The sequence below is a fragment of the Leuciscus leuciscus genome, assembly GCF_965113295.1.
Source record: "Leuciscus leuciscus genome assembly, chromosome: 4".
In the NCBI taxonomy this organism is placed as follows: Eukaryota; Metazoa; Chordata; class Actinopteri; order Cypriniformes; family Leuciscidae; genus Leuciscus; species Leuciscus leuciscus.
Genome location: NC_138728.1, coordinates 18945847 through 19017935, shown reverse-complemented (window position 1 = coordinate 19017935; position 72089 = coordinate 18945847). Strand labels below are relative to the sequence as shown.

The window sequence follows — 72089 nt, the reverse complement described above, 5'->3', positions numbered from 1 at the left end:
AGACCAGCCAGTTTTACTCTATTACCCCAACAAAAGGATCCTGGGTAGCTTCAGTGCCATGCTTCAAAGGTCTTTCTCTACGCCTATACGGTCATACTGAAAGAACGTTTTGAAGCAGGCTGTTTTGTCTGGGGATGTTTGAAAGGATAGTTTGCTCATCCCATTTGTTATTTGAAAGGGAAATCAGTGCAGCTAAAGATTTGCTGTTTTTCCACAGACGGTCAATCTGACAGTGTTAAACAGAGGCGGTAAACACTTGCCCGCACAGGAGCACAATGCAGCTCCTGTGCTGAGAGATTGGTATAACAAATAAAGCTGACCTTTGATTTGCATTTGGGTGACAGACAAGAAGACAGTAGTTTTTACAATGAAACAAAATGATTGTCCGGCACTCTTAAGATTCCATGCTAAAGGTTTAGGCTTTTTCTTATTTTAGTGTTGCTCATTCTGGTCCTGTATGACAGTGATTCCCAACCAGATGATTTCGCTCTGTTTAAAGCATACAACTTTACCACTTTTAGAATATTAAAAATATTAGGCTGATGTAAAAAATAATAATAATAGCATTACTATTCAAACGTTTGGGGTCTGCAAGTTAATGTTTTTGAAAAGTCATGCTTACCAAAGATGTATTTATTTGATTAAAAAAAAGAGGAAAAACAGGGGGGGAAAAGAAGAAAAAAAATGCAGCAGCCATTACTAATATTATTCTAATATGCTGATGTGTTGCTCAAACATTTCTAATTATTATCATTGTAGAAATTGAGTGTGCTGCCTATGAGATTTACAAAAAAAAAAAAGTTAAAAAGGGGTGAAATTTCATTGCATACCATAAGACGTAAAACTTGGGAAACTGAGTGATATAACCACTCCCTGCCATTTGTACCCTGTTTTTCCTTTTAATAAAGTACGTTTGTTTAGTTACTGTGTCCGCCTAGCTCACGGTTACGGTGAGTGATGGAGACATTGGCTTATCTTTTGGTGAAGGTGCTGCTAGTCCGTGACATTTTAAGTTGATTTGGTTCATGGATCAGGTTGCTCTTTTTGGCTCAGCACAAAAACATCATTGAGTAGAACACATCCGCTGCCAACTCTCTCTCCCTCCCTCTCTCTCTCTTTCTCTCCTTCGGTTTTCTCCATCTGATTTAGATGCTAATATCATGCTGTACACATTCTCTCAACCTCTGTTTCTACAAGGGTGGTCCTCCGTATCCTTCAGACCAAATCTCGTTTACTTCATCTCTAGACAAGAGGAGTGCCCCAAGGCTGACTCCTGGGCCCACTTTAGTTGATTAAAACCTCAAGTAAACCTCTGCTTCCCCCGTTAAAGATCTCTTTCTGCTAATGTAGGTAGTGCCCAAAGCTAATCCAAGGACACTGCGGAACCATACCATTTCATTTAGCTGATGGAGCCACACTTCAAGAAAGCAACCCCTAATGAAGTTGTTCCCATCTCTTTCATCTCTTGGAAACCTTTGTTACTGGCTGATTGTAAAGCCCATTTCTTCAATCACTTCAGACCTCAAGGACATTGTGAAGCCATTGTGCGCTCTTGCCCTGTCAAGCTAACCCCTTGTCCTAATCCCACTGTGTCGCCTATTTAAGGCCAGGAAATAAGAGACCCGAGCTGACTAGAGGTAATCTAGGACACCAGCTGCTTAGCCTGGAAGACAGTCCTTGTTTGTTGACCGCCCTGTCTCGGCCTAATCAGTGTTACAGTTGCCCACCAGGGTAAGAACGGGGCTGGAGGCTGACTATGATTATCTCTGATGTAATATTATGTTTCTTATGCTTGATTAGTTGGGCCTAATTAGCTAAAGCGCTTGTAGGGTGATTATCAACCCAGACAAATGCCAGTTGTCATTTGGCAACACTGTTGGCTTAATCAAGATTACACTACAGAAATCCTTTAAGCATTCATAATTCTGTACATCATTTTGTCATGTTTGATAAACAGCAGTAATTGGATTTCAGTTCTGGTAGGAAATGCAAAAATAACTTTGTTAATGGAGGAAGTGGCATGTATCGGCTCTTGTGATTTGTGTAATAGGGAGGTTGACTCTTTGTAACCACTGTTGAAGTTGCAATGAATTGGAAGTAGCGACAGATGTTTTCTTAATGTAACTACATCCGAGTCTAACAGATTATTGAAAAATAAAAAAATTACTTGGTTGTTTTTTAAGACTGGTTCATTTGTTACTAAACAGTAATTTTTAAATAGGGAACTAATTCGCTTCAGGCATGTGCACTCAGAAAACTGTATATCAGAAGTTTGAACTGGCAAGGTTTTAAAACACATGCAAATAATAAACTTTGATAATGATGGAACAACTGCATGTGAGTGTAGCGCCACATTAGAAAATTAAAAACCATTTGGATTTCAGTTCTGGAAGGAAATGCAAAAATAACTTTGTTAATGGAGGAAGTGGCATGTATCGGCTCTTGTGGTTTGTGTAATAGGGTGGTTGACTCTTTGTAACCAATGTTGAAGTTGCAATGAATTGGAAGTATCGACAGATGTTTTCTTAATGTAACTACATCCGAGTCTAACAGATTATTGAAAAAGAAAAAAATTACTTGGTTGTTTTTTAAGACTGGTTCATTTGTTTACTAAACAGTAATTTTTAAATAGGGAACTAATGCGCTTCAGGCATGTGCACTCAGAAAACTGTATATCAGAAGTTTGAACTGGCAAGGTTTTAAAACACATGCAAATAATAAACTTTGATAATGATGGAACAACTGCATCTGAGTGTAGCGCCACATTAGAAAATTAAAAACCATAATAATAAAAAAAACAGCAACTGCAACTGATAGACTTTGCACTGTACTACACTAATGATCTCTATGTAAAGGCAGATTGTGGAGACATTTTAATCTTTCACCATCTAATATAGTCATGCTGTACACCTTAAACTTGGTTCTATGCATCGGTTGTTGATTGAATTTTCAGATGTGGACGTTGCACTCAAAAGTTAAAGCAGATTACATGATAATGAAGTCCTGCCTACATCATCTGTCATTTTCACTGGAAGGTCCAGCTATGACATTTTCATTAAACATTATGTGGTCAAAACATTTTCTTTTTTTAAATAAAACCCATGACCGGTGGTTTGTTCACAGTACGATCTATAGCTTGCAATTAGAAAATAACTGGGGTGAAATTTCATTGCATGCCAACTTTAAGGAGTCAAATTTAAATCTCACAACAACAAAAAAACACATCAGAGATCACTCCTACTCTTTTGTTGCTTTGGGAATAAAAGTCCAGGTGCTTTAATAGCTGGGCTGATATTATTACAGTATATTGATGCGTATTGGACCAGAAGTCCATTGACTTTTCCGATGACATGGAGACTTGGCTGTAAATGTGAATAATTATATTTTCTTTTCTCTGTTTGGAGGTTTTGTGTGAAACTGTGAACAGGACTGTAAAAATGTCATCAAATCAGTGCTGACAATGCCAAACCAAGCTGTTAAAGTTCTCAATCGATGGTATGTGTGAACAAAGCCATACTATTAGGCATGCACGTTGGAGCATGTTTAAGGTTGTGATGCTCTGTACTACTGTAAGAAGTCTGCTTTCAATGAGTTTGACCCAGTCACAGAGTTTGACGCAATTAGGGCTTGTTCACACAGAACGCGTTTTTGCTTTGAAAAACGCAAGACGCGGGCAGTGGAAACGCAAGATCTTGAGATGCTTTTTTTAAAAGTTAAACTGATATTAACTTTTTTTAGAATGATGTATCATTCGCGAGGTGCTGCAAAAGACGCAAGGCGCGAATGCAACGGTTATACACGTCCGTCTAGCGCGACTTTACATAGAAAAACAATATAAAAATGTAGCACATTTGAATGGAATAAATGCGTTCTGTGTGAATGGCGCCTTAGACTTACAAGTAAATTTCATGGACTGTGTGACATCATGAACAACTGTATAAATTGTGCATTCAACAGCATTTTGGTGGTGAAAAAAAGATGCCTTTACCAGAAAAGTTAATCCAGTAAATTAGTGTAAAAGTTGCTATCTGTTGGAGGTAGAGAACCTGACACTCTTTCTAAAAGTAACTAAAGAAACTATTGTGGACTTGGAGAGAGGCCCCCTAGTGAGAGTGAAAGGCTTCAAGTATCTCAAGGTCCACACCTCAGAGAGCTTTACATGGACCACACACACCACAGATTAGTTTGGAGGCCACAATAGTACCTCTACCTTTGGTGCCTGGGGATGTACCGGATGGTCCCCATGATCTTTGTAAAGGTGCACAATTAAAAATGTTCTCACAGGTAGACCTACTGACTGGTGTGTAAGTTCCACACACACAAAAAAATGGTAGGATGTGTGGATGGGGGTATACATTTATGCATTTTAAGTTGTCTGGAGGGCAAAAATTGGATAGCATTAGCTTTAAAATCATGTATTTTCACTTTTGTCTGTGTCAGTGAAGAAAAGTGAACACATGGCCGTGAAGAGTTGCATTAGTTTTTTTGGAACGACACAATTACAATAAATAACTGAATTTTCACTCAGGTGAACTATTCATTCAGATTTTACAGACCAGCCATGGACGTACTGTACTGTACTGCAAAGGTTACAGCGGTTTCTTGTCAAAAAGAGAAAATATTTGGATTTTTATTTTTTAATATATAGCCTATATATAACAAAAAAAAGACTAAGTGACTGTCCTAACCATAACCTATCAACACACTTGTCAAAGCCACATGTTTTACCTGTTGTGGTGTAGGTCTATATATGCATTACAAGTGAATTAACTGAAAGGCTGTCAGGAAAGTGTAACCAAATTCATTCACAATATGCACACATTCATTCTTAATATGCCTAGTATGTTATAAATGGCTCTGGTTGAGTTGTTTGCATCCCTGAAAATTAGGCTACTGCTAGTCGTTTAACATCTCGATAGCACTTTATTTTACAGTCCTGTTCATACTTATTATAGTAATATCTATAACTGGGTAAAAACTAATAACACTAAGTACACGTAAGGTCATGTACTGTAAAATAAAGTGCAACCTATCGTAGGCTACAACAGTTTAGCATAGCATGCACCAATGCTAAATTTGCTATATACGGTAAACATTATGTTCACAACTTGTAATAATTACTTCAATGAGCTCATTGTTTCTGCTTTAAATTAATACATGACGTTAGCTAACTGCGTGATTTATATATGTACATTTCTGAAATGCATAACTTAGACACAGTCACCTCTGATAACAGATGTAGACATGCATTTTCTGTAAAGCTGCTTTAAAACGATATGTATTGTGAAATGCGCTATACAAGTAAATGTGAATTGAATTCGCTACGGGCATCTTACATCTCAATTGCAGGATGTAAGTTCAGCTTTGCCGTCACAGGAATACATTTCATTTAAAAAATATTAAAATAGTTTTAGTAAACTGTAATATTACAGTAATCTTGGTTTGGATGACTGTTTCTCTTTTCAAGCTCATCTTGAAGATGTATTTCTTTTAGTTTGTTCTGAAGCAAGCATGCTTTAACTTGCTCAGTGAATGTGAGATCTCCATATTCAGTAGTCCTCTGAGAGACAGAGACCGAGACAGACAAATAGAGTGAATAAGAGCTAGACGTGAGATTACACGGGATTGGGTTGCCAGGTGCCTGCCCAAACTGTGCAAAAACATTATTTGAGTATCTGGTTAACCCTGAAAACACAGTGAGACATTAATCATGTGACCGGCACAAGATCCACACTACTTAATTCAGTTGCAAATGCACTGATTCACTAATTGAAACATTTGTTTGCAGTCGATTAACATTTACATTTTGTCTTTCTAGGAAGAGAACTCTGGGTCTTAATACTGGGTCAACATCCGAGAGAACACAGAACAGGCATCCCGGAATTCAAATATGTGGGAAACATGCACGGAAACGAGGTAATGCAGCCGTGTTCCTTTTGTTATTTAGTACAGGACATGGATATATTTTCACTAGGTCTTGCATTGTAAGCAGTTCAGTATTACCGATCCGCTTCTAAAGAACCCAGTCTGGCATGTCTGTTTTCTTTAGATCGGGCTAAATTAGGAATTGGAGGCTTCTTTAAATAGATCCAGCTCTTCGTTTGTTTAGTTTTTTTTCTTCTTCTTTTTTGTTGTTTGGGCGAGAAGGGGCCAGCGCTGGTCTGAAGGGGCGTATTTGGTGAGGGGTGTGTGGGAAAAGCGGTCTGTGCACAAAAGCATTACAGTCCGAGGAACCGGCCGGGACGCCAGTGAGGAGCAGTGGACTGTGACCCTCACTGGGAAAAAAAAATAAAAAAAATAAAATACAAGGTCGGCTGTATAGGGGGGATCTTTTCACCAATGTGCTCCGCCTCCACACCCACTCAGAACTATTGTGAATTCAGTACTTCCTGTCTTTGTGAGAAGACTAAACCAAATTTGCTGAAGAAAAACTGTGGTTGGAATTACTATTGGAGGAATGGGCTGGAAAAGCTTTAGGAGAGAGATTTTTTGGGGAAAAAAGGGTCACACTTTAGATTAGGGTACAATTCTTACTCTTAACTAAATATTAACTATAGCCGCGTTTCCACCGCAGGAACTAGTAACTTTGGGGTGGGACTCGGTGTGTTTCGACCACAGGAATCAGGGTCTAAATGAAGTTCTGGGTAAAAATTTCCCCCTCAGAAAGTCCCTGCCTGCGAGGTAGTACTTTTTCAAAGTTCAGGAACTTTCGGGGGTGGGACTTGGGTGCCAAACATGCTGATTGGTTGAGTTCATGCTGCATTTTGATTGGTTGACTCCACGCAGCTTTTAATTTCAACCACCATTTTTACCTGTTGTGGTGCGTGCAGTCCTACGTCATCGGACTAATTTGTTTAATCTTCACGGTACTTTAGCCCGCGGTGGAAACGCAAAAAGCAACAGGTCTAGGGAAAAAAAAAGTTCCTGGGACAAATTGTCCCGGGTAATTTCGGTGGAAACGCTGCTTATGACTTTTATTGCCTCAATAAAATCCTAATTACTGCTTGTTAATAGTTAGTAAGGTAGTTGTTAAGTTTAGGTATTGGGTAGGAATATGGGATGTAGAATATGGTAATGCAGAATAAGGCATTAATATTTGTTTTATAAGTACTAATAAACAGCCAATATCCTAGTGATGTGCTAATAACCAACTAATTGGACCCTAAACTAAAGTATTACCAAAAATATACTTTGCAGGGATGACTATCCACCTCTACTGCATTTTAAATTAGGCCTATGGGTGGCACTTCTGGTTTGGGGAATCAAAAAGACTGAAACAACTCATTTCAAATAGGGTTGCACTTCAGTTAATCCTTATCCATCAGTTTGACTGAATAAGCATACATTTTCCATCATGTTCTATTTTTATCCATCAGGAAAATAATGTCAATCTTGACATTTTAATGTGACATTGGTATCATAAGAATACTTGTGATAAGGGCTATTTTCAGTTTGCTGTGTTCTGTTCTCCCAGATTAGTTTATTTTTCGATGGATATGAAAAGGACAACAGATGCTGCAGTATTGTGGTCTACTCTCCTGATTTAATGGACATATCCTATAAATAATTTACTGGAATGCAGTAAGAATCTCTTGTTTTCTCCCCAAATTCTCATTCACATCTCTTTAAACGGTTTGTTTTCACTCAAGCAATTTAAAGGTTAAATCGGTTCTCAACCAATGTGCATTCTAGTTAGAAACTCTGACTTGAGACTACGCTGACACCATGTGACTGTGACGTATGCCTTTAAAATACTACGAAAGCTATTCCAGAGCAGTCGGCTGGCTCATTCTGTGCAGTTTCTCCAGAACGGCTGCACAAGCTCTGATGTTTAATGATGACAGCGATGACGTGTGTTTCGTGTTTGTTCTGACACCTTTAGTTCCGCTAATGCCGACAAATCCAAGTTTTTAAAACCAAAAAAAATCATGCAATCTTAATCTTATATTGTTTTATTGGTATTTAAATAAATTTGGAATTAGAATTTAAATTAAGTTATTGCACATATGTGCACTGTACATAAAGCAGCATAAAGTACTGAATTTAGTGCTACTGTTGCTGCATAAAAATGTCTTGTATTTGACATATTTAATCAAATCCACTTTGCATACTTCATCAATCCGAACGTCACCAAGGGAAGCAATTTCTGAATTGACGGCTCCGTTTTCAACTCTTTCCCCAACGGCAAGCAGCGAATCTTTCTGATCTGTTAAATCCAGCCAAAGTCCAAGTTCCTTTGGGATGTTTTGCCTTTTGATTTGACTTAGACTTTAGTCAAATAAGCAACCACCTAGAATCCAATAGCAACACATTAAAAAACACTGTGAACATCTGTGATCATCTTAGAACATCATCATTTTACATACTGCAGTATTCTGTGTCATTTTGTAGTCGTTTTTTTTAAGTAATTTTTTTTGTAATATAAAAATAACACAATTCAGCTTCAAAAGATTTCACGTATATTAGTAGCTACTGTACCTTTGTCAAGTTACCTTCTAAATTTAGCCAGTCAAAGCTTTACTTGTCTGGCACCGTGGTGCCACCTAATGAGACCGCATCCTGTCTGACCTTTTCAAATCACGCAAATGCAAGGAAGAGAGCATTTCATAAAACTGTAAACATGTAAACATTACTCAAATTAGTCACGTAAGCATTAACGATCAGCATCCATGAGTCATCTCATGAAAAGAGGTGTGCCAGATCTTTGATACACCACTAAAGTGTTCCTATAATGGTCTGAGTCTCTTAATGACCCCATAAGACAGAACATGATCCTTTTGTTTAAACCTGAATGGCAAAAAGTCCCTTTTAAACTTCTAGCTAAAGAGAGTGTACAGACTGTAAACACAGACAGGGCTAGTATGGATTACGGAGGGATGAAAGAGGAGAAGAGAGGGGAATTATGCATTACATTAATGCATTACTCAGATTAAACGTAAATAATTGCATTACTTCGGGCATCATTTATCAGACAAACAGAATTAATCTGTGTTGAATCTATTGCAACAATTGCTTGTTTGTTCTTGAAGCTCAATTAAAGAGCATACCTTTAGCAATATCAAGCAAGGTTGTACGTTTCTCAGTTTGTGTTTTTATTGGGAAATGTTTCTTTATGCATTCAGGAGACGCTTTTACTCAGTGCATTAAAGGCAAATGGTTTTACAAACGATTTGGATGAATTTGTTCAGCTCATGTTTCATGATTGAAAGGTAAGTTTATTTATATAGCACATTTCATACACAATGGTAATTCAAAGTGCTTTACATAGAAGAAATTAAAATAATCAAAAGAAATAAGAATAATTAAAACAGTTTAGAATAAAAAATCAAATCAAATAGTACAAACAGTCAGACGAACAGTGGCACAGTACTCATTAGGGCTGTCACTTTACATTCGAAAATCGATTGCACAATCGATCGGACCAACCAATACAAGTTTCGAAAACGAAAATAGGGAATCAATATTAACGGCCTTCTCTCGGAGCGCGTCCAGCTCGTTGCGATACGCCCACAGTGAACGCGCGTCACACAGCAACTGCAGGTTCTGACAAACACACATAACAGCAAATTATAGCCTACTTCTGCATAACGTATCTCTTTTTACAACAAAAATGTGAATTCTGCCAGTATTCAGACAGTCTCATGCATACAGATACAGAAGGGCTACAGTCGCCTACATAGGTGAAATTTGTTTGACATTTCTAATCGTAAACACAGCCATGTTGAAGACTGCACCGCAGCAGAGCCATAGAGACAAAAAAAAGTTGCGACACTCCTTGATGTCGCCGCTATGGCTGTCACGTGGTTCATGTAAGCCCCAATAGTTCCAAAACATACGCTGGCTGTCATGTTCTTCTATGGGACAGACAGCAGCGATTGCATTATTGAACGGTAAATATAAAATAAAACGCACACCCAAGTACTTTTTCAGCTGTTATTGCATTATTGCATTTTGTTAATGTCAGTTTTGCATTTGGAGAGGCAGGATGACAACGAAATACTGTAGGCTATATTACTTGGATAAGTTTTAGGCTATATTTTTGGAGGGAAAAGCTTAGTGTTCATGTTCGCATGGGTAGTAGCACTGGCTTTAGCGGCTCTAACTTAACTTGTCCATATCATTCATCTGATGATGGATGTCTCATGATATTTATTTTAGCACTACTGGGCTGTATTAGGCTATTGATTCCCATGATTTTGCTTATAAATTCCGATTCAGCCATTAGCCTACCTTCGTGATCACGCAAAGAGGTCTGACATGGTGGTCCGTTCAGAATTCGCTTAGAAGCTAGCTCCCTTCTTCTGATGAAAGTGGCCACCCCCAGGACCACAACGTGAAACATGATCATGTTAAGACTAAGAATATAATTTTAAGATTAAGCCATACACATATTATCAAAACTATAACAGATTAAAAATGAATTTACGCTTTTATGTTTGGGTCTATAGGTAAGTGCAGAGTGAAGATTTTCCTCTATGGCTCTGGGTTAGTGTACAGAGTAGGCTAAGAGTAAGGGTAGCTGTAACTCAATCCAAGTAACTTAAGCAATTAACTAACAAAACACTTGTAACTTCTGTTACAGCTATTGAGACATCAATTAAGCATGGCTGATACAAATGAAGGTTTTCAAATAAAATATTTTTTATTAAACAATGACAAACAAAAATGTGTGCTTGTGTGAGTGTGTGTGAACAAGAAAAACAAAAACCAGGGGCAGGTGATCCATGAAACAGACAGGACTGGTGATGGCCATAACAATCCTAGAGGTCCAGCATTGTTCTCACAAGCCGCTTCACTCAAGACAACAAAACATAATGAAAAGTTAGTATATCCCAAAAATTAAATTAAATAAAAGTTGCTATAAAGGTGATAGCGATTCATTACCGAACTAATTAGATGCTACCTTCACAGCTGGCGAAGTCGCGCTAGCTAACTAGCAAGCAGGCAATGATAGAAAATTGGTTGAAACAACCAAGATAAAATATAAATAATTACGCTGTGCATATACAAATGAAGACCAGTATAAGCATCGCAAAGGGCCTCTGATACAATATAGACAGTTGACAATTCAAAAGAGGTCGATATTTCAGCAACTTACCTCTGGAACAACTCGACGCGCAGCAATGTAAGTGAATGGTGTCCAACGCCCAAATGACAGTGTTTGGAACTAATCCGATCTTCAAATCCCGGAAGTAGGCGGTTAAAAGCGCCGCCATTTTTTACAACGGAGGTCTATGGGAGTGTCGCAACTCTTTCTCTCTATGGCTCTGCACCGCAGTAATATTTTTAATTGATGTTATGGCAGTCCACTCTGCTTATTATTTTTCGAGAATGTTGCACTCCTGTTTGTCATTGTGCACGAAACTTCACGCCAATAAATCATCAGAAATATTGCTGACTTGTGCGCGTCTCAATCGCCCTCTTTACGTTCGTCCTAATGCCTGTTAGTTGTCCGTGGATTGGCCTATATTTGAGTCTGGATTTGAATGTGACCACTGTAGGAGCACATGATCTCTTCTGGAAGCTGGTTCCAGCTGCGGCTGGCATAATAGCTAAAAGCGGACTCGCCATGCTTACAGTGAACCCTTGGTATTTCTAGTTGATGTGATCCTAATGAACTGAGTGATCTGTTGGGTTATATTCAGTTTCAACAGGATGGCCTCCACCCAAACAAACTAAGGCTGATTCGGTCTGTGTTCGATCACATTCATCTCGTTTGGAGATTCCTCATCTACATTCATTAATACTTCAAATCCGTTCTCAAGATGTATAGGCAGTGGTAGGAAACTAGTGTTTGCAATCCCTGTCAGAGCCGTATCTGGGGTAGAGGATGCTACTGCGGCAATATGTGATGCTCGTGACAATCTGATGTCTCGAGTGCCTTTGGGTCTCGCTCCCTGTTTGTGCCATCGATTAGTGAGTTGATCAGTTACGGCTTGTTTCTCTACACTCAGTATGGCCTGTCGAGGAGCACTAGATTCATGGGACTCACCGGCTGTATGCTGGGGACATCCATGACGAAGCTCTGTTGTGTGTTCCGTCTGGTTTGGTGGTCCCGTAAGTAACTTTGTTTCAAGAACTGCAATCCTTTGTAAAAGTCTGTGGCAGTTTGTGCAGCAAGTAGATTCTTGAACCCAGAAGAGGCATTTTGTCTCTTGTCCTTTTGAATGTAGGCTGTTGTTGGTGACGTTCTTGGTGTGTTGCTATGCTGTTGGTAAAGTGTTCTAGAATGTGCTGGTTGATTGCTTACTGACTTTGCATTTAAGGATGTACCGAAATTAAAATTTTGGGCCGAAACCGAGAGTGAAACCTGAGTGCTGAATGCTGAGCGGCAGGCGGCCGAAATTTCGGTGCATCCCTAAATGCGTGTCTTGAGCGTTTTAAACTGTTTTCCTTTATTGGCGTAAGCGGCTTAAGAATACACAGATCGATATTTGCCCTGATTTTTTCCGGTCATGTAAACACCTTAACTTTTTTTGTTATATGTGTAATATGTAACAGGAAAGCATCCTTACTGCAGCTTTAGGTGCATCCAACCAGAGTTAGTGTTTCACTGTAGGAAAGGTAAAAATATGTCATACACTCTGACTCTTCCTCGACCAAAGTAAAAATTGTTTTATATATAATTCAGAATGTAAAAAAAGAAGCAGGAATGAACTATATACATATCCTATATTGAATATTAACATCCAATAGTGTAAATCGCGGCAGCAGCTTCAGGTTGGTAATCCAAGGCATTGTTGTTTATCTTTACTTCCGGGGTTCTTCCCACCGGAGCCTCACTTTCGATTTCAAAATGGCGGCTGCGTGAAATCAGCGTATGGAGGCTGTATTGGAGTGTTTTGATAGTATTTTGGGTGCTGGGTCATATCGCTATACCTACACCATACAACTATACAATTTTCAGAAAGAGAAAGCTGAAAATCATCAGAAGAGCAAAACAAAAAGAATAATTAGATGGAGATGGATGACATCATCCAAATGAAAACCTTAATTATTTTTGAAAAACAATTGCGCACTCTTAATATGAAAATATCAAAAAGCTGCACCATTTGAGAAGCATTCATGTCTGTAACATAAACAGACATGCCATAATTGAATACCAAGTATAGGAGCTACTCCTATCATCTTCGAAGTATCATCTACAGGCATGTCAAATCAGCATTATTTTAAGTAACCATTAAGTAACCAACAGTGAGAGAGAAATTCACGGAAAGCTAAAGTCTAGTGACTGTGTTAACACAGTCAAATGACCTTCGGCCTTAGTGCAGTGTGACCGACTTGTCTTTTTCCAGCTCTGGTTTTACTTCAATCTTAAATTATTCTGCTGCACGCTGCTCCGGCCAGAGCGGACTCACCGCCTGCTCAAGCTGTGCTGCATGAAAGCACGATTGTGAATATACAAACTGATCTTAGTCCTACCGGAGGTTTTCAACAGTGGCCCCTTTTTTTCCTCTCTCTCTCTCTCTCTCTCTCTCTCTCTCTCTCTCTCTCTCTCTCTCTCTCTCGATTAGACCCTCAAAAATGTTGTTCAAACAGTAGCATGATCTTTTTTTTATTGTAAAAAACGAGTCAGTGTTTAAGTGGTCTTGACATGAAGCTGTGGGTATAATGTGTGTCTGTTTATTTAAATCTCTTGTTGTCTATATGCCAACCTAAAAAAGCAGCCCATGTGCCTCGGTAATCAGAAATAGATCTATAAATATTCTCCTCTGGATTAGTTATTTCACTCAATAAAAATAAAATAAAAAAAGCTTTTATAGGCAACAGTGAAGTTAATGTTTTCTTACAAAGTTTTACAAAGCCAGATTTTTTACCAGCAGTATTCAGCATAAAGTCTGGTTTAAGTCTGGTAAAGAATTGCCTACTTAGACATGAAAAGACCATATGTCTGACATGTAAGGTACAAATCAGTTCAGTTGGTTTCTAGCAGTGGAAATACGAATTGCTGTACAGAGGAAAAAAGTACATTTTAGTGATAGAATTTAAAACAATTGTTCATTTTATTAATTACTTTTCTGTTTTGAGTCTTCTTTTAAACACAAGATTACTTCGATTTTTCATCCGATTAATTGTGCCTAACTATTTACACTAAGGCAAATAGACTGTCACAGTCATGACATTTAAACATTAGTTTCGGATTTATTTTTGCCACATTGTTCTAATCACTTGAGGTACTATTGTTAATGTCCTCTCTCAGCCTTGTCGGCAAACATACTGCTGTTCTCTTCTAATGAACCATTTAGTCAACATAATAATAATTTTTAAATGTGTTTTGCAATGTTCTATATACACAGTCAAAGTTTTAAATCTGTATCTGATATATTCAGCTTCATGAAGATTATAGTGTCATGTGTCAGAACAAACACGACTAGGCTTCAGTGATAGTTTTAATTTTGCATCTTTTACTGTGTAATGACAGCAGACCCTTCTCAGCCACTCCCGCAATGGACGCAGCCAAAACTATCGGTGTGGATTGTTGCAGATAACCGATAGTTCCAGAAATCGGTTATCGGAGCAGATAAATCCGCAAAATCAATATATCTGTCAACCTATACAGCCAATCATTTATTCAACTGCTTTTAAACCATTCAAGCATAATATGATACAAAATAGAATATTCAGTACTGACGTTCTGTCTGTGAAGAGTCTCTCTGTGAACACACACACCCGAAACAGAAAGCCTCTTCTCAGACAGCAGAGCTGCCAACTCTCACGCATTCACCGTGAGACTCACGCGATTGACACTTTTCACACGCTCTCACGCCACACATTGATTTTCTCACGCACAGAAAAATCGCTAAGCAAAGAGGACACGGAGACCGACAGACTTAGACAGAGCAGGTTACTTATGATAGAAATAAATCTCAGCTCTCAGATTCTGTCAATTTTATTATGAAATTCAAAACAATAAATACCGTTTTGGCGCTTGTATGTGACAGATCCCTAACGGCACGTGAACCGATCATCTCTACTAGCTAATAGTAAATAAACACGAACACTGTTGAAAGATACAGTACAACTTACCGAAATGTATATTCCTCATACATAATATCGACCAATCAGTGTTTTTCAACCGCGGAAAGGGGTCAATAAAACAGCTGGAGAACAATTATGTCACCTAACATTTACCTCAGGAAAGCCATTTAATGACCATAATATAGGCTATAGCAAATATAGAAAAAAAGAGCTATAGAGAGTATTTTGCTAAATATGTGTTCTATATTACGTATTTATTATATTTTTACTTGACTTATTTTATTTTACTTTTACTAAAGTTGTTATTATAAAAAAAAAAAAAAAAAAAACGCATTATATTTAATTTGAGTTATTTTTAACCTTAAATAATACTACCAGCTGATAGGGCTCTCTGAATGTTTACATCATTAGGTGAGGTTTTTTTTTTTCTTGAGAAAAATTAACGCCTATCTTGTGTACCTAATATTTATCCAAATGAGTCAATATTAAATCAAATCACAAGAATTTTATTTAATTGAAATCGTGAAATTTGTGTCAAGCAATAATAACAAAACGTAGCTTTTTTGTGAAAAAAAAATCTCACTCCAAGCTAAGCTCAAAAGTTGCCAGCTATGCAGACAGCACGCAACAGTTATTTTTTGTGATTTATTAAGCTTGAGTGACAAAAACACACAGAATAATGTCAAAGCCCCATTTTAGGTGAGTATCCTCATAAGCACTTAAATGAGTCTTAAATGAGTTAAAAAGTCTTAAGGTTCATTACATGTCAAATCAACAAATTTAACAGTTTACTCATTGAGCCACATTGAAATCCCCATATCTCTGGAAATATACCATAAAGGGCCTTAAAAATGAATATACCCAATCTAAAAGGATATTAAGATATATTTAATTCTGAGTAACAGGCATGGAAACTTCAGGGGGAAAAGCACAAGAAGTATGTTTTTGTTTTTAAATTTATGACATGTTGACATTGGCATATGATGTAACACAGATTGCTAAAGTCAGTAGATTTAACTAATAGACCTATTAATCTCTGTGTAAAAATAAAACAATGATGTTGCAATCTTCATAAAATAATTTGTAACCCCCTGTAATCTGGCTCCAAATCTCTGCTAATGGATTAGTCAAGATTGGATTACTCAGTTAATATCCATTCATCCATGACATTTAATGTTCTGGCTTTCTTCTTCCTTTATCTGTCTTTCAACAAAATAAATGATCAAAATCAAAGTTTTTAGCCAGGAAACTATTGTCTTTTCATATTAACAACACATTTCACAACATAAAGGGATAGTTTTCAGGAATCTTCAACCAAATATACTCCTGTGCAAAAATTCTGTGCTAAATCTTGTGTGGGTGTGAGAATTCCTCCCTAAATTATTAAACTGGACCCTTCTTCCATTTCTTCTCTCAAAGGTGTTTTATTTCACCAACAAGTGTAGGCTTGGCCTCCACAGGTGTGAGGGTTCTGTCTGTGCCCTCACACACATGCTGAAATGTTTTGGGTGTTGATCTAGAGGTGTTTTAGTGTGAGCATCAGGGTGCCGTATGAAGAACATCATGTTTTTCAGGCCTGGCTTGGGCCCTGTGATCATGTCTGGGGCGCTGAAGGGACTGAGGGTGTGCTGTTTGTGTTGGTCTTTTGAAAAGGAAATGGTACACAGTTCTCGGCTCTTGTTGCTGTTCACCGTTTTCACCCACAATAGATGGACACTGTGTAAATTGAATGGTAAACAAAAACCAAACCACATCAGTAAAGTTTCAACCACATCACTGAACGTTTTAGAGAAATGTAATGACATGTCAACATATAACCACTAAGTAAAGCAATTTGCCGTAATGCAAACATGACGTGACGTGTACAGTGTTCAGGAACTATTTAAGATGTGTCAATGAACCGTGAAACCAGACTTTACTGTTTTCTTCTGAACAGTATAATTGCCACTGGAGCAGATGTTTTTGTCTGAGATGAGTTGGCGAGTAAGCGCTGATGGGGACAGGGAGAACTACAGGACTCAATATATCATCATCAGTGTATGTTTTCAGCTCTCTGTTTTTTACAGAATTTGCTTAGAGGTCTTATGGAGCCAGTGGTTCTTGAGTGGACTTGAAATGCTCATTGTCTGGACTTGAAATGCTCATTGTCTGATGAAGAAACTGGACAAAACTTAGTATGCCACTAAGTCCTCAAATGAAACCATTAAAAAGATGAAAAAAATTGTGATATAACAAATGTGTAAGCTGATGCAGTTGAATAGTTTTTAAAAGTCCCATTAGGGACAGCAGTAAGCCTTTCCTAAATGCCATTAATCACTCAAAACAGAATGAAATCATTTAAATTACATATTAGGAAGGAAATTTTATATTTAAACTATGTTGTTTGATAAATTCTCAATACGCCCCTACATTTTTCATTGTGCTTCTCTGGGATATTAAGCCCTGTTTAATATTTTATCTAGAATTTATTAATATATATATTATAAGGATGTATGCTTTGTGCTTATATACGCATTGGCACGTTTTGTTTATGGGTGTCTGTTTGTATGAGTGAGATTGTTGCTACTCTTTTGGAAAGCTGTGTTATCACATTCACACCGATGAGCTGATGTGTGCTGTGGTCTGTTTCACAGATAAAAGTAATCGTACACACCGTGACCCACTGTTAGACACAGACTACAACACTCCAGGACAGACAGTTTAACCCACAACTCTGCTGGTCTGAACTTGTGCTTCATAATCACAGGTCTCACTGTGTCACAATGTGTATGACAATGCACTTTAACTTCAGAGCCTCATTCGAATATAGTTTTCTAGAAAATGGGTTGTCCTTGGGACAAACAGAGGCAGTAATTACTCAGAAAGAGTACAGAGACTTCCACACCTTACCGATACTATCTATCTGTAGTCTCAGTGCTTGCATGTTGTCTTATATAAGCACCTCGGGCATCATGTTCTGTGAGTAGTTTCTGGTATAGCTGCTCCTGTAAGATGAGAATAGCAGTGCAAACTCTCTTCAAACCACATCAAAGCGCCCCTGGCGTCCTGTGACGTCCAGAAGAGACAACAGTGATGTGGCATGAACTATCTATTCAGTGATCTCATACTAGGAATGGAGCAATTCATTTCCTGCAGAAGATTCTGCCATAGTTATGTTAAGCATGACAAATACTAATGCAATTTGTGTGGATTTATAATTGAAGATATTACATTTGAATGAGCAAATATAAGTTTGTTGTGGTGAATTGAATTAGACAGTTACAATGCATCATTTCGACTCCCCATGACGTTATAAAGCAACAAGATAAAATCCATCTATGTTCTGTTTATATAAACTATATATACATAGTATGTATATGTGTGTGTATATATAAAAACACGCACAGTGTGTGTGTATTAGGGCTGTCAATAGAATTTTTTTTTTAAGTGATTAATCATACACTTATGAAATTAAGCATACATCATTTATCTTGTTTAACAAGTTAATTTTGTCATAATTTGCTACTGTATATCCAGCAAAGTAAGGGTGATTCTCACAAAATTGTATTCTCTTCAAGCTTTTGTCAAGGTAAATTTAGGTGTCTTTCCAAAAAAGGACACTTAGAGACTCCAAAAGGACACCTAAATGATATGAGCCCATATAATTCATAAATGTATGCACAGCGAAGCAGATTTATCAAAAATAGCAGTATTATCAAAAATCTTTGAAGTTGAAACTTTTTTTCCTTTTGACTATGTATTTGTGTTTCTCTGTGTGCAGGTTGTAGGGCGTGTGTTACTGCTTCAGTTGATCAATTATCTGACAAGCCGTTACCTGAGTGATCCGCTGGTGACACGCTTGTTGAACAGCAGCCGTGTGCACATCCTGCCATCCATGAACCCGGACGGCTTTGAGTCATCTGCCCGGGACTGCATGAACTCAGTGGGCCGGTAAGTGAGAGAGAGATAAATAATACAATTTGATATGAATATCCCACATTTGTGCCACAATACCATGCTTATAATAGTGTTACTACTGTAAATCCATGGTGAATGTTGGTGATTTGTGGTTAAAAAAAGCCTAGATCACTGTCGCACAATGTTTCTCCTGTCTTCTGCGCGAGTGTGAAAATGTCAACTAGTTTAAATCACCAAGACATTTGTGGTTTGTTTTTGAGAACTTGAATACTTCTCACTGAATCTCGCTATTATTGACACCAGTCAGCAACTAAACACATTTGCTCTGCGCTGCCTTTTGGACAGAGATAATAATCGGGGCAGTACAAATTAATAGTGTTGTTTCATTCTGCTTTTGGCAAGTTTGCCATTGGATGTTTTTAATACGCAACAGAAATGGCAGCACTTATCATTTAGGCAAATTAGTAGTGGGATATGTGCGACCTCTTAACAAAATTCAACAAAAAGTCGCAAAATGTGACCATTCAGTTGCAGTCCGGATCCCTGCATTTAAATCGAAGTGGGCAAACCAATGATATTGGTGAATTGTAGCCTCGAGCTCACAGCTGATTGGTCCGTGGTGACATTCAGTTTCAACACTTCCATTGGCATCGGTCCATACCATACACTCACCTAAAGGATTATTAGGAACACCTGTTCAATTTCTCATTAATGCAATTATCTAATCAACCAATCACATGGCAGTTGCTTCAATGCATTTAGGGGTGTGGTCCTGGTCAAGACAATCTCCTGAACTCCAAACTGAATGTCAGAATGGGAAAGAAAGGTGATTTAAGCAATTTTGAGCGTGGCATGGTTGTTGGTGCCATACGGGCCGGTCTGAGTATTTCACAATCTGCTCAGTTACTGAGATTTTCACGCACAACCATTTCTAGGGTTTACAAAGAATGGTGTGAAAAGGAAACATCCAGTATGCGGCAGTCCTGTGGGCGAAAATGCCTTGTTGATGCTAGAGGTCAGAGGAGAATGGGCCGACTGATTCAAGCTGATAGAAGAGCAACTTTGACTGAAATAACCACTCGTTACAACCGAGGTATGCAGCAAAGCATTTGTGAAAGCCACAACACGCACAACCTTGAGGCGGATGGGCTACAACAGCAGAAGACCCCGCCAGGTACCACTTATCTCCACTACAAATAGGAAAAAGAGGCTACAATTTGCACGAGCTCACCAAAATTGGACAGTTGAAGACTGGAAAAATGTTGCCTGGTCTGATGAGTCTCGATTTCTGTTGAGACATTCAGATGGTAGAGTCAGAATTTGGCGTAAACAGAATGAGAACATGGATCCATCATGCCTTGTTACCACTGTGCAGGCTGGTGGTGGTGGTGTAATGGTGTGGGGGATGTTTTCTTGGCACACTTTAGGCCCCTTAGTGCCAATTGGGCATCGTTTAAATGCCACGGCCTACCTGAGCATTGTTTCTGACCATGTCCATCCCTTTATGACCACCATGTACCCATCCTCTGATGGCTACTTCCAGCAGGATAATGCACCATGTCACAAAGCTCGAATCATTTCAAATTGGTTTCTTGAACATGACAATGAGTTCACTGTACTAAAATGGCCCCCACAGTCACCAGATCTCAACCCAATAGAGCATATTTGGGATGTGGTGGAACGGTAGCTTCGTGCCCTGGATGTGCATCCCACAAATCTCCATCAACTGCAAGATGCTATCCTATCAATATGGGCCAACATTTCTAAAGAATGCTTTCAGCACCTTGTTGAATCAATGCCACGTAGAATTAAGGCAGTTCTGAAGGCAAAAAGGGGGTCAAACACAGTATTAGTATGGTGTTCCTAATAATCCTTTAGGTGAGTGTAGATAGAGTATACATGGTTTAAATAAATAATGTGGTAGAAAGGTTTACGCTCTTTAAGTTAGTATATCAGAAAAAGCAGGGGAAATCTTTTTGCCCATCAAGTGACCCTTTAACATCCAATTGAACAATTTATTTTTGTCTTTCAAAAGCTGAATTTTTTTTGTTGCAAGGAATTCAGAACAGTTTATTTCCAAGTTGTCAGAGTCTGTAACTGTCTTCCCAGAGAAACCATGGCTCAGATGAAACGTTTAGAGATAGAGCCTACTTTTCCCACAAATCATCCAAAACTTTGCTGATAAGCAGGATACAAAGACTCAAAACACACGTCTTATCTGGCATGATGGATCTTACTCACACATACACACACACAAAGATAAACATCCATTATAGCAAACTCAAACTATTTGGCCCACAGGCTCCCAAACAGCGGTACATAGTTTTGCCAGAGTAGAGGGGTGTTAAAAGCCTGAAGCAATGGAAAATAACTTCCTTGGTCTGTTGCCACAACATGCTGACAAAAAATCTACCCAAGAGTAAATCTGTAATCTGAAATCAGAAGATATGAAAACCCCTATCTGGATGAATAAGTTTCATTCATCCTGTGGATGTAACAATGCAGCTTTTGATCAGACCGTGCCCACAATGCTGTAAAAGTCTGATGTTTTCAACGATAACAATCAAAGACAAGTCAGCACCTCACGTTGTCCGTTTTTGTTCAGAGGAAATAGATGATGTAGATGGATCGTATCTGTGGAAGCTCCCACTGGGTGGCCTCAATCTAGAATCGCTCTGTATATGATTAGCAATAAAGTAAATTGAATTAGCCAAGCTCAAACATTGAAGACAAATAGAGATGAATAGTTGGATGTCATTCATGTCAAGGGGAAGGGGATATATGACTTTTCAAAAGTTACAGTATACGGCGGACTTTTGACAGCCCTGGGGATTTTGTTAAAACTACTGATCAAACTTCCACATTTTTGTATTCCTGCCCGCAGAAATCAGAAGTGCATTATGGGTGTTGAAGGTTTTGATAAAAGGGAACAGCACAGCCCTTTTTCTCTGTTTTCTGTAGTCACGTAGCACTGATTTATTTATTTAGTTAGTTAGTTTCATAAATCCACTGAATAGTCAAATTGTATTAAAAGCCCATCTTTCCGTCTTGAAAAATAATGTATAAAGATGTTCAGTAGTTTGTTCTCATTATTAGAAGTGTTTCAATTCACATTTTATACTGCATAAATAACCATAAATATCTTTCCAAAGCAGCTTTACAAACAATATTGCCTTATAATAATCAGTTAATCCCTTATGATTTCTGACAGGTGTTCAGATTGCAGAATCATATTATACAAATATTGGTGAATTTGTTAAATTGTTTAATATTTAATATGCGAACAACCCTAAAAAAAAAATTTTTCTCAGACTTTCAGCAGACCCCTTGGGCCTGTGCAAACACAACACAACAGAGCACACATAAATCGGTGTTATTCATTTTCAGTGAGTTTGCATTATGATGTAAGCTACACAGACTATTAGTGAAGTAAAAAACATGAGCTCAGCATTATACAAATAGCAAACAGCTATTACAGTGAAGCAACTCCCTAGTTTTTGAAAGGCTACGTGAGACCAGTGTCAACCATATGTCCAGCTCAGTAAGCCCCAAAACTTTGGAGACAAACCAGACCTCATCTAATACCGTAGAAGCCACATCCTTGAATACAAACCATCCTGCTCCTGCAGTCTGAGACCACATAAGCGCTCCTGCTCAGATGGGGATGCAATTGGAAACAGATCTGATCTGGATTTGATGATATGGTGGGTAAACTCGGAGAGAAAGAGATTGAGCAAAAGTCAAAGCGAGAGTGCAAACTACAACAGCAGCCATGCAGCTGTGTACATTGAGGACGATTATTGTATTTTTACATGGTGTGGTTCGCCCTTATTGCCGTGGCTCTCGCTATGAGCTTCCTGTGAGGTTTGGCACCACTCTCAACCAAGTGAAACAAACACAACCCTGTCAGCCGCTTTCTCTTATTTCAATCCAGCGGATCATGCTTAACCTGTGACAGTTCACATTGTAAGGAAAAGTGATGGGAATATCACAAGCAAATGCATTACTCTGATTCCAGTTCTGATTGAATTAGGCTACTTTGCCGGTGTGAGCAGAAGCAGAAGGAGCTGAATGAAATATTCTGAATGATACCAATCCACAATCTGATTTATGATGCTGCCTAGAAGCATAATCACATTATGTTCTTTCATTTGGCCAGATGAGGACTGGTGCATTGTCATTTGAGTCTGGTTTCTCCCAAGATGTTTTTCTCCATTTCTGTCACCTGATGGAGTTTGGGTTTCTTGCCACTTTGGCTTGCTTTGTTGGGGAAACTTAACATTCAGCAGTATTATTGATTTGACACTATTGGATGAGAACTGAACTGAGCTGGATGGCATCACTATTTTTACCAGAGCTGCTTTACAGCAGAATTAAAGGCTATTTGTGCCATTTATCATTATTTTCTTGCTTATCACTGTAAAGCTGCTTTGAAACTATCTGTTTATTATAAAGTCCTTTATAAGTTAAGGTGACTTGACTTTTCTTGACTTAACAATTACATAAATCCTTTTAGTATCTAAGCAAGAACCAGAACTTATTCAGTAACTTTGTCTGGAATACTCAGGAAAAGTTGTTACATTGTAGTAAAGTTTATACATGGGCTACATTTAAATCATTCTCCTTATGTAAGACATTTTCCTACCCTGCTGTACCACCACTTCATGTATTTCTCGTAAACCCATACCTTAGATTTTTGTATGTGCCAAGTCTGCAAAGAAAAATATACATACCATGGAAAAGCGTTTATACATTTCACAGGAAACAATGAATCAACACTTGTAAGTTTGACTCAAAAATACACAAGCCGATCACCGTAAAAACGGCCTGAGTTTAAGGCCTGAAAGGTACTATTTGCAAGTACTTGTTTGTTTATAATGTAGTTTTTGAATCAATGCAACAAAACATGTTGAATTCTCAGTCTTGCTACATAAAAGACATTAGCATGAACGTTTACAGTCTGATGCAAAAATGTGCAACAAGTGCGTTCCAGAACTGCTAACAGAACTGAACTTTATTTTTTTTATTTTGCAATTTATTCCTGTGATGGCAAAGCTGAATTTTCATCGGCAAAAATTGTCACATGATCCTTCAGAAATCATTGTAAAAATCTAATTTAGCACCATTTCTTATCAATGTTGAAAACAGTTAATAAATTCAAAAGGACAGCATATGGAGCAAGCTGTGAAGCTTTAACCGGTTGTCAATTCTAAGCCCTAATAAGGAACAATTATTTTCATTTTATTTTTGTGGATTATTTGCTCTGATCCCCTTAAATTCACAAAAAACTAGTCGACTAAATCAAATCATCCTTGGGATCTAATAAAGTTTGTTGTATAATCTCAGATATTTGTGGGAAAAGGTTATATTAGTCCTTTGCAGATAGGAATTACAGATCATAAATAGCAATATCATGTGGCCACCCTTAAGATTCAGAGGAAATGTATCATCCTCAAAGGACTAATTGACAGGAAAAGGATGTTCTGATACATTCTTTTGGGAAACGGTCTATATTTGGAAGCTAATGAAATCTGCTCTTGCCAGATTTGTGTCCAATATGGCAATAATTTGACCTTCCAAATTAAGAAAACACAACTCTTGAGGTTTTAGATATTTTTGTAATTTTTGCCGTTTGACAGAACCAGTCCCCATTTAGTTTCATTGTATAGCAAAGAGCAGCTTGCGCATTCTGCTAAACAAATACTTTTGTGTTCTGTTGATGGTTTGTAACGCCATGAGAGTGAATAAACAATAACAGAAGTTTTGGTAAATTATTTCTTTACAGATCAGTGAAACACACCAGAAAAATGTCCATTCTGCACTGATCACTCCACAGCCAGAAAGCATAACACAAACATTTAATGCTTTTCACTCAGGGATTAATGGCTCTCACACATCCTGGCGCCCCGTGACAGCCCTGATACTCCCCCAAATTAAACTGACAGACCTAGAGTGCAAGCTGACAGAGATTTTATGGCTGTGCGCATGCATAGAGATCTAAGTGTGTGGCATGGCGTGTGTGTAAAATTGTTCTGATACAAGTCATCCTGAAAACACCATGATCTAAGCTGTCATTACATATAAACAGTGGTAAAGTAAACCACACCGGGCGTTGCTCCATCTCTGATAGAGTGATATCATGATCATTCTAGATATCACAGATGGAGCAATGTGTCTTAGTCTGACCCAGGATCAGCTACCCTAACAAAACCATATCCTGAGTTTATATAAGAGAAATGGCATACATTGATCTGATCACAAATGCAGAAAGCGTCAGACAAGATTAAGGCCTTCAACGATCTGTTCTGCCCCATCAAACTAACAGCTCGCCACTAATGGAAACCTCAAGAGCTCTTTTAGACAAATAGTTTATAGAGCTGAAAGCAGTTCATCAACCATTTTTACGACAAAATGTGGTTTGCGCCACATTGATCAGCTGAAGTGTCTGGCGTGATTTAGATCCTAGGGTCTTAAGAGAGAAATCAGGTGTCTGGATGAGGCCGGCAATCAGCGAAAGAAAACAACCCAACTCCAAACCGAGCCAGAGACACAAGAGAATCTGAGTGGATTTATGAGGTGCTTAATCAGTTTTCAAAAAGCTTTCAAACAAGTTGAAGAGCTCCAATATTTGGCGAGAGAACCTGGCATAAACAAGCTCATCTCTGCCATTAAACTACAACAGCAATCGAGGCTGAGAGTGCAGGCCAACTTTTTGTTTTAAATTGTATTGTGAAAGCAGGAAGAAAACAACTCTGTGTTCAAAAGCCAGCGAAATGTGGCACACACACACATCCTGTTTATTGCGTCTAGGTTGGTTTCATATGCATTTGACGATGACCACCCAGGAAGGCTTGATTGTTGAACCTCTAAACCTCTGTACAAAACCCAACCAAAACATTGAAATTTTTGTTTTGTTTTTGTTTTTCCCCATTGTCATTGGCTTCTGAGTAGCCTTGGACTTTGTGTGACGTAATTTGGGTCATTTTGTGATATATATATAATATATTGTTGAATTGTTGAACCTCTCTCATAATATATGTACACTACCGTTCAAAAGTTTGGGGTCAGTAAGATTTTTTTATGTTTTTTAAAGTATCTTCTGCTCACTAAGGCTGCATTTATTTGATTAAAAATACAAACAAAAACAATAATATTGTGAAATATTATTCCAATTTAAAACAGCTGTTTTCTATGTGAATATACAGTAAAGTGTAATTTATTCCTGTGATCAAAGCTGAATTTTCAGCATCATTACTCCAGTCTTCAGTGTCACATGATCCTTCAGAAATCAAAAATGATGATTTGATGCTCAAGAAACATTCATTATTATTATCAATGTTGAAAAAAGTTCAAAAGAACAGCATTTATCTGAAATCTAAAGCTTTTGTAACATTAAAGGAGAACTCCGGTCAATTTTAACATTGAGCTCATTTTTTTTGTAAATTTGGAGTGCTGTCAGTACAGAGGACAACGACAAAAATCGGTGTTGCCTACACCGTGTTATACTCTTTTTAAAATTTGCACCCTGTTGACTTCAATGGGGCCAGTTTTAAACCTGCTTTTAGCCTCTTAACATCATTGATGTGTCATTACAAGTGCCCAGCCATTGTGAGTGATTCCTTCAGAGTGAACGCGGTGAATCATCACGCGTTCCGGAGAACTCGACAATCGACTACTGTGGACTTCGACCAAAAACAGGAAGAAAATACAGGTATGTGCGCTGGCTGAATTAACATCATTTTTATTAATATCTTTCACATCTACTGCAGTCAGATTCACCGCGTTCACTCTGAAGGAATCACTCACAATGGCTGGGCACTTGTAATGGCACATCAAGGATGTTAAGAGGCTAAAAGCAGATTTAAAACGTGCCCCATTGAAGTCAACAGGGTGCAAATTTTAAAAAGAGTATAACACGGTGTAGGCAATACCGATTTTTGTCGTTGTTCTCTGTACTGACAGCACTCCAAATTTACCAAAAAATGAGCTCAATGTTAAAATTGACCGGAGTTCTCCTTTAAACACTACCGTTCAAAAGTTTGGGGTCAGTAAGAATTTTAATTTTATTTTTGGGGGAAATAAATAAAATAAATCAATACTTTTATTCATCAAGGATGAGTTAAACTGATCAAAAGGTACAGTAAAGACATTTATAATGTTAGAAAATATTTTATTTAAAAAAAAATGCTGTTCTTTTGAACTTTCTATTCATCAAAAAAAATTGAAAAAAATGTGTACACAACTGTTTTCAACATTGATAATAATAATGAATGTTTCTTGAGCATCAAATCATCATATTAGAATTATTTCTGAAGCATCATGTGACACTGAAGACTGGAGTAATGATGCTGAAAATTCAGCTTTGATCACAGGAATAAATTACAGTTTAAAATATATTAAAATAGAAAACAGTCATTTTAAATTGTCATAATATTTCACAATATTACTGTTTGTTTTTTTGTATTGTTTTTTATCAAATAAATGCAGCCTTGGTGAGCAGAAGATACTTCTTTTAAAAACATAAAATCTTACTGACTCCAAACTTTTGAACGGTAGTGTATATATATATTATTATTATTTTTTTTCATACTGTATGGTTGTATGTAATAATTTGGTATATGTGCCGGCATCCAGACATGCTGCTTTAGCTGAGCAGCATTTGTTGACTGAGAGAGGCTGTTTAAAAGCACTTCAAAGCATTGCAACAGTAAGCAGATAGGAATCCCTGAGGGAAGCACTTCTGTATGGCGTAGAGCAGGCGCTCTGTGTTCGGGATTAAGAAGGATCGCTCCACCCGACGGTGTCACGGCAAAACACACTAATCCACCCGCACAAATTTAGACCTGCCAGTGCAAACTAATGCAGAGGGCTGTCACTGGCCTGTTAGTTTGCTAGTTAGTCGTTTGATGTTCTTCATCCTTGAAGATTTCGGTGTCAGCAGCACAGATGCAGGCTGCAGCTTACACAGTCAGGTCTGCTGTTCAATATGTCCACAAAAGAGTCAAGTTATTTGTTGAAATATTTGCAATTATTCCAGAAAAGCACATTTATAGGCCATAGTTTCATTGAGTAACTAGTTCCTCCTCCCCTCCAGGTATAATAAGAACGGCGTGGACCTGAATCGTAATTTCCCGGATGTATTTGAGAGTAATACAGTGCAGGAAAGTGAGAAAGAAGTCAGGGCAGTGATGGACTGGCTGAAGACGGAGACTTTCGTCCTGTCGGCCAATCTCCACGGAGGTGCGGTGGTGGCCAGCTACCCCTACGACAACAGCAACAGAGGTCAGTGGCTTGTACACATTAATGAACACTTTTTCAGTGGCTTCCTCCAGTTTTTTTTTTTTTAAAGCATAAGGATTCATGTTAAATGACAAATATATTGTCAGCTCTTAAAAGCCACATGAAACTAGATTCATTGGGCAATTCATTGGAATTGAATGGTATAAAAAGGTATAATGGTATAAAAAGAAAAGTTTCCAGAACAACCGAGCTGATGACCGAACAGCAATTCAGTTGGAATTGTCTCGAGTCCAGCATCTGAATCTGCACGGCTCATCGCTGGGACTGCAAACACGCCGTGATCATGAGATTAACGGGAATGTTATTCGCTGTCTTACAGGAAGCGAGCTGCAAGGAGGCCAGAGCATCTCCCCCGACGATGACGTGTTTGTCCACTTGGCAAGGACCTACTCCTACAACCACACTGAAATGCACAACGCAAACAGTTGCTCCGATTTGACGGGCTTTGTCAACGGCATCACTAACGGATACTACTGGTATCCTCTAAAAGGTAAAAGTGTTCAATGCAGCATTTCAATATCTGTGACCTGTGCTAAGTGCTCTATTAAAAAAATCTTGAAAATTATGTATGATTGGTTTGAATCGGGGAAAAAAATGAATGAATGAGTCGATAGAGTCAGCAAAGTAAGTTTTGAGAAAAATCTATCAAGTTTTCTGAAGGTTCCAAAACAAAATCACCTAGCAACCATACCTTTAAATCCCTGGTAATACCACCAAATTTGGAACACACCAAAGTCAAAACTAAATATCTATAGAAAAATATATATATATTCAACTTTTATATGAAAACAGACAGCGTATATAAGACCTACAGTACTGCACGGATCTAATATAATGTTACTGTTAGTACCAATCGATGGTTCTTTACTAATTGAATGTGTTTTTCTCTTAGGGGGAATGCAAGACTATAACTATGTGTGGGCACAGTGTTTAGAGCTCACACTGGAAATCTCTTGCTGCAAGTTTCCTCCAGAGTCAAAGCTTCCTGGCCTATGGGAGGCCAACAGACCTGCACTACTGGCTTACATGCAGCAAGTACACCTAGGTAGGTACTGCTTAGACACACTTGCCCACTTAATGGTGCCCCCGTTATGCATGGTATTCCAGAAAAATATAGAGTCATACAAATAGAAAAAAAATCCCTCTTAATCATAACTTAGAAGTGTGTGCTGGTGTTTGTGTTTAGACACACTGCAAACAGTATTTTACAGTATACTATAAGAATAAATTCTTATTTTCTTGTTTCGCTGTGCTCGGGACATTTCTGGGCTGTAGTAGCATTTGGCCAGTGCGTTTGGCGACACCCTCAGACAATGATGTGACTTTATCATCTGTGTCTGAAGCTCCACTAAGTTGTCCTGTATCGACATGAAATACAATTTGCTAATGTTGCTACTGTCTTGTTGACTGCTATATGTAATTTGGCATCGTTAGTACGTTTTTATGATAACACAATTGTTTATTAGCGAGCTAGACTGGCTAAACTCACTTGCAAATTACAGCCAGTCATGTAATTAATAGTGTAACTGTCTGTTCATATACACAATACTGTTTATGATAAACAATATAAAAAATATATATATATAAAAAAAGCAGTAAAAAGCTCCATTATCAGTAACATAGTGATGCATGAATCAATGCTCACACAAAAGTCACTTTCTAATCACTCAACTTTGTGTTGGTCAACGCTGTGAATTTGAACACAATCAAAACTATGCAGAGAACTTTTTTGCCCTCACGTGAAACTCCCGATTGTCCTGTTGCAGTAAGTGTATTTCTCCAAGTAACGGTAGATGTGACAACACCTTTAGCTCTTTCATTAACTCGAGAAGGTAGGTGATTTCAGATTTTACCAGGGAAACATACCACCCACACTTAAGTGGCCCTTAAATAAACAAACAAGCAAAGCAAACATTTTTAAAAAGCAGTTTTGCCAAACCATATAATTGTAGCCATCAAATAATAAGCTAAATTTCATGCGGTATAGGGCACTGTATTATTACAGCACGGTAAACATATTCTGTTACAGTCGCAATTAAATTACACACACACAGCACCATCCTGACCGTGATTGTCCACAGGAACAAAGCCGCCGTCCACACCCAGCATTGACACAACTGTCCCTGTAACCCAACCACAAGCAAAACATCCCGACATACACTACCACACCTCTTAAACAATGTTGTGAAAGAAATGGCTAACCAACTAGAGAGCACCTAAAGTTGTGTAATACCACATAGACACGACTTGTTTAATGTCAAGTTATTTGCATTTATCTGCTTGTAAGATGGTTCTGTGCACCTTTAAAGCACTCTATGCCCCTTTTCACAAGATGTAATATGGTGTCCCCATAATGTGTCTGTGAAATGTCTGCTCAAAATACCTCCAGATAGTTTATTATATAGCGTGTCAAATTTGCCTCTTTTTGTGTGTGAGCAAAAACGTTTTTGTGTGTGTCCCTTTAAATGCAAATGAGCTGCTGTCGGAAGATGGCCGATCCTTTACACGAGCCTGTGATACTCAGTCAATAACAAAACACGCGAATTTCAGTCAGATTTCAGAAATAAGTACCGAAGGGCAGCCTTACGGAGAGACCCAGGAAGAGGTTGCACCTGTACGTTTCTGATGGTTAGTGGATACATTTATGTAGTTGTTGTGGAGTTGCATTGATTAATCTCATATACTTGCATGTACCGTCATGTTAAACTTTTACACAAGTTGACACAGTTCCCTGGGGTCTTTAAAAGACAGCTGTGACATTTGTTTGGTCAAATAATGTTATGTGCTGGTCTGTGCAGCCAGCGACAATGCGTTGAATGCTTTAAGACCCAGCAGAATCCTCTAACGGCTGTCGCTCCCGCTTCACAGCCATCCCATCGGGACTCGCGCTAAGGGCTTATTTCACTGTAACGTTACCCGTTTTGATTCCGTCTTATCAGTTTGGGCGACTATAGGCAACGTGATTATTGTTCATAAGTCCAACATTTAGCAACGCAAGAAAACATATAATCTACTTGAGGGAAGACGTTATCAAAAATCGTTCACTATTGTAAGTTAATGTTAAATAGAGAAAAACATTTTACATTAAAGTAACTTGTACCGTAGGCTACTTGGTTGGACCTCGTTATTGAAACACAAAATAACCAATAAAATCTCAAGCGCCAAAAGCAGCCCATACTAATCATCTAAGTTCTCTTTATCTGGAAAATATGCACTTTTCATTTATTCATACACGGTTACTAAAACATTTAGGCCTATAATTGTTTTTTTTCTTTATTTAAATTTTTTGCTGTAATTTCAAAGACGTTCAGTTATTGTGCTTTTAAATATTATGCCATATATGTATCTTCCTGACCAAAAAAAAAAAAAACCTTTTATGTTTATCATTTTGAATAGAGGTTGATGATACAGTAATATCCGTTGGTGCAGCTACAGTATATATAGAAAATGGGTCAAATTCAACAATTTGAACATGGAGCCAAATTATATCTATAGGCTTGAACCATATAGGGCTTTAATTTAAAATGAAGATTTCAAAAGAAAAGTTTTATTAAGAATGAGAATATAGAAGGATATTAAGATATCTTTATTACTTTTAGAGTTACAGGCACACAAACCATTTATGGCACTCCGTAATGTCCAATTGTGTTGATAGAAGAAAAAAAAAAACGATACATTTCGTTTCAACATAATGTGTTCTTCAGAAAATGTGCGACCATTGAAAATGTGTACTAATTTAACATTAATATCCCTATATATTGGGACTTAAAATTATTTTTGTCCATATTTTGTCCAATTTGAAACCATATTCGGCCTTAAAAATTAAGAAACCAAATGAAAAGTGTGTTAAGAATTAGAATCTAAAAGCATATTAAAATATTTTTAATATGAGTTGCAGGCATGCAAATTTTGGGCAAAAAACAAAAGTAGTGTTTTTTTTAAAAATGTCACCGTTGGCATAGCTTTAATAAAACGAAGATGGCTAAAGTCAACCGATTTAGCTAGTCCAAACAATCTCTGTGTAAAAGTAAAATAATGATGCAGTTCTAAAGTCATTTTAACCCCCCTGTAATCTGACTCCAAATCTCAGGTGAAAATGGTCATTTTGACCCATTTTACAAAACTGTAAATATCATTCATCACATGTAGCCTAATGGCTTTCTTCTTCATTTACGTGTCTTTCTTCAGAAAATTTTAACAAAATCAAAAATTTGAGCCAGGAAAGTTTCTGAAATTTGGTTGCTTTTTCCACAAAATGACCCAAATGTGTTTGTCTGAGAACCATTTATACATCTTTTGTATGCAGATGCTAAAATGATATGCACTGTGTGGTACAGTACAAATATTTTGAGTGTCCCTTATTTTCCTTTCCATAAGTTGGCAACCCTAGTTGTTACTTTTCATGTTTTCTGTGTTGGTAGATGCACCGGGAACCCGATTATAGCTCTTAAACACGGAACAAGTCAGACTTTCATGATATGCCCCCTTTAAAAGTCACTCATATGTACACAGATGTACTCCATAATTGATGGAGGTCATGCAGGTTTACAGAAAACCAGGAGAAGAAATATTTTTCATTTTACTAGAATGTTTACTAGGTCAGTGGCCGCATACTGGCCCAAGTGAAGGCCAGTGTGATGTTTTGCAAACAGAAATTAAGTCAAAGAGTTTGTATGTTATTTTGCACAGGAGTGAAAGGAGTAGTGATGGACTCAGACGGGAAGCCTGTGCCAAACGCTGTAGTCGAGGTGTCGGGAAGAAGAAACCTGTGTCCATTCAGTAGCGATCGTAACGGGGAGTACTTCAGACTGCTGCTGCCCGGCAACTACACCATCACGGTAAGATACCGCCCCCGTGTGGTCAACTTCAAATCTCACTTCTCTGAAAGCTTTACAGACGAGTCACAGCACAATAGTATCATTACAAAAAAAGACTCCATATTCAGGGCAAGAGTGATAAGCGATCACTATTTGAGTTGTAAAAGTTGAGTCTCTCTGTCAGTTACAAAACACCTTCAGAATGTGGCACCTCAGGGTTTGAGTTAGCCAGGGATTTATTGAGCAAATAAAGTGACGGAGCAGACTGTATGCACCATGTATAAACGCAAATCATTGTGAAGTAATGAATTAAATACAAGGTTGAGATTTGAAAAACAATAAGCAGTTGAAACAAAGGCCTCTAGTTTTTTTTATAATTTTTTTTTTATAAAATAAAATACATTTTGATTGTGGCCTCGTTGCAGGATCAGTTATTTAACCTGTTAACATGCATCAGGATGAAATGATGTTTACATTGAATCAGGTTAGTTTTAAACTGTTTGACTACACAATTGTGTTAGTGATTAGAGTTATGCCAAATCAAACAGTCATACATTTAAAAAGAAATATGAGCTTAATGTATTACTGGTAAATGTATCCGCTGATACCAATAGTTTGATTTTCTTATGGAAAAAATAGCTCCCAACTAATGGGAGGCGCAGTGTTGGGTGTGATGCATTACTAAGCAATAAATTACTGTCATTTAATTATTTGTCCCTTAGGAAATACTTACAATTACATCAGAATTAACTGTAATTTACAGTTAATTCTGATGTAATTCCATGTAAATATTTATAAAAAATTAGAATTAACTGTAATTTACAGTTAATTCTGATGTAATTCCATGTAAATATTTATAAAAAATTAGGTAATTTCAAGAAAAAAATCTGCAATTTTATATTAATCATTTAAAAGAGCAGTTTTTTTTTTTTTTTACTATATGGTTACACATTAATATATTTTCAAAATGATATGGTTAAAAGTAGTGGTCTTCTCGGGTCCTAAAAACTGTACCCGACCCGAATCACTACTTACCCGAACCCGACGTGCATAAATTAATTTTTTTTAAAGAAAAACCCGACCCGAGACAGACCCGATAAAATTAGACCAGAGTCCGACCCGACCTGACGCCATTCCCTTTAGAACCCGACTGGACCCGAACGTAAATGGCATTTACATTATGCACAGCCTGCGTTTCAAATGCACTTAACATAGACGGTCAAAGGCCTACGCGCTGGAGTGCTGAAATGTCAATCACACATCACTGTAACCCATTACATTCTATAAAATTTGGCATATGTTATTTACCGGACCATACGATGATTAACATTAGAACCACCACAGGGTAAAATTTACCGATGGCTGTTTTTCAAATGTAGCCTATAACAGATTTTCAATAAAATATCCAAAGTCTCCCAGTCATTGACTTTTACTAAAATTGTGTTATTTAGCCTACAATCCCGTTGTTAAAAAGTTGTTTAGATAAAACCAGATTAAAAACAAGGCATTAGAACCACCATAGCAGGTCAAATTGACCATGTAGGCATATGTCTTTATTTTTGCAACTTTTCTTTATTTGAGCAACGTGTCTGCTTACTGTAAACGGTCACACAACGCACGTTCAAAATAAGTTGTTTTAGCCTACTCATAAATGTTCAAACTTTGGATTAATTATTAAAAAAAATTTTGCAATTTTTATCGTTTATTGTTTGCTGCTATTTATTCAAGTCTGCCCGTTTCCTGAAGAAAATTCCGATCTATGATGTAGCCTAATGAATTTTTTTTTTTTCTGATTACCCCAAGTTTATTGGGATTGTTCTCTTATTCAAATTATAAATGATATAACTAAGCAAATTAATAACTGAGTAAATAAATGCGGAGGCAACCGTGCTTATAGCCCATTGCACGTAGAAGCGCGGATTCGCTCTCTCACTTAGAAAAAGTGAGAGAACGGTGTCAGAGTTGTTTTAAATAATGCCCAACATAGTTTGGGTCTTCTCGGGTCCATTTGGAAAAAGCATATTTATTTTAAATTACCCGAGACCCGAGGCCACTAATACCGAACCCGACCCATGTCCGAGACATTCGTCTGAGTTTTGGACCCGAAACCGCTCGGGTCTCGGGTCGGACCTCGGGTTTTCGGATCCAAGTGGACCCGTGAAGACCTCTAGTTAAAAGTATTTGTTCTCAGTTTATGCAAATTAGCTCAGGCCGAATGAACTAACATGGTAATTAAAAAAATCCTCATTGTACATGATATCTAATGCATAGCCTATATGAACAGAAAAGTCTGAGAATATATATGCTTGCAGGCCTCCTGTGCAGAAACATCAGAATCAGTAAAAGCTTTATTGCCACGTGTTTGCACACACACTAGGAAAATGCAGCTTCCAATGCCCATGTATAAATACAAGACGCATAATAATAAAATTAAAGTATAGACATATGAACATTTTACAGTATTATGGATTATAAATGAAAGTTGATAAGACATTGCACTAAACAATGCCTTGGGAGACATTTAACTGTTCAGGCGTTCCTGTGCCAAGTGTATTGAATCGCTGGCCGGAAGGCCACAGTTCACATAGGTTGTGGCCGGGTGAGTGGAGTCTGTGATTTTACTCTGGATGAGTACAGGTCCTGGAGGCTGAGCAGGGGAGCACTTTTAACAGTCCGGACTATGAAGGTAAAAGAGTAGCAAAACTCTGGAGGTGGAGGGCACAAAGGAGTCGTTTTATTGGTTGGCGCCTAACTAATGAAATGGTACTTCTTTTGTACGCGATGTCACGAAACCCGCGTCCTCTGGGACGTTCTGAAACGCTAACGTGGCTTAATGGATTAAGACAGTGGTATTAAAAGACCAAACTCAGTAAACACCCTATTATATACAGAAAAGCAAATTTTTTTGGTCCATTAAGCCCTTTGGTTTTCTATGGGAGGAAAACGCTTAACATGTAATTAAACGTGTTGCGTTCATATTCTGGCCGCATCTGTACACAGTAGGCTATGCTTAATTAGTATGGTGTTTACTGAGCTTGATAATATAATTTATTTATTTTAATATCACCGTCTAATGCATTAAGCCACGTTAGCGTTTCAGAACGTCCCAGAGGACGCGGGTTTCTTGACATCATCGCGTGTATAAAAAAAGAGTACCATTTCATTGGTTAGGCGCCAACCAAAAACTACTCCTTTGTGCCCTCCACCGTCACTGAGTTGCAAGTGCACAAGTTAGTTATGCATCTGATATATCGTGAAAATAGTAGCAAAAGCCTAAGTGATGTTGTGTTGTGAATGTAAGAATAAGTACAAATATGTACAGTTTGTGTCTGTCATTGTATTTTTGTGAATGACATTTTACACATCGTAGCTGTGAGTATAAATTTTAGCATACAAGTACGAATAATTATTGCTACTCTTACCTTCATAACGGACTGTCCGGTGTAGTCTTCTTATGTAGCTGAACCAAACGGCTGAGTAAAACTGGGTAAGCAGCTCCCGTGGCAGGTTGAACTTCAGCTGGCGAAGGAACTACAACATCTGCTGGGCTGAGTCAATGTGACTGTCCCACTTCAGGCCCTGGAACTTGACTCCCCGACGGCGAGTGTTGGGGTGTTCCTCCTGAAGTCCACTGTTTAGAGAGTGTTCTGCCCCAGGTTGTTGTGACTGCACCAGACAGCCAGCTGTAAGCAGACTCGGCCGTGTAAGGGGTGCAAGAACACATGCTTGTGGAGCACAAGTGCTGATCGTCCAGATGTTAGAAGAGAATTTTCCCAGCCTCACTAGCTGATACTTAGGTCAGGGCTACACAATATCGAAAAATGATTGTGTATTATCTAGTCATGCCAATAAAGCTATTCAAATTAAAAATGGAGTAAAATTCTCCCTCACAGAAACACTCACAGGATTTGGTGTTGGTTACTCATTGTTGCTTTGTCTACAGGTGACATACCCAGGACACAAGACCCTCACAGAGAGCATTAAAGTGCCATATGGTCCCGACTCGTTCTCTGCCCTGACACACGACTTCCTCCTCCAGCAGAGTGACAACAGCTCAACAGGAACAGCACAACCCCAGTCCTGCACCACTGCAATCACAACACTTACCTTATTCATCCTACAAAGACTGCTGCTGTCCTGAGAGGGACCAAAGACTCTTTTAAACATTAAGGACAGAGTCAACTGCCTTTCTTGCACATTCATATTTGTTAAATCTTTACTAAATCATGATGCCATATCTAGCATTGTCAAACAATCAATAGTACACATGGAGCATGTAAAAACTTGATCCACAGCCTTATTTAGGGTTTCACAGTCCAAGTTTTTGAAACGGCTACAGTTAAACGTGAGACTTTTTCCATTCTAAGCACACCGTTGTCTTGTGTGTTTCAGTTAGTGCTTTATAATGCTGTCAAATTTAAGACGCCTGCATTTCTGCTTTCAATATGGAAGACCAATTGCTACAATACTGACATATGAAGATTGATAAAAGTTGAAGGATGTGTGTGTACAATTTTTAACTCTTGAAGAAATGTACTTTTTATTTGAAGATGCTGGAGATAGTTTGTCAGGAAAATTACCTTAACCTTTTGCATATTAATGTGTCTTTGCAGCTGTGTAACATGAAGACAACCAAGCCAAAAAACCTGGTGCTCTTTCTACCTCACTCAGTCTTACTTTACTAAGACTGGCAGTGCCCTCAATAAACATCATCTACACAGTGTCTGATTTTTCACATGTAAGATACTGTATTTAAAACACAATGAGTAGTGCTGTACAATCTATTAATCGCACCTAACATATTTATATATATATATATATATATATATATATATATATATATATATATATATATACATACATACATACATATCATACACAAAAACTTTTATGGAAGATTAATCGATCTGACAGCACTAATAATGAGTCTTTTAATATGAGAAGTGTAACAGAGTTTTTGACAGAAAGTAAGAATCTTACTTTGAAAGGAGTAATGAGTAACAAATGAAATTTGAGTAAGGAGCCCAACACTGCTTAAGTGTATTGCGTGTTCACTGAGGGGGACCCTAGTCAGGTAATAAAAAAAATAAAAAAAAGGCAACAAATATTTCGGTAACAGTGAAATAAGGTTAGAGTGCCTTTCACAAATAATGGTCGAAACAAAGCAAGTTTTGAATGTTTCTGATATTTTCCATGCAACTTCTAGCAGCCCACTGGTGTTAAACCCCCAAACCCCATGATTTAGAGAAGACAGGAAATGCAAATGTGTGTAATGTCATTATATATTAGAAATATTGGTAACACTTTACAATAAGGTTCACTACATTAGTTAATGTGTCAACTAACATGAACTAACAATGAACAGCTGTATTTTTATTAATTAACAAAGATTAATAAATACTGTATTGCTCATAGTTAGTTCATGTTGGTTGATACATGAACTAATGTAATGAACCTTATTGTAAAGTGTTACCAATATTTCTAATATATAATGACATTACACACATTTGCATTTCCTGTCTTCTCTAAATCATGGGGTTTACCACCAGTGGGCTGTTAGAAGTTGCATGGAAAATATCAGAAACATTCAAAACTTGCTTTGTTTCAACCATTATTTGTGAAAGGCACTCTACATGATACATGACTACATTCAGTAGTGGCCAAAAAGGGATATTTGAGGGGAAGAACAAAACACTAAACTTGGTTAAGGGTATATATCTGACAAAATTGTGTGGCAAACTACAGCCACAGGTGTTTATTTTACTACGCAAAAAAAAGATGCATATATTGACTACAAGATAATCAGTTATTAATATCTCGCTGGTTCTCTCTTGTTTTTGCATGTGTTAATATAATGAATAATGAATGAACACTATGAATTAAAATTCCACTCAATTAGCCTATAGGTTTTAATGAAAGGCAAACATGTCTGAAATGTACATCTATCTATTTTTTTTATTACTAGCTACACTCAATTATTGTGTCTATTTTTTCTGTTTTGTGTTTAATATTACTGACTGCTTATCCCCCAAAAAATGCTTATTATGCTCCGTCGCCCATGTATACTCCTTATGTTAAGATCATATCAACTCAAATCATGCTAGTGTATTTATTTATCGCATGATCCCTTGCGTAAAGGACATTGTTTTAAAATGATTTCATAATTCACCATGACTCACCATTGTTCTGAGTCTGTGGCAGGTCTCCAGCTCCGCTCAACTGTGTGTCATGTGGTACAGAAGTGCCATTCCAGCAACCAAGACAAACTGCTGTGGGACAGTATTACAGGCACAGGCAAACTCATCTGTGAAGATACAACATGAAGATACTCAAATCAAACAATGGCAAAACTCATTTCATATTTAACAACTATTTAATGAAAACATAAGCATCAAATGCAACTATATTTTGTAAAAGGTGTTTTAACCCCATCATTCTTTATTTGTGCCCATCGACAGCAGTTTCAAAGAACCCGGATGTTCCTGTCCAAACAATTGTTTGCAAATATTACTTGATCTAAGTAATCCCATAGCCTAGCTGAAACCAATTATTCAATCTTGTCCGCACTATTTGAATTGTCATAAATAAGAAAACCTCAAAATGTATCCTATAAACACCATCCCTTGGTTTCAGAGACAAGATTTAAGACTAGTCCCAGAACAAAATGCATGTTTGAGCTGTTTTAACTAAAAGCAACTTGCACTGATATATCCTAAAATATATCAGTGCTACTGTTTTGTCTTAAAATGAACACCAGTAAAAAAGAAAATAATCTAAGGCACGTTTATAAAAGCTTCTTTAAATGTCCTAAATTGAACAAAGGCCTTATCCTGGCTTAATCTAAGCCCTGTCTGTGAAACCAGGCCAATGCTAATTTAAGGGCCATTAATGGCCCACACACACGTCCTCCACATGCATGTCACACGTTGACACGACTGTAAGCTGGGTTAGAAAAGAAATGAGACAACCCAACCACCACATTACAGAACGACGGTCATTCTGTACTTGATCAAGTTCAAAGGGCAGTTCTAATAATAATTTTCCATGCATACTTTTTACAAGCAGTCAAACAACAAATTAACACACTTATTCCAGGAAAATAAAATGTATCTTGTAGCCTACCGGTTTAAGTTCATTAATATTAATTAAGCCAGGTTTAGCATTGATTTCACACATCTGAATAGTGAAGAACTCAGGGAAAGGTTAAATGATAAAAATCGCACCGTGAAACATTTTCACAAGCCAGTTCAGTTGGGCACTTGGGGAAGGATGACCTGACCAACTTTGAAACATTTCACATACCAGAATAGTTAACTTACGCACTCAGGGAGGGAATGGTAAAGTGACCAAAACTGCACTGTGAAACATTTCACAAATCTATATGTCCATTTGAGCCTAGTATGACCTGACTAGATGACCAGTTTTTAAACTATAAGCTGATTTATCAAATGGCTTGGACCGTTTGCACAGCCTCTACTATGTCTTTATTACACAAGAAAAAACAGGACAGAACAGTGAGAAACACAGAAATGCAACAAAATTCTGAAAGTTCACAAATCGGGTGATTTTCTAAACGTGGTCTTCATGTTAATTGGAAATAGACGTTAAACATTTACTTGCTGACTTACCAAGGGGTTGATGGACAAATGCTTTGCAGTGAAAATTCACAAATCTAGAAGGCTTTTGGAGCTATACGCATTATAAAATTAAAATACACACATGAAGAAATGGCACGCAACATTATATGACTACGACGGCCAAAAGAAATCGTTCATTCCTACCTTTAATGCATTATATTTGTGGAAAACTGCAGTTTCTATGAAAACAGATTTACAAAGTACAAACGAGTCTTCTTTCAAATCTAATACAATTTTGTAGCCTAATCATCTGTCCAGCAAAAAAATATATAATTATGCAAATCTGGAAATAATGCCTAACCAGCACATGCAAAGATAGAGTGTTGCAGCCATAGTCACAGCAGCGCCATCTTTGATTTAACGCGAATGAAAGAGAGGCTGTGAGGGATAGAAATACATCTCTTCAGTTACTTATAGTCTACTGTTAATGGGGTTTTTGGATTGTTCTGTTGACAAAACAGCAAAAATATCTTTCCAATAAACTTCAATGGAAAAAACACTCCGACCAATATGAGCTGTGGAAAATTAGAAGTGATCTAGGAGCTTTATATACAGCGGATGCCATTGAAAACACTGTAAGTCACAGCCTCGCTTTCATACATGTCAAGGTGCTGCTCTGAATAAGGTCTATAGCCTATTCATTTTTGGCATACTTCAGTGTACTTGTAGACGGACTAGGCCTACTGATCAGTATAAAGTGTTAATGATTAGTTAACTTGAATATCGCCATTTTAGAACAACTAATTTTGTTCCAAGTATAGTTTAGTTTTCAAATTCTACTTTACTAAAACTATTTTACGTGTATTTCCTGTACTTTAGTGTGCTAAAATGGCACAACTTCTCTCTATGGCTCTGGGTAACACTTTACAATAAGGTTCATTACTTAACATTAGTTAATTACCTTAGTTAACATCCTAAGAATGAACAATACTTCTTCAGCATTTATTAATCTTAGTTCATATTAATTTCAACATTTACTACTAGCTACATTATTAAAATCAAAGGTTGTATTTGTTTGGATTTGTATTAATTAACATTAACAAAGATTAATAAATACAGTTACAAAAAGTAGCTATTGTTCATTGTTACTGTAGTCCATGTTGGTTTATACATTAATGTTCACTAATGAACCTTATTGTAAAGTGTTACCCAAATATATAATAACAATTAAGCAAACAATTTTGGTTGAAATAAAGCATTTAAAGTAATCATATGGGTTTTATTGAACAACGCTGTTAAAATACACCATGTAAAATATGATATAAACTAATATAAACATAACTTGTGTACATTAGTGACCATAGACCTGCATTATATGACTGACAGACAAGAACGGTTTGACCTAAAATTATCAAAATTTAAACTACTGCGGAAAAAAGACACCTACATCTTGGATGCCCTTGAGGTAAGCTAAAACATACCAAAATTTAATTTCAAAGTGAACTATCCCTTTAAAGGAATAGTCTGAATGAAAATTCTGTCATCATTTTCTCACCCTCAAGTTTCTCCAAACCTGCATGAATTTCTTTCTTCTGCTGAACACAAAAGAAGAGATTTTGAAGAATGTTGGTAACCAAACAGTTGATAGACCCCATTGACTTCCATAGTAGGAAAACAAATATTATGGAAGTCAATGGTACCCATCAACAGATTGAATGTAGGCTTTTATTCACACATAAACATCAACTCACACATCAGTTGTGGTAAACAGAAGCTCAAGCATATGCAGCATATGCATAAGCATATGCAGCACAAGCATATGGTTGAACTTGTTGATCAAAGTTTATATACGAATAAAAGCCTTCATTCAATCATTTCATCATATATAAAACGATCGTGTCTATTCAGAACATTTGTACTAAACCACTCAATTCATATATGGATTAGTTTTATAATCTCAAAGCGTCAAAGTGGTAGCGTAACTGTCAATGCTACAGAACTGGGTCAGATTGTATTTAAAAATATATATAGGCTATAACGTTATATCTTCTATCTTCGAAAAAGACCATCTACGAATGTCTTACGGGTTTGGAACAACACGTGGGTGAGTAGCCTAAATAATGACAGAATTTGACATTTTTGAGTGAACTGTCCCTTTAAGGCAGCAATCGCGACCACGCGAACTTTGTTACATCAAGCGAGAGAGAACTTATATACAAGTTCAGTGACAAACAACGATCTGCTTATCGTTTCACATTATATTACACAACTTACCCGGTCAAAGACAACGAACGTGCAAGGAAGAGGAGAGCAGTACAAGGCGTAGGCCTACAATTCAGTTTGCATTTCGCAACAACTGTCCTCGCGGCTCACACAAGCAGCGCAACAACTCTGGCAACAATCATGACGCGCAGAGCCGCACTGCGCAGCTGCGGGAATTACGCGGGCTGCACCTGGTCTGGTGTGATTACGTTGCCAAAAATTACGTCAAACTAAACATTCAAGAGGCACCGAAAAAAAAATTGCAGCCCTTCTGATACAATAATAGTATTTATTGCAAATTGCAACAGAAGCAAACTCAACTGATTTTGTATCCTCAATATGTCACGAGTAAGGGAAAAAAAGCCCAGAAAAATCCCATTAGGAGAAAGTTTCGGAAAAAGACCCAAATATAGCCTATTCATACGCCTATTCATTCTTTTTCTCGCGTGAATAGGGTAAAAAATTTAACCTTTAGATATCACCATGAAAATTACTGAGTTGATTACTTACATCAAGACAAACAAAAAATGTATAACAAGTTTTAAAAAAAAAATGTTTTTAACATGGACAAACGGTGCATAATCTAATTAGCCTACGTATGTGCTAATTTGCATAAATACCACAACAGATCTAAACATTGGGTATAGCCAGGTGAAAATGTCTTGTTCAATCTTGTTGACATATAACAGAAAAATACTTATGTTAAGGTCTGAATATAACCCATTTAGGCTACCTTTGAACATTAATACATAAAGGCAGGCAGAACCAGCCTTTATTAATTATTATTGCAGAGATGGGATTTGGGGCTGGGTCCGTGGGACTGTTTCTGGGGGTTCACTTTTTATTTTACCTACCTTTTGTCTTCTGCATTCTCCTTACCATTGTCTCCTGTTCTTCCCTCAGACTCGTCCCCCAGAAACAGTCCCACGTTTTCTAAAGCACTTCTTCCTGCCTCTATGTATTAATGCTCATAGGTAGCCGAAATGGGTTCCATTCAGACCTTAACATTAAGTATTTTACTGTTATGTCAACAAGATTCAACAAGACATTTTCACCTGGATATAACCAATGTTTAGATCTGTTGTGGTATTTATGCAAATTAGCACATACGTAATTAGATTATGCACCGTTTGTCCATGTTAACAAACAATTAAAAAAAACTTGTAATACATTTTTTTGTTTGTCTTGATGTAAGTAAACAACTCAGAAATGTTCATGGTGATATCTAAAGGTTACAATTTTTACCCTATTCACTTGAGAAAAATAACGAACTACGAGTATGAATAGGCTATATTTGGGTCTTCTTCTAAACTTTCTCCTAATGGGATTCTTCTGGGCTTTTTTTTTTTTCCTTTCTCAGGACATATTGAGGATACAAAATCAGTTGAGTTTGCTTCTGTTTCAATTTGTTCAAGGTTGACCCCCATTTTGGCTTAAAATGACTGGACTATAAGGCTGAACATCAAGGACCATGACCAAAATCACATAGCATTTGAGCTTGTTCATAAACCACCCTCACTGTTTCAAAGGGGCTGTGAAATGTTGTTTTTCTTTTTTAAAACCATGAAGAAATGAAGAAAGCAGAAGAATGACTAAAGTTTAGCATCGGGTCAGGAACCGAAGGTTAGTGAAACAAACAAGAACAGTAATGCACACTAATATTTCATTCTATTACCTAAATATTTCTGCAGGTGGCAGTGTTGCTCTTTTCTCACAACCATTGGATTATTGTCTCTCATTTACAGTTTTTCTCAGTCGCTTTGGTTAATTTCTTAGATCAAAAGTGCAATTCTTGATACTACTTGTACAAATTCCAAATCATCTAGTCACTTGTGCACATCATTAAAGCAATTTATTATTCCTCTGAACAAATTGCAATTGCTTTTGTACATGTTGCAATTGATAATGTACAAGTGTCAGCTTTTTTTCCACATTTTCAATTGCTCATGTCATGTTGATCAAAATATAGTAGATGGTTCTCTGTTGAGTAGTCTTACCCCTTAAAACATCTAGGCATTAGTTCCTTGCATAAGCCATTACATGCAAAATTGTTGAACTATTTGTCATAAACTGTCAAGCATAGTTTTACACATTTCTATTAGACCTTTTGTACAAAAACGTGAATTGATGAATTATGCAGGTGAAATTGACCCTCACTCATGAAGGAATGTAAAGTGTAAGTTCAACCAACAATCAACCAGTTGTCTAAATTGCTCAAAGGTGCATCTCATGAACAATACATTTACAAGCATATATAGACAGACCACAACACAGAGTTGCAATTTTCCAATAATGGATGGACCAAGAAACGAACAGGGTCAACAGCCAAGAGGAGGAGGAAGAAGAGGAGCAAGGATGCATGGTGGAAGGCAAAACAGAGGAAGAGGAAGAGGCAGAAGAGGACATAGTTGCATATCTGATGACATAAGGGCCACTATTGTAGACCATGTTGTCAATCATGGCCTTACAATGGCTGAGGCGGGTCGAAGGGTGCAGCCGAATATTGGGAGATCAACTGTGCCCTTAATAGTTCAAACGTTTCAAAGAGAGAACAGGTATGTCCACCAATGTACAGTGCACTGTATATATAAGCAGTATACTGTATATTTCCTACAATGCTTCATATTACAGTAGTCCACTTGTATTCCACAGCATACAGAAATATACTCTATACAGATACATACTGCACCTTACATGCACCCACCTGTATGTTTTACAGTAAAATGTGTGTTCGCATAGTTTTTGTCTATGTGAAAGTGTGCGACGCATCACTGCATTTTTCCCCACATAGGACTGCAAGATTACCTCAAACCGGTGGCAGAGGACGCCTTTTCACACCTCAACAGGAGGAGGCTATTTGCACCATGGTCTGAGCAAACAATGCCATGAGACTCAGGGAAATACAAAGGACCATTATAGAAGACAACGATGTCTTTGAAAACATCCATACGGTTAGCATCTCAACCATCGACAGGATGCTGGATAGAAACCAGATGAGTATGAAACAGCTGTACCGTGTACCATTCACTCTCAGAAAAAAAGGTACAAAAGCTGTCACTGTGGCGGTACCTTTTCAAAAGGTACACCTTTGTACCTAAAGAGTGCGTATTAGTCCTTCAAAGGTACATATTGGTACCAAAAGTATACATATTAGTACCTAAATGGTACATATTAGAACCCTTTTGAAGGGTACTGTCCCAGTGACAGCTTTTGTACCTTTTTTTTTCTGAGAGTGTTCAAAAGGAATGAGGACAGAGTTAAGGAGCTACGGTACCAGTATGTACAGGTAAAACATATATCTATGTAACTACTTTACAGCAACATTTTATGATACATAGTACAGTAAGCATAAACTGCACACATTTCCATTGCTGTGGAAGGAACATGCAATATATGTACATTTTATGTCACTCTTCCTTACCAAAACAAATTCAACTGTGTGTACTGGGATACAGCGTATAATGGAGTTGGAATCAAGTGAACCCTCTCACAACTTTGTATACGTGGATGAGGCTGGCTTCAACCTGAATAAATGCAGAAGGCGGGGTTGGAATATGTGAACCCACATTTTGACCGATGGGTCACAGAGCTACTGAGGATTTGCCAGGCCAACGGGGAGGAAATATCACCATGTGTGCTGCTATTTCGGAGCATGGTGTCCTAACCCACATCCCCCTTATAGGGCCATACAACACCCAGAATCTACTCAACTTTTTAGAGACTCTCTACAGGGCTCTCATCCCTAATGATGAGAGGGTTCTGTTTAGAGAGGATTTGCCAAAGTATGTGGTCATTTGTGATAATGTGAGTTTCCATCGATCACACATCATAAGGCAATGGTTTGTGACCCACCCAAGGATGCTCACAGAATTCCTCCCACCTTATTCACCATTCCTTATAACCCAATTGAGGAGTTCTTCTCAGCATGGAGGTGGAAGGTGTCCGATCGTCAGCCACACACACACAGATGACCCAGCTGGCTGCATGTGAGGACATCACAGTAGACGCCTACAGAGGAGTCGAAGGCATTCCAAAAGATTCTTTCCACGTGGCATTGGAAGGAAAAATATCCGGTGTGATGTGGATGAGAATATGTGGGCCGACAGACGGGAACGTCTGGATGTGTAGAGACAGCATTAGAACAGTGCTGCGGGCAAAGTTGTGCCTTAGGGGTATTTCTTTCTAATTTAGTCTTTTTCTTACTGTAATTTTTTTTTCTTTTCTTTTTTTCTTAAAGTAGCACTAGTAAAAGCTGTGAAAAACAAAATCCTGTCCAGTCTCTTTCAATCAATAACCCACATACAGTAATATGTAAATAGTACTGTTGAAATTGATATATGCCATAGAAGTGCAGCCTTATGCATTTTCAATACAGTAACTATCATCCAAACTGTAGCCTAAGTTTACATCAGGTAATACTGTCAATGTGCACAGTTACATTGACAACATGCCTAAACATTTTGACGACCTTGTTCGTGAACAATGACTCAATGACTCATCATTCTGATGACACTGACATGATCATTGGCATGAATATTTACTTTTGAGAGATGGGTTTTTAGTGACTGACTAGCTTTAGAAACATATCTATTGTATATTGCAGTTTGTACAAACTGTTCTGAGAAATGCATTTATTATTTTGCACATGTTAGGGATGATGTGAAAAACGCACCAAAGCGACTGAGAAAAACTGTAAGAACTCAATCGTTTTTCTTTCTTTCCACAATGCCTCTCTATTAGGCAACCAAATCATAGCAAATTGATCAATATATACAAAAAAAAACATCTAAGGCTCTAATTTAATGGACGATCCCTCACTAAATTATATGAAATATTTTGTTGACACATTTACATTAATTTAGTTCTATGTTATGTAGGCTAATCATTATTAATAGTATTGCAAGTTAATTATTTAATTAATTATAATCATTGTTATATAATAAATGTAGGGTATTGCATTCAATTTATATGAATTGAAGTGAATATAATCACTAATTAATTTATTAGAATGAATCCAATAATACTTCCGCCATGATTGATTTTAACAAACAGATATTCATAAGACCAGTTCTTTCTGTCCATTTCAGTAAACATAAATGTCTAAACGGCGAACAGATTGCCTATGGCAGAATTTTTCAGATGCCCTCTGCTTCTCCCTAAAGTGAATTATGCTAATATTCTTTCTGAGTTCAAAAGAGGCCCTTGTGCAAACAGCCTTAATGTAGCGCAGAACATAAAAACAGAGAAACCATTTGCTCCTCTCTGTGGCTCTGAGCAGCTGTGGGTGTTAAAGAAGCTACAATTTGGACCAGTGCTCATTTAAATGCACTTTAACAAGTAATACATAAATCTCTGATTATGTTCGTCTACACCTACTTATCTAACAAGAAAATCCAAAACACAAGTTAGAAACAAGTTTTTGGGACGGAATTCAATGCGACAGCTTGAGTTACTAAGTTTGGAGGCAGTACATGTTCTTTTTCATTCAGAGTTGAGGAAATAAAACTACATTAAAGCCTGAGGCCAACATTCAGTTGTTATGAGCCACTGTGAAATATTCGTGTTTCTAGACATAAATTGGATGATTTGTTTTATTCGTATGAATGTATTCAGCGAACAGAAAGAAGAGGGCACTCTTGGAAATGGAGAAAATTCAAAGGTGCAAAATATATATGTGGCCTTCAGAAATAAATCACTAGTTGTTCGATCAGACACTCCTCAGGTGAACGCTGGACTGACTTGTTCATGAATAAAACGTCAAAATAAAATGAAACAAGTTAAAATATTTAATATTTTTAATAATATATTACGTGCAATGTATAATTAAAAACATTTAATATTAATATTTAAAAATGTAGCTCAGTAACATTGTTTTATATAATCTGTGTTTGAAACCCCAAATTATATGCTGATCTAAACTAAAGCAAACATTGTGACAGTTGAAAGTTTTCAAATCAGGAAAAACAAACACGTTCAGGATGTGTTAACGATTACAAATGCAGATTTTTTGGCTTCAGAATTTGGGTTTGCGCCCAACAGATTGTGTTTATCCACACCTGCACAATTAAAAAATTGCATACCAGCCTTCTCACAGCTGCTTACAATATTTTGTCATTTATACTGAGATCTCCCTGTCTATTCTGTGTTTATGATCAAATATGACAATAACTATAGTTATTAAATGTTGATTTGAGTTAAAATTTTAACAGTCTTATATTTATTGTGTGTAAAGAAATGAGTGAATCAGAATCAAGCATTCAAGAAAGTCGTGTGAATAAATAAATAAATATTACTGTCCCTTAGTCAGACTTTTATATAGAGAATATTTTTTTGGTTCACCAAACTTCACTATAACTCAAAACCAAACAGATGGCCACTGTGTTTTAATGGATACGCTTCTGTGCATAATAAACTAAAAGTTTTATGATTTTATTTTTGGAATATATTTCAATGCATTATTTTGTTCCAAATGAAAAGCAGTGATGGTGAAATACAGTCAGATCCCATTACTGTGTGGTACAGATCAATGCATAATGCATACGAATTGCATTTGTTTTGGCAGGGAAGATTGTTTGGTGGACGTCTGGCAATCGACTGCGCAGCAATCAGAAAGAAGAGCTGGACGCTCGAACACACACCTGTAATATTCTGAAACCCCAGAGAGACATGTGCATGGGCTGGTTTGTTCATGGTCAGAGAGACAACAGACTGAAAAGCTTCAAATGATTGAACTGCTACAAGCGGCGCTAACTGTCAGCCTGCGACTGCGATTTATCCTAAATCATGTTGGTTTTAATTATAAACTAACTTTCTCCTGTATGAGCTGACAAAATGTATTTCAAACTGTGTGTTTACATTTACGGTCATGTTCATAGCAGATGCTTTTCTTATCATAGTGACTTACAAGAGCACAAAAGTACATAACCGGCAGCTAGCTGAGAAAACACGCCGCTCGCTAAGCCAGACCTCTGTTTCTCACCACACGCCTTTAGCTAACACAGACATGAAACACTGAACATAATCTGGCTTTACACATTTTAATTACCTGTTCTGTGTAACAATAATGTGAATTATGAACCAGCCGCTAAAAACACACTGGTAATTGCACTGTCATTTGTTTCTGCAAAGCTGATTTCTGAAAGTACCCATCAACCCCAGGCTTTGTTTCGGAAAGCGAGGCAGACTGTATGTTTGTGTGTTTGTTGAATTGAACAGGAACTAGATGGCTGCTTTTCACTATTGAGATGCCTCTCAGGTGCCTGACTTGTGTGGTGGGTGATAAGATGGGCTTCCAATCAGAGTGAAAGAGCTCAGCATTCAAGTCAGGTGTACTCAGTCTGAATCCCTCGCTGAGACTCGGCATATAGATATTAAACCTTTGCTAGCAAAGGGTTTATTAATTGTTCATTTAAATCTACCTTATTCATACTAGTGAAGTAAACTCATGTTGTATTAAACCAACTGCAGCATTATTTGCACCATCATCGCCAATAAGGAGAATATTCCTCATGACACCTCATTCATTATCGTATGTTGCACTTTCATTGCAGTACAGACCTGATCAGAAGACGACGAAGCAAAAACAATAAGATGGGGGACGTCGATATGTGCCTCTATTTGTGGTCAGTGAACATAATGGTTTGTTAATGATGACTGAACAAATATATGGAGGAGACGAGGTGAGATTCTCATTGACTGCTGCTATCGGACACATTATTAGTCTAATTGGAAGTGAGACACCGTCAGTCTTATGTCAACAATCCCGGCATGGCTAACAGTCCCTGAAATCTCATTGCATGTGGGACAAATCAGACATCTGGCCGACAAAATGAAGGGCGGAAAGAAAAACAAATTAGTTTTATGATGAACAAATGACGACAAGCAAATGCATTCATTACTGCGAGTGACTGAAACACAAGAAGACAAATTACTTTTGGTGACTTTGGCTGCTCTATTGTATTGATGCTTGCTGTCCTTAAAGCAACTGTTTATTAGCAAGTTCAAGGTCACATGCTGCCGTGAATTACCATATTCGTACTGTTTGTTGGCTTATTGGAATAGCGACTTAATATAGCATCCATTTTGCAATCTAAATGTAAAATGTGATAATAAGCGCCTGGTAACTTATTGTTCACCAAACAGGCAAAGCAACAGATCTTGTGTCAGTTTGAAGTGAAAATCATTGTGATAGTTTTGCAGCTATATTGGCTCCTCTCTGTTTTTATGCGACGGATCATCCGCCCTCCTGGTGGAAGTCCTCATTATCTTGTTCCACCCACTCGCTATTTCAATTATTTGCCCTGCTCGATTTCAGGTCGACTCCATCATATGCCACTGGTGTTCAGACAAACACACAGAGCTCAAAATAATGCTGACACGTCGTCGTCACAGTTGATTGAGCAGGAAACCTTGTTAAAGCCAAAATGGACGACGCAAAAGTCCAAAGCAGAAGCACTGAATCAGTCGATTCTTTCCTGGGCTTTTTTATTATTATTATTCACGTATTTTCAGATGTGAAGCATTTTCAATGTATCTAGCCTCAAGGCTTCGACACAATCAGAGTAATGTGTAAATATGTAAGGATATAAAAGCGCGCATGGCAATGGTCGAAATTAGTATGAAAGGGAAAATACACTGAACAAAAGCTGAACTGAGCTGAACTCAAAGATCTAAGACTTTTTCTATGTACAAAAAAGGCCAATTTCTCTCAAATATTGTTCACAAATCAGTCTAAATCTGTGGCATAGTGAGCACTTCTCCTTTGCCGAGATAATCCATCCACCTCACAGGTGTGGCATATCAAGATGCTGAGATTAGACAGTATGATTATTGCACAGGTGTGCCTTAGGCTGGCCACAATAAAATACCACTCTAAAATGTGTATGTGGGGGGGCCGAAAACCAGCCAGTATCTGGTGGGACCACCATTTGCCTCACTCAGTGCAACACATCTCCTTCGCATAGAGTTGATCAGGTTGTTGATTGTGGCCTCTGGAATGTTGGTTCACTTCTCTTCAATGTCAAAGTTGCTGGATATTGCCAGGACCTGGAACACCTGTATACGCCGATCCAGAGCATCCCAAACATGCTAAATGGGTGACATGTCCGGTGAGTATGCTAACCATGCAAGAACGGGGATGTTTTCAGCTTCCAGGAATTGTGTACAGATCCTTGCAACATGGGGCCGTGCTGCAACATGAGGTGATGGTCGTGGATGAATGGCACAACAATGGGCTTCAGGATCTCGTCACGGTATCTCTGTGCATTCAAAATGCCATCAATAAAATGCACCAATGTTCATTGTCCATAACATATGCCTGCCCATACCATAACCCCTCCGCCACCATGGGCCACTCGATCCACAACGTTGACATCAGCAAACCGCTCACCCACACGACGCCATACACGCTGTCTGCCATCTGCCCTGTACAGTGAAAACCGGGATTCATCCGTGAAGAGAACACCTCTCCAAAGTGCCAGACGCCATCGAATGTGAGCATTTGCCCACTCAAGTCGGTTACGACGACGAACTGCAGTCAGGTCGAGACCCCGATGAGCATGCAGATGAGCTTCCCTGAGACGGTTTCTGACAGTTTGTGCAGAAATTCTTTGGTTATGCAAACCGGTTGTTGCAGCAGCTGTCCGGTTGGCTGGTCTCAGATGATCTTGGAGGTGAAGATGCTGGATGTGGAGGTCCTGGGCTGGTGTGGTTACACATGGTCAGCGGTTGTGAGGCCGGTTGGATGTACTGCCAAATTCTCTCAAACGTCTTTGGAGACGGCTTATGGTAGAAAAATGAACATTCAATTCAGGGGGCAACAGCTCTGGTGGACATTCCTGCAGTCAGCATGCCAATTGCACGCTCCCTCAAAACTTGCGACATCATTGTGCTGTGTGATAAAACTGCACAATTTAGAGTGGCCTTTTATTGTGGCCAGCCTAAGGCACACCTGTGCAATAATCATACTGTCTAATCAGCATCTTGATATGCCACACCTGTGAGGTGGATGGATTATCTCGGCACAGGAGAAGTGCTCACTAACACAGATTTAGACAGATTTGTGAACAATATTTGAGAGAAATTGGCCTTTTGTGTACATAGAAAAAGTCTTAGATCTTTGAATTCAGCTCATGAAAAATGGGGACAAAAACAAAAGTGTTGCGTTTATAATTTTGTTCAGTCTAGAAGGGATGGATGACAAATATCAGAAACCTAAACCCGAAAACCAACTTGAAAGCAGTTTTTTTGTAGTCAGACTTTGTCTGGGAAGCAGAACTGCATGAAAAGCTTTATATATCATAAGCTCTTTGCTACAACTCATTTTAATGTATTAGCTGTTGGCTACATAATATCTGAAGAATACAACACCAATTAGGATTAAATAACCGACTCATCCACACCACACGGACAATGTGCTCTTTGTGTTTCTAATTAAATACATTGTTTTGAGTGGATTATTTTCATTATCTCATGTGAACAGAACAGCATGACCAGCGCGGACAGCAATGCTTTCTCAGACTGGTGCAATGTTAGCAGAAAATGACATACTGTACTGTAAGATTTATTTCCTGAGTCCATCTCTACTGGTGTAACAGGTGTGACATTATTTCACTAAACCAATTATGGTAACACTTTAGAATAATGGTCCATCATTAATAAGTAACTATGCAGGAAGTAATGCAGGATTAATGAGTAGCACTACATTAACACTTCAGCTACTACTATTAACTAATATGGAAACAAGCTTAACTAATCAGTAAGTAATATCGAATTTAGGACTAAGATAGTTCCTTATTAGGTAATCAATAATTACTTAATGAGATTGGCATCATTAATAATTAATAGGTAATTATGACAAATTATAAAGAATGACTAATTCATTACTAATCACAACATTAACGAGTGATTGAGACGTTAGCATTTTTTTTATATATTTTTTTTTACTCTCAACGTGGTCATAAAATGCATCAGTAATTACTCAAGGGTTACCTAGTCACTATGCAGGAACTACTAGTGATCTGGACCATTATTTTAAAGTGAAAAAAATCATTTTTATTTTAAAATAACGGTCCAGATCACTAGTAGTTCCTGCATAGTGACTAGGTAACCCTTAGTGATGCATTTCATGACTACATTCAGAGTAAAAATGATGACTGATTACGTCTCAGACACATGATATAATATTCTTAGTAATTAGTCAGTTAGTTAATAGTTATTAATGAGGCTTATCTCATTAAGTAATTATTGATTACATAATAATAATCTCCTAAATTTGATATTACTTACTGATTAGTTAAGCGTGTTCCCATATTAGTTAAAAGTAGTAGCTGAAGTGTTAATGTAGAACTACTCATTAGTCCTGCATTACTTCCTGCATAGTTACTTATTAATGACGGACCATTATTCCTAAAGTGTTACCCCAATTACTGTAATAATCCTGTGAATGTGTGTTCATTGTATCTGAAACTGTTTAATCAAACTGTACACACTCAAAACCCCTTCAAAATAAACTGAAACTGGAGCCTTTTCTGAATAAAAGTGGATGTAAAGTTAAATATGCTGCTTTATAACTTATGCTATAGACTTCTAACCTACAATAGACTGAGAAAATGTTAGGCTGCTGCACAGCTATTTTGGCTTCTTTTGATTTATTTTGCTATTAAATTACATGTGTTTTGAATCAAATACTGAATATTATGGTTACCAATGGCCTTTTGGGTTTCACTTTATTTTGACACATTCTGTTGACAATAAGTAGCGTTGCACCTACATGTCCACTAACTCTCATTAGGGTGTCAGTAGAGGATTAGTAGACTGGTAGGGTTAGAATAAGTTGACATGTAGTTGTAAAGTTACTTATAGTCAGTAGAAAGTCTGTTGGAGGACCATCACAATAAAGAGTTGGAAAATATTAAGCAGACAGTCTACTCTCTAATGAGAGTTAGTTGGCATGTAGTTGCAAAGTTACTTATAGTCAACAGAATGTTCAAAAGGGACCACCAAAATAAAGTGTTACCGCCTTTTGGGATTGATGGCTGGCTTCAGGTTGATTCCAAATAGCTCATATTTCACTGAGAACTCCTTTTTCAAGAAAATCTACTATGGATTGGAATCAGTTTATGGATCCTTTTTTTTTTGTTTTTGTTTTTTGTTGCTGTTGTCAAAAATAGCGATGAGCTCTCAGAATCCAAATGCCCGAAGAGCAACAAAAAACACTTTCGGATCTGATTCGTATATCCTGACAGGCATGTAAAAAGTCAGTATGCATATGTAAGGTCTCATTTGTGCAGCTCATTTCAGCATCTGGTGGCAGATGTCTCAGACCTCAGTGTCCTCTGAGGGAACGTCTGTGTTCTCATTACTGCAGTCCGGCCACATGTCACTGCTCTGAGCTCCTGAGCTCCTACAGGCCACGAGTTGGTGTTTGTGTTAGTCAGGGCTGTCTATAGCAATGCAGGTTAACTCACTGAATTACAAAGAGGTATTTTTGAGCTGATATAAAATCAACAGTAACTCGAAATAAGCACTCGTTACAACCGAGGTCTGCCAAAGAGCATCTCTGAACGCACAACATGTCGAACCTTGAAGCAGATAAGCTACAGTAGCAGAAGACACACCGTGTGTGTGCAAGTCCTGTCAATTAAGAACAGGAAAATGAGGCTACAATTCGCACGGCTCACCAAAATTGGGCAATAGAAGATTGGAAAAACGGTTTGCCGGTCTTGATTTCCGCTGCGACATTCAGATGGTAGGGTCAGAATTTAGTGTAAACAACACTGTGTGGCATGGACCCATCAGCTGGTGATGTAGATGTGGTGTGGAAGATGTTTTCTTGGCACACTTTGAGCTCCTTAGTACCAATTGAGCATCATTTAAACACCATAGCCAACCTGAGTATTGTTGCTGACCATGTCCATCTCCAGTGTACCAATCTTCTAATGGCTACTTCCAGCAGGATAATACACCATGTCACAAAAGCTCAACATGACCACAGTCACCAGATCTCAATCCAGTATAGAGCATCTTTGGGATGCGTTCAGCATGACATCACAGTCATGATATAATAATATCATCTACAAAATCCCATTTGAATCTTCACCAAAAGTATGACAAGTGATGGGGATTTTGCTAAATTTATGAGCAATTAAATGTTGAATGTTTAAAAGCAGTTAAGTCGGTAACTAGCGGCCGCCCTGCTGCTGCAGTGTGTAAAAGCAGATATCATTACTGTATTTTACTGGGTTTGAATTCCCTGTGAGCTTGTGCTATTTCATATCTGACGTTTTTGGAAAGAAGCACGTACGGCTCACTTATGATTTATGCATGCCATAAATAGAAGATAGGAATTGTAAAATTGAAAATGTATCAAAGCTGAACATTTGCTGCTTGACTTAGCAAAGAGAAAAGTTCTGTTTGCATGAGCGACTGCTCTGTGATTGAGGAAAAAGGTATTTAAGACCAGAACGGTGTGTCCTGCCTCTGCATAAAGGACTTACGGGACGCTGCCAGAAGAAACTTTAATCAATATAACATTTTTGTGCCTCACTGTGCAAGTTTAAGGTCTCACTAAAAGAAAGTTCATTATACGCACAGTCACGTTCACTCTAAACCTGACAACACCTGATGGCTACATGTGCTTTGATGAAACTTTTTTCACAAGCAATTAACCTCAGATATCTCATGTCAAAAGTTTACATCGAATGCTTTGTTTATCCAGCTGATACAGATGTGTTTATCAGCGATTATGTGTGGGTGTAATGGCTCTGTCACTCGTAACTTTCACCTGACTGGATATAAATAGCAGTAGTTCTTGTGAGGAAAAAGATGTTTGAATTCTGCTGATCTTTTGATTAAGGTACATAAAAAGTGAATAGTCATATAACCCTAACAAGCCAAATAACTTGTGTTCCACAGCAGCTATAATTCGTTTTTTCCCACTACAAAATATTTAAATAAGTTTTAAGAGCTACAGCAAAGGCGAATGTTTTCAGTGATTACAAATATGCATATCAAAATTCATTGCATTTCATTTCTTGACTGATAGGCGGAAAATACTGTTTGTCATATGGGAAATAGAAAGCGTCAACAGTGACCACGAGCAACTGTGCTGAGTATATTAAGATCAGGATTTCCCATACCACATATCCACATCACATCCACCTAATGAGAAGCACCAGAGGTGTATTTTCACAGGGACGTCTCAAGTAGACAGCTGCATACTCAAGGGAGAGATCTTTACAGCTGACTTCCCTAAATAATTCATGATTCTTCAAGAGTGTCAAGCAATAAAACCCCTTTTAGTCACAGACCACAGGCACATGGATGTTTACAGATGCTGTAGACATCAGGCCTGTGGGGATTCCACATAAATGTGACGCCCATCAGAGGATTTCAGGTCTCTGTGAGGTTTATGTCAGGTAAGACTGAGTGAAAAACGAAAAAAACGACGAGTGAAGCATCTTATCCAACTTCACAGATGTAGACCAGAGGTGTGACAGGGAATAGGGAACAGATCTAAACGCAGTCGACACTATATTTTTTTTTTACCTTAAATATAAACCTTTATCGACATTCTGGCACCTTATTTAATATTTGCATAATCGGTTTACATTTTGCTGTTTCATTGTCACATGTGCTTGATTAATATTGTCACATCTAAATGATGCTTGTGTGTTTGGCTGCTGTCCTTGGTGTCTGTGTGAAAACTAATGCATTAATGCAGAATAGAGAAAATGTAGATTTTTCTTTTACCTAAAGTTCTTCTTCATATTTTTATCATTATTATATCTATACATGCTTCATTTATTTTTATGTTCTTGCTTCTGTATTTGGTGACAGGCTTGTTTCCATATATATTCTCTATGATTATTTCCTCTTATGGTTATTTTTGTTTCATAACAATGTCTGAGCTGGAATAAAACCATCATTGCCACTCACTAAGTCTCATGTGGTATTATTATAGTAAAAGTCAAATTGTGCTAATTGCATGTCAAAGCTGCTGTGTTCAGTTAATGAGTGTCACATACATGCATGTGACTGAGATCAAATGAGCCTGTTTCTCACAGGATCACTGATTTCTAATGATTTATTTAACAGTCTGTAATTCTAAAGATCAATTTAATGTGATGTAATGGTCATCCATTATTAACCATTGCTTCCTAATGTGCGATCCAGACCTTTATGCATTAGTAATGCATGATTTCAATAGAAAATGGCACGCAATACATGACTGCAATGCCACATTCATTAAAATAATTCAAACTAAGTTGCAATTCACAACATTTCACTGTTTAAATATTAAAGTTCCCTTCATAAATACCTACAATAATATATTGCTCTGAGATACATCCTTAACCTGCTAATTTACTAAATATTTTGTTAGTTATATATGTGTAATTGGAAAAAGAAATCTATATCTATCTATATATATATTATTCAGTTGCCAAAAGCAGGATTTCTTTTTCCAATTACACATGTATTACTAACAAAATATTTAGTACATTTTTGGTAAATATACATATAAAATTCAGTTGCCAAAAGCAGGATTTCTTTTTCCATATATATACAATATATATATATATATATATATATATATATATATATATATATATATATATATATATATTATCATAATGTACTAAATATTTTGTTAGTATAAATATATATATATATATATATATATATATATATATAATAAAAGCAGGATTTCTTTTTCCAATTACAAATATATAACTAACAAAATATTTAGTAATTTAGCAGGTGAAGCACGTGTCTATATATACACTATACACACATATATATCTACTCAGCACAGTATGTTTCTAGATGATATTTTAAAACAATGACTCAGAGTTCAGAATGCCTAAGCTTTCTTAGTAGAATTCAGTACCAATAATCCTTATAAATATTTACCGCCAAAATATGTTGTTTTGCAAAATTTTAGATTATATGGAGGGTGGATTACTCAATTTCTATCATCATTTATTGATGTCCTTATGTCCAAATCTGTAAGATTTTTATTCACTAGACACAAAAAATATATATTTTGAGGAATGTTGTCCATGGACAAAAAACACTGGGACATTTCTCAAAATATCTTATGTTGTGTTCCACAGAAGAAATAAAATCATATAGGTTTGGCACAACATGAGGACGAATAAATGATGGCAGAATTTGCATCATTATTTGTTAATTTTTTGTCTCCCTTTAAGCATCACCGAACACCTTGATTTCACTTTCACATGTAATTCAGTGGCATATTTAACTTTGTTTCTGATCAAACATCCACCGGCTGACAGTCAGAGTTTTGTACTTTCTGCGTGACCGTCTATGAGCAGATCAGACACGAGTCAAGGACACAAAGACGTCTTCACTGGAGTCTGACTATTTGACAAACTTCATTGTTATTCTATCACTCGTAGCAAGATTAGAAATACATCAGAAACGCTCATGTGAAGGTGAAGAGGTGCTGATATACTCCGATGAGGAGAAAAACACCAGAATGTTGTCCTACAAGAAGCCCTGTGACATTTAATCTATCGCTGCGGGGGAGACGAGAGATGGGACGAGTTTCATCAAAGTATGTCAACACTGGAGAAGAAGGTGAAAGACACGGTACAACCTCACGTCTGAAACACACTGTGATTACTTGAGAAATATTACAGACCAATGAGCATTTCATTCCCTTGTCTTTGCAGTGGGTTTGTTTGTGAATCACTGAAATTAAAGGCTCAGTGACTGTAATTAAAGATATAGTCTGTAAATCCTGTACTACATACAGCCTACACACACACACACACACACACACACACACACACACACACACACACACACACACACACACACACACACACACACACACACACACACACACACACACACACACACACACATGTATTTTGCTATGCTGAAATAACATTGTAGGAGTAACAATGCATGAAGACATTTATCCAATTTCATCTCGCGCTTCAGGGATTCCATAGTTTACAGCATCTTTGACTATCAGCATAAAGTAGTAGTAGTAGTAGATAACTACATTAGTCCCGGTGGGGCAATTGGGTTTGCGGCACAGTCGCAAGGCACTACATGACAGGACATCAGACATATGACACAAACAAATACAATAAAATATACACCCTTGGGTGTATGACCAGACCAGCTGGACATCTAGCTTATTTTGACTGATTTAAGGCTTTAAAAGCTTGTGGCTCTGTTCTTGGTCAGAAGGGGTGGGCAGAAACAACGCCTAGATGGCAGTAGATGCCAACGGGTGTGTGTAATCACATACAATATTATTGGCCTTTCTCACCATTCTGTCTTTGTAAATGTGTTCAATGCTCGGTAGTGTTATCCCAAGTAATTTGCTGGCAGTAGTAACTGTTTTTCTGATTATCCTTTTCTGTGATTCAGTGGCATTTCCGAACCAACAGATAATACAGCAAGTTAAAACACTTTCAACAAAAGCAGTATAAAACATTTGAAGCATTTTGTTATTGACATCAAAAACAAGCAGTTTCTTTAAAAAGAACATTCTTTGCTGTGTCTTAGTGTGCAAAAGATCATTCCATGAATCCCATTTAAGCTTGTTGTCCAGTACAATGCCAAGGTATTTATAGTTTGTAACAACCTGAATAATCTCCCGATTGATAGAAGTGTCGGTGGGTTGCTGTGACTTTCTAAAATCTATGGACATTTCTTTGGTCTTATTGGTATTTAAAATTAAGTGTGACTTATTAAAACTGGCCCATGATCTACCTCCCCATCCTGTAGCAGACTCACTAGCAACCTGAATAATTTGGATCTGTTCTTGGTCAGAAGGGGTGGGCAGTGCTGTGTCATCTGCATATTTAATAAAGTGCCTGTTTTGAAAAGTGCTAGTGCATGAATTTGTGTATAAAATAAATAGTAAAGGAAATCCTTTTGGAGAGCTTATGGATGTTATCGTCACATCAGACAGAAATGAGCCCACTCTAACCCGCTTGACTCTACTCGTAAGAAAGTCCATGATCCAATTAATAATACCTGAATTAAGATAGAATTCGCTGGCAAAAATGTCCGCAAGAATCTTAGGTTGCATTAAAAGCAGATGAAAAATAGAATCTTAGCAATAGTCTTTGGTTTCTCAAGATGAGTATGCAAAAGGTACCCTGGAAATCCAGAGTTCTCGCGAGAGCACAATTTTTGAATTTGATCAGTGAGTTACTCTGGCATTGAGTGATGATGCTCATTAACTATACCCTTGTAGCCGATCTGCACCAATCACATAGGTGTATCTGATATAGGCGGGCCAGAGGCGAGCTAAACAGATGACGACAGCGCTGCGACGTCGAAGTCATTAGTAAACAGTGCAAGATGGCTATGGATGAACACCAGTTGTTTGAAACGGCTTTGGCGGCTACAATGAACGAGTTAGACTTGGCTTTTTATCTAAAAGAGGAACAGAAGACGGCACTCGAATCATTCCTTTGCAAGAAGAGCGTTTTTGCTGTTTTTCCGACCAGATACGGCAAGAGTCTAATCTACCAGTTAGCTCCGCTGGTAGCTAAGCTAAAGATACAGTACGTCACCCCGTGTATTGTTGTGATTGGTCGTAGTGTTATTCAATTGCGTGCAGAGAGATTTTCAAATGCATGCTTGGTGCCGCCCCTCGAGTTGGGCGATTTTCATTACTCAATGCCAGACCCTTAATCTTTCGGATTTGAGTCTGGATTTCCAGGCTATGCAAAAGGTGCATTAATGAAAATTGCATCGTCCACCCCCCTGGAGGCTTGATAAGCGAATTACAGGGGGTCCATAAGATGGTGGGTTTGTAATACAATGCACCTCTTTACCAGGTGCTCCAGGCAATTCATGACCAATGATGTCAACGCAATTGGTCGGAAGTCATTGGCCTCTGTGGGTCTTGGCAGTTTTGGCACGGGTACAATTGTAGATGTTTTCCACAGGATGGGGACTTTACAGAGATTAAGAGAGGAGTTAAAAATGTCAGTGAACACAGGGGCTAACTGTTCTGCACAGTGCTTGAGGATATTACCACAGATTTTGTCAGGGCCAGGACTTTTCCGTGGATTACAGCGACTAAAAAGGTGAAAGACATCCGATTGTCTGATGTTTAATACAGATATAGGGGGTGGAGGGGGCAGCACGATGCCAGCTCCAGCACCGCTGCAACTCTCAAAGCGACAGAAGAAGCTGTTTAGCTGGTTTGCCCTTTCCAGTCCCTCACCTCCAGGCAGAATCAGGGAAGGATTCCCTCTGCCCTCGTGGGGGACATTGGTCTTGATCCCCCGCCATGCCTCACGGGAGTTGCCTGACACCAGTGTTGCCTCAATCTTCTGTCTGTACCTGTACTTATCCAGCTTTATTTGTCTTTTAATCTGTCTCTGTATGTCCCTTTTGGCTCTATCATCCTGATTCCTGCATGCTTTTTTCTTGTCAATTATAAAATGCTTTAATTTGTTGGAGATCCAGGGCTTGTCGTTTGGAAAGACTTTACTGTGTTTATGGGTATGACTGTGTCTACACAGAAATTGATGTAGTCAGATATTGTTTCTACCTGTTAATTTATATCAGGGCATTTAAAAGTCTTTAATTGCAGCTTATAGGCAACAGGAACCATCCACTTAGACTGGAAGAGACAATTGACACGTAATGTGATAAATCACAATTTGTTTTGTTTTTACATGCCATTTTGGACTATTTTACCTGACTGATAAGAGACATGATAGTGTGTACACGATTATTCAAAAGTTTGGGGTCAGAGGTCTTCAAATCGAATCAGCATATTATAATGATTTCTGAAGGATCATGTGACATGTGACACTGAAAATTCAGCTTTGTCATTATATTAAATTGTAATAATATACACTATATACTGTTTTACTCAAATAAATGGAGCCTTGGTGAGCATAAGAGAATTTCAAAACCATTTACTAAACAGTTGGTCTAGATACAAGATATATTGCTGCTGCTACATAAATTGACATTGATAATGGAATAGACAATTGATAATGGAAAGACAATTGGATACTACAGCCACCAATAGATTGAAAGACAATTGGTTACTACCGGATACTTTGCAAAGCCCAGAGTTATTTAACTAATGACTTTTGCAATGTGTACCAGGATGCCACAGCCTTATGGTTGTTTAACTATTGACCTAAATCAACTATGTGTGTCTGAGCCAAAATGCCTCAAACTTTCATAATTAGAATGTGCACTATGTGTGACTTTAACAAATGCTGTCATGTTGCATGTCATGCAAGCCGATAGAGATGGAGAAATAACCCCCAACCGCCACCTGAGCAAACATGCATCCAGGCATTCATTCAAACAGCTACCACAGGATAACGTGCAAATCTACACATTCTATCTTCATGAAAAATACCTCAATTTCATATAATACGTGTTCTCATGCAAGATATGCTTGCCTGTATCCTCTCAGCAAGGTTGTTGTCCTTATGCTGCAGCTGTTGTTATTATTGACTCAATTCTCATATTCCAGCATTGCATATTCTCATGCTAGCTTCCATGTGGTAAAGGTGATATAGCTTGCAGATTGCATGGAAAGGGCCTATCAGCTTGCGCCATCTAGAGTTTCATGACTGAATTATATGTATATTGGACTGGTAAAAACCTGCCAGTCATTTTTGTGCATAATATGATCAGTGAATAGACTGCAGAGTTACTCTGAGACGAGCAATAATCAATAATTACAAATTTCATTGTTAAGTGTTTGTGAAGTGCTGGTGCAAAACTTATAAAGTAATGTTGTGAAGTCCAGCACAATTTTACCAAGACGCACCTGGGGTGTCAATTCAGACATATTAATACTGAAGAAGGAAAAAAAAACCTCCAGAAACCACTAGAATTTAAACTCAAAGTCGACTTCAAATGTTTACCCTAAAGGCAGGATAAAAAGCTCAAGTTTTAAATTCCTCAGTAGGCAGAGTCGTCCTCGATTTGGGGTGGGGGAAAGTTTCAAGCCTGAGAGTTTATACTGTCCCTGCTTTTGTTAAAACATCCCACATTTGATTTGTTTTTGTGAATGAATGATTTAGTTTATCCTTCTCTTTGAGCTTATTGGTGTTGCATATACTTGTTTGATGTGCTCTTCTTATCAAGTCAATAAAACTGTGTCAGTGAAAAATCACGGTCTAAGAAAAAAATGACCAGTCCCTTCTTTTGGGTTTGTAAACCCACACACACATAGGGCCCTATTTTAATGATCCAAGTGCATGGTCTAAAGCGTACGGCGCAAGTTCACTCAGGGTGTGTCCGAATCCACTTTTATAGTTTAAAGACAAGAAACATGGTCGGCGCCCAGCGCATGGTCTAAAAGGGTTGTCCCGATTCTCTTAATGAGCAATAGGTGTGTTTTGGGCGTAACATGCAAAACCAATCAGAGTCTAATCTCCCATTCCCTTCAAAAGCCAGTTGCGCTTCGCTATTTACATGACGGAATTTGCAAGTGGAAAAACTGAGCGCTTCTCCAGAGAGGAAACGGATCTGCTCCTGCGCGAGGTTAAAGCACACAAGCAGACCATCTACAGGACAAGCCGGATTCCACCATTTGTTTATACACAATAATAATCTTTTACATTGTAATCCTTTTATTTTTAATATTTGGCTAGTTTGTGTGTTCCTGCGCATCTCTGTGTGTGTAATAAGCAAAGTGTACGCGCGTTGTACACCCGCCTATAGGTGCGCTTATATTACTAATGCGCCCTTTGAATAACAAAAACAAAGTATTGCGTATCGCAGTTTATTTCAGTTGCCTCAAAATAGCAAAGCGCCAACAATGCGCCAGAACACACCTCGTTTTCAGACCAGCACGCCCATGGGTGCACAAATGGGCGCAAATGCATTTGCTATTTAAACAACGTTGCACAGGACGTGAAAATGATAACTGCGTCGGGCTGAAACTAGCAAAAAACACTTGCATCGCACCTGGCACTGCATTGCGCCGGGTATATGATAGGGCCCATAGAGGCTGATCTCTCTTATCAGGTCAAAGCTAAATGTTGTGTCACTTGCTGTGTCATTGGTTTTAATATACATTACAGTATATCTGCTCCGGCTCAAGGGCGAGACACTCTGAGACACTCCAGATCTTCATCCTCAGAGGAGCTGCAGTGATAGAGAAGAGCACATACATACAAATGTGGAGATTAGCAGCTGTGTTCACTGAGAGCTGGAGGGTTTATCTATTATCTGTTTCCTTTGGACCCCGCGCTTCGCTGCTCACTGGGGAAAATCCAGAGTGACTCGAACACACACGGAGAAAAGCTTCGGTAAAGAACCGCTCGAGAGTTTTTGCCTTCGAGGTTCCACAGGTTTGTGTGGGGAGTCTCTGAATCAGGCCGTGACCCAGATGACATGGAAAAGCTGCATATAGTTTTATATACTTGGAAATGTAAAGCAACCGACGGCGTGACATCAGCGGATCGATTTGACTATTAAAATGATTATATGTCTGGGAAATCCTCCAGTCGGCCGGGGAGAATTTATGCGAGCGAGTCCCACACAGCGCCTGGAGATATGCAGATTCAATTTGAAAACACACATATAAAATGAGTTCAAGAGATTTAATGAGAACCAGCTCCCAATAAAACAAACATGAAGAAAGAAAGAAAAAAAAAACGGCAAGGAGAAAGAAGAGGAATAGATGGAGGCCACAGGCACATAAAATAAGCTTGGAGAAGTTAAACGTGACAAAGGTGCAAGCCTATTTTCTCTGAGATGAACTGCAGGGGATTCTGTGTTTTGGTGTCCGAGGTCAACGGGGACGAATACCACGAAAGTGTTTAGTTTGTGTCACAGAGACGATAACAGGTTTGCTCAGGCACTGCAGACACATTGTTTTGCTGCTGTTTGACTGTTGACCTTGAGTTTCCTGTATCAGACCCAGACGAATAGCATGAACAGGTTTAAGTTTTAGATGTTTTCAGCACATTCACAACCTCACGTTGTTGACTGAGGCTAAACGAAGACATTAAAAGCTTCAAATGAGCTTTAAGGTATTTTACAGCCGGAACAAAATTAAAACGTTCCCTTTTCATTTGCATTTTATATTAACAAACGTCACTCATTGAAGATCTGATGATAAAGAAAAGTTTCTGTTGGATCTTGGTGTCTTGTTAACAAACTTAAGACACTGAAGGAGTCTTGGTGGAGGTTGTCGAGCATTGGATTGCTTCCATGTTTTTTATTTGTATCGGTCAGTCCAAGCTTACCTCAGCACAAACTCAAGTCTCTTCCCCAAACTCAATAACTCATCACAATCCTGGCCAGTGATAGAAGCCCCAGGCGCTTCAGTTTCCCATGTTTCAGCTGCTCAAAATGTTTCTGGCCTCGTCTCTTCCTGGCCAGACTGTCAGAATTTAAATTGCTCAGCACATTTTTCCATACGCCCATATGAGAATCAGACGGCTTTGATTCTTGCAAAATCGATGCTGTTGTGCTTCATGCCACATCAAAAAAGGCAAATAATTTACTTTCAAAAATAATCATTTGTAATCGACATGACTTTAATGAAACCCCAAACTATGATGAAGAAATTAATATTCAACATTAATCAAAATCTGATATATTTATATAAGCCAGGTCACTTATTTTATGCCATTTTTGTGATTATCTTTTAATCTTTTAGGTAGTTTTTTGTTTAAAATTAGTTTTTCACACTTGTTATTTGCTGTAATTATATTGTATTATAAATAGCAGTTGTATTATATATAGCAGCCGTTATATTGGCCATCAAAGACTCTGCTCTCTACATATCAGCAGTATATAAAAATATAAATCTCAGCAATTGTAAACTGCTTCTCTACTTAAATTCAATGTCATTTTTCAGCAGATAAAACAAACAGGACGCTTCTTTTAGCTCAGTGTACTTATCTAAAATGATCTTTCCATCTGGATTCAAAGGTTTCTTCTCTATTATTTAATCACACAGCTTTAAAGCAAAAGAGCACATGTAACACATTCCACCACGTTATAAACCTCTTCCACCAAACACTGTGGAAATGGGCCTGTGGGTGTCTTGGGCACTGGCGTTTGTAAGTCAATCTTGGAAGGATATAATGGCATGAGGTTTCATGTAGACATGGTGGGAAGGAAGCCATTTGAATCTGTTGACAGAGTCTCGCTGTATTTTCATGATGTTTGGAGAATAATGAAGCTCAGGAGCGAGCGGGGGGGGATTTGAAAGAAACACATTTGCGTAGGACCGGTGGCGGAGGCTTTGTGCTTTGACTTGATGTGGCACATTAAGATGGCACACAGTGTATGAAGCTCTATGGGCATCTTATTGTCAGAGGCGGAAGCAGAATTTGCTTGTCATGTTGAACTGCTTTTGAAATTCATGGAAAAATCCATGCATAATTTAACAGTTCTCATTTCTGTACTCATGCATGTCATGTCTCTGAAACAGTTTTTTTTTTTTTTTTGAGGATTTTTCTCATTTTAATCAATGGTTGTGTAACATGAATATATCTTGCAGTTTTTGTGTGTGTTGCATTTGCCTGTTAAGTGATATCATCTGAAACTGAAGAAAGATTTTTTACAAGGAATTATGATCCGATATTCCGATCTGATATTGTTGTCTTAAGGCTTGTTGCAGTAATTGCAGATTGTGTCTTTTCTTCTTTTTAATGCCATTAACTGTTGTGACAAGGTTTAAGATGTAATATTTACACATATTTTGCAGTTGCCTTGAGAATAATAAGACATAAAACACAAGATCAGTCCTGTGTGTTTAAAAGACTAGTGCATCCCTCTAAACAAGCCATGAAATTAAGAGAGAACCTCTTTGGTTTCAGTTCAAAACATTTCAGACACTTCTCATAATGTTGCACTATCAGAAAGAGAGAGAGACCATAAAGCAAAAAAAAGCATAGCAATACTGAAAGAGGAAAAAAAGATTGTCTTCATGCACATGTGGCTCAATATCACACTTTAGTCACATGTATTTGTTCAATACCCATCTGGCTTCTAAGCTTCTGTGTGAAATTGATTTCAGCTCTTGACTTCCTGTATTAAATATCGTCCTTGATAAGAGTATAGGAAATGATTTACAGATGGAAACATGGAGAGAACATGATGAAGATAGCAGGATACAAAAGGATTGAATCGCACAGTTTTATTTCCTAAACGGAATCCTTTTCCACATTTTTAAGCTTAACCAGGCTCAGAAAAATGGGAACAAAGTATCTTTTTTAATATATTTTATGTATTTAATTCATGGAGGTATGTGTGTGGGCTCTTTTAAATGTTTAAATTCATATACAAGTGCGAAAGAGATTTGGGTTACACTTTATTTCGATGGTCCACTTTAGACACTCTACTACATGTCAACTTACTCTCATTAATTTACAACTACATGTCAACTAACTCTCATTAGAGTAGGCCTAGTAAGTAGACTGGTAGGGTTCGGGTTAGTAGAATAAGTTGACATGTAGTTGCAAAGTTACTTATAGTCAGTAGAATATCAGTTGGGGAGCATCAAAATAAAGTGTTAGCAGATATTACAGACAGTTTACTAATACTCTAATGACTGTTAGTTGACATGTAGTTGCAAAGTTACTTATAGTTAGTAGAATGTCTAAAATGGACCATCGAAAAAAGGTGTTACTTCATTTTTTTGGGTCATTTGTTTTCATCGATTTAAATGCTGTATTTTGTTAACTTAATGAATCATCAGTGCCATAGAAGAAGAGCTTGATATAGGTTTTAAAATATAAGAGGTACAGTAATAAGAAAATGTTCTACAATAAAAGCTGAGAAAACCTTCAGTGACTAATTTCACCTTCTGGTTAATTAAGTCATTTTTAACACCGAACCTAAAGATACAAAACAAAAAACAGCTTTTATGTACGTTTTGCAGAACATCCAAAGCAATGCTGTGTGCTGGGCTAAATTGGCTCGTTGTGTGTGCGTACTTGTGTGTTAAAACGACCTTAAAGATGATAAAAGTTAAAGTCTGGAAAACTAGAATCCAACGCCACAGTATAATTTTGTGACTCGCATGCACACAGTTGCAGCTTTCTATCTCTGTATCTGTCTGTGATAATCTCTGCTTCTGTTAACATTATAATTTCACCAAATTGTTTCCTCTCACCATCCAAACTCTCAGGAACAGACGGACCTCTGTATCAGTGTTTGGGGGCGTCTGGGCGGCCCTCTGAGTGACAGCGCCTCCCCAGCAGCCTGGTAAACCATAGGGAACAAGCAAAGGCTTATAATTACAGTGTATCCTCCAGTCCTAATAGCAACTGCTCATATTTAATTACATACTGTCATCGGCCCAAACAGAGCTGAGAGTGCAGAACGCTGCTGTTGTCTTGACAACCAGTGGAGAAAATCAAGGTAATTAATCAGCGGAGAGAATGACGGGAAAATACTCAGCCCAAACAATTTACGGATCATCCCTGTTTGATGCGACTCTATGGGAGTTTGGTAAAACAAAACTTTTATTTTGCATATATTATTTGGGTTCTTGCACAGAAATGGATGGAAACATTTTGGACGTTGTTGGATTGTCAATCTTTGCTCGTTAAATGTAAAGGACATTTGAACCTATAAAGTTTTATGGCTCATTTAATGAGAATGAGCTGAAATGACTTTGTGAGGGTCTGGAAACAAGAACATTGTGCAAGATTCTAGTCCACATACACCTAGGAAAATGTGCTCTTTTCAAAGTTTCTCCATTGACAGTGTTGAGCCAGTGTGAACAGTGTGAAAGACCCTTTTCTCATCATTTCCCTCATGTGACGCTCAGCAGGACCATGTAAATCATCATCCCATCAAACCTGTGCGAATCACATCTGGATGTCAGTCTGAAAAACAGCAGGACTCAAAACCCTTGGAGACCAAACGATTGTTCATTTTCAACCTGTCTGGCTGCTTTATTTCTAAGCGTAGTTTGATCCAGGGAACTCATGAGAGTTTGTCAAGATGACGAGATAAAAGCTGATGAATGGACAATAAATCATCAGACTGTCACGAGGAACCGTGTTTTAACTGTAAAAGAAGAGCCGAGCGTCTCTGGAGCGACTCAGGCGTGAGTTAAAAGTGTCAATGATTCAACATTTCCTCTTTTTGAAACAGGATTAAGATATTTATGATCAAGTTTGCTGATAATAGAAATGTCTATCATCCTCTATTATAATGAGCTGAGATCATGGATGAGTCACTGTTTGTTTATCAAACAAACTACATTGATTATTCAGTCCTGATATATTTCATTTAATTTATTGTAATTTCATTTCATGATAACACCAAGATTTATGTAACATTTATGTTTTTTTTTTTTTTTATCTATTTCATTTTGTTTACATATGTACCATGTATTTTTGGATATTTGCCAAATATATCACAGAATAACATAGTATTACTATCTGACACCATCACTGTAAATTGGTACAATCAGAGGACTGTTTTTCTGTACATTTTCTAAACTTTTAGATACTGTAACTTTATTTCAAGGTCAAACTAAACCGAGATCCATTATTTAAATGTCTTGGCATTATGATGAATAATGTTAGAGCTCTGAATAAATCACTTCATAACTGTGAAAATATAAAACTGATCCATCATTCACAGCAAATGTTGTTTAAACTTTACAACTCTGTATTAAAATGCTGCATTATTTGTTTCCTCATAATATGGCTGTATTTCTCACGGTTGCTGGAGTTGTGTGAGTGTTCACTACAGGGACTTGTGTGTCAGTTCTCTGCATTTTCAGCAGTTTGAACAGTTCACTTGATAACAGGCTGCAGATCGATGAATTCTGAGCTAATAGACAAACTTATTGCCCTGGACACAGACGCGGCCAATGCATTTGTTTGGACGAGTCTCTTTAGTGTTGCCTTATAACCAATGGGAGACCCGAGGGCTTCTGGGTAACGTTAGCTGCCATTAACATTCGGATACAGAAACAGTGTCTTCATCCTCAGGCATATTTCTCTCCAACGTTCTATCATTGCTAAAAGCTTTTCATTTAAAGCTACTTTACCAAATGTATTCACATTGCAAGGGTAAAACATTGGTTCTTTTGGACACCGTTATTATGTAAGAACATTTCAGCACATTCATATATCTGGAAACATCTCTAAATCAGATGCACCTCAATCTACTGATGAACAAAAGCATTTGCATCAGCCTCACAGTCAGGTTGTATCATAGTGGAGGGTAAAAATACCAATTCCCTGCTGTCTTACTGTGCCATACTTACTGCCTATACGATATCATATCCAACTGACGTATGAATTATGAATGAGTGTCAAATGTGTGTGTGACTGAAAGTGCTGATGGATGAATTCTAGTACAGAATCAACTTCCCTCTAGCAAAACACTCAGGTACATTTTCAGGATACATCTAATTCTGTCTAAAGATGCAATTACTGTGGCATTAAACAACAAGTGATTTTTATCCTACCTTCAAGTGCACCTGGGAAGCTCGTACTTCAGAGTCGGCCACTCATTATTATGGCATTTCATGTCGGCTCCAGGAAGTTGCCTAAACAAAGCAAAATAATTATATTGTGAACAAATTATTTCTATATTTTTTGTTACATAAAGCAAAACATGAAGGGCGAGTGATTAACTTTACACTTGTTGTAGTTGACTTGTTGATACATTTGTACACAAAGTTCCTTTAAATTATTGAAATACAGCATGTGAAATTAAAATGCAAAATCATTTATTGCCATTCACTACAGACTTGCTTTCCACTCACTGGTCTCTAGACTATATTATAGATATGTTATATGATATTTTCGATATCATAGATCAGGGTTTCCACAATTTTTCAACCCGTCACGCCCCTTCCAATGTCCCAACTTGGCAACTCGTGTCGTGTATCATCTAGAATTCTGAGTTTCCCACTCTTAAATATGACTTTGCTTGGTCATTCATGTGCTTGGAACTTGATGTTTCTGACTTGAAGGGCACATTATTCACTTAGACATAAATATGTAAACAGTTTTACTAACCTTATCTAACTTGAAGATTCTTGTCACAATAGACCTTTCTCACAACTTCCGTATTTAAAGGTCTATTGCTCTGCTATTACAGTCATTTCCTGAAAGAGAAAACCATAGAATAAGAAGACTTGATGCTAATGTCCGCTATAGCACCCCTTGTGGCAAGGATAAGAATGCAATGTGTACTTGTATGGCATTATAAATTACTGTACATTCTGCCATATTTCATATCTCATTCATTAAATGAAACAGAAACTTGAAAAAGTTCCACTGGA

General features: G+C 37.7%; 1 protein-coding gene and 2 long non-coding RNA genes across 3 annotated transcripts in view; 1 reads left to right on the top strand and 2 right to left on the bottom strand.

The window, feature by feature from the left end:
- Nucleotides 1-37716, top strand: part of cpm (carboxypeptidase M) — a 41327-nt gene extending 3611 nt beyond the window's left edge. The window contains exons 3-9 of the mRNA XM_082168282.1: nt 5819-5916; nt 18740-18909; nt 27971-28158; nt 28496-28666; nt 29069-29221; nt 32866-33014; nt 36937-37716. Of these exons, the coding sequence (XP_082024408.1) occupies nt 5819-5916; nt 18740-18909; nt 27971-28158; nt 28496-28666; nt 29069-29221; nt 32866-33014; nt 36937-37134 (1127 nt within the window). The 3' untranslated portion in view covers nt 37135-37716. The remainder of the gene's footprint in view (nt 1-5818; nt 5917-18739; nt 18910-27970; nt 28159-28495; nt 28667-29068; nt 29222-32865; nt 33015-36936) is intronic.
- Nucleotides 15291-18733, bottom strand: LOC309497918. The gene is made up of 2 exons (XR_014205751.1): nt 15841-18733; nt 15291-15537 (listed from the first exon to the last, which is right to left on the bottom strand). It is a non-coding gene; the product is annotated as an uncharacterized lncRNA (long non-coding RNA).
- A 1390-nt stretch (nt 37717-39106) lies between the features above and the next one.
- Nucleotides 39107-71853, bottom strand: LOC309497927. Its single transcript, XR_014205761.1, has 4 exons — nt 71824-71853; nt 71268-71348; nt 68949-69037; nt 39107-39297 (listed from the first exon to the last, which is right to left on the bottom strand). It is a non-coding gene; the product is annotated as an uncharacterized lncRNA (long non-coding RNA).
- Between the last annotated feature and the right edge of the window lie 236 nt (nt 71854-72089).